We start from the raw sequence: 58134 nt of genomic DNA, 5'->3' as shown, positions 1-58134 counted from the left end.
CATTTATCATTTCATTGGCTTCCATTTAAGTGTTTATTATGGAGGATCGTTGAACATCTCCGTTCCTCATGACTCGTGACTGCTCGTGACGTCATAAAAAAGAGAGAATATCTTCATATACGCCCACACATTGGTGGAGTCTATATACTATATGTATCTTTAGTTCTGTCCTTGTATATTTGGGGTGGGGTGGGGTGGGGGAGGGGATCAGCACCTATAAGTCGCTCGTGCTCGTCGACAGTTATTTCGGTAATGACATATTGGTGATCAAAAGCACAATCATAAGGACGGATATTCATGGGATTGAATATGTAATGAACACTTACATTAATGATTCAATAGTAGCTTGATAGCTATCCTGGCGCGTCCATCTTTTCGGCTCTTAGAACAGAAGGGTCACGGAAATAGTATATGACTGTTTGTGAATCACGACGATAATGGTTACACCTCAAGAAAACAGAGGTGTCAATCTTAGGGGGTGATAGCTACAGAGAGTCCGTGGCAAGGAGCGAACCTCATATGTGGGGATTACGACTGGGGTATGGAATTTTGTTCAAAATTCTTTTGAGTTTGAGCATCTGAAAATGAATGTAGAATTACTTTAACGCAGTCGAAAGTTTCAACGTTTATCAACGATTTGGACTGAGAAATTAGGTAATTGTATTTTGTAATTAAAGCAAACAAATTTCCCGAAAATAAACGCCGAATATAAGGCAAAGTTTGTTATAACAGTATAGTAAACAGAACTTGATTCTGAGATGAGAGGATGTTATGATAGGGGTGTCGCCACTGTATTAAATCTGACTGACCAATATGTTATGATACATTTTGTTTGTCGAATTTTGGTTTCGTTTTATATCTGTATTTCTTTTTCGTCGGGTATAGAGTGACGCAGTAACCACTGTATGTACAAAGTAAGCGAGGGAAATAAATCAATAGAGGAATCGTCAATTTTGTCACATCACTGTAAATAATACATTAATATTATCATTGCACACTATAACCACAGTCAAACAAGGAAAAAAACAATACAGAAGACCGTCCACATACGAAGAGTTTGACTTGGATTGGCCCAGTATCATTAATTCACATTATCATAATATGTTCACTACTACTATGCTTTTGTATATATTATTTGGCCCTATTTTAGAGTGCAAGACGACAGAGTGTGTGATGATAATTTATATTTCTACGTATATGTGCACAGGTGTCTGTAGGTGTTCGTGTGTGTTGCTTAAAGAAAGTCACTGTATCACTGATTTGATGTCGGAAGCATGCCTGTATAAATACAAGGGTGAGAGTAAGAGATATAGTGTAAATTTTGAACGCGCACGTCTTTGATAAAGAGTTCGAGCCCGTGATACGATATGCCTGTATACGTAATAATATGTCCTTGTATCGTCAGTATTAATTAGGATAGCAGAGTTTGACATTCAGAACCGAGATAGAGAAGGAGAAACAGAGTTCTAGAAGATACTTACTTTTATCGTGGCTTCTTTTTATAAAGACACCTTACAACACAGTCTATTCCCTGTTTGAGATTTTAAAGAGCTATATATGCTAAACAAGTTATGAAATCATTCAGTGTCATTATTAAAATTTTTCGTTTTCAGACGCAGATTGCTTGCGTCATATGCGTTTTCTGCTCCATTTACCCGCTTTCATCAAACCTGAAGTGCCTGAACACTGTTTCTTCCTGTCTAAAACAGAATATCTCGAAAACATGGAATCGATGTTTCTGAATAGTACGGCTGTAATGTGCATTAGGAACAAATGCAATTTCCCATAAATTTAATCAATCGTCATTCACTATGTATCATGTCAACTTATAGGAATTGCAATTTCTTCCCTCATTCAATTTTCTCATTTCTTCAGGTAGGGAAAGCTTTTCTGTAAGGCTTTGTTTCAGCTATAGAACAATTCGTTTCTTGAACACGTCTAGAGCGAGGAATTTCTCTTAATAGATTCTTCATAATGCTTTGAGGCACGTAGAAAATATCAACTCTTCATCTCCTTCTATACTCTGTTCATTTAATAATGATATTAGTATTATTGGTATTATTACATTTATTATTATCATTATCCTTAAGAAATAGCAGTGATAACCATGCAACAACAACAACAACAACAACAACAACAACAACAACAAAATCAGTCAAAGGTTAAAAATGGCTTCATTGAAAACAAAGCAAAACTATTATCCAAAGCATGTTTCTCTGTATATACCATGTATGTAAAATCTTCAGTCGAAGTTAAAGACATACTGTATTTACCATTTGTAGATGAAACAAAAACCCAGCTTTAGTGCTTCAAAATAGTTCTAAAATGTAAGTCAGGGATAGAAACAATCAATGTAAAAATGTTAATCAGTATAATCAATGCTGAGTATTGTTTAGTATACAAAATGTGGACAATAGTTATTAAAAAAATGTTTCTAGAATAAACCGTCTACAATTAGTTTATTGAGAAAAATAGTGACATCTTCTCATAAGTTCGACTTTATTGCAAAATTCATAATCTAGACTTTCTTGCAAAATTTGTGTATGGTAGGATTTTGTGTGTGTGTGTGTGTGATACAACTGACCTACACTATTATGCATCAGATGTGATAAGTCGAACATTTTTTAATCACTGCGCAGCTCCCAATGGTAAACAGTACCTTGAAGATGTAAAAGAACAAAAATCATCCATTTTAAACTTCCCTTAAATTCTTATCATAGTCACTCTGCCACATCTCTGTTTTTCTCTCCCCTCCCCCCCCCCCCCTTCGCCATTCTGTAACTCACTGTTGCTTTATTACTCCCTTTCAACAAAAAAAAAGAGAACAAGAAAATAACACGGTCAGCTCTACTCAAGGATGCATTGCACCTTCTCCAGGTGGTTCGTATTGACACTAACCACATCGCTGTAACCGCACCGTTACTTCTCCTTTCAGACCGCTCCAGCCCCGGCCGCATCGCGTCCGACACGTCCGAGGTGAGAAGACCTCCTCTGCCTTCACCGAGCTGCTCATTTCGGCGGTCAAAACTCAGTGTCAGCTCAGACTCTCTTTTTCTTCTTTGTCTTTCTATCTATCTATCTGCCTACCTTCAGGTATCTACCTTTTAATCTATCTATCTATCTGCCTACCTTCAGGTATATCTACCTTTTAATATATCTATCTATCTATCTGTCGATCTATCTATCTATTTATCTATCTATCTATCTACCTATCTATCTATCCATCTATCTATCTATCTACATGTATCTATCTATCTATCTATCTATCTATCTATCTATCTATCTATCTATCTATGTACATCTATCTATCTATCTATCTATCTATCTATCTATTCATCTATCTATCTATCTATCTATCTATCTATCTATCTCCATCTATCCAGCTATCTATCTATCTATCTATCTATCTATCTATCTATCTATCTATCTATCTATCTATTTATCTATCTATCTAACCATCTCTACCCATCTAATTATCTTGCTGTATTTTTCTCAATCTCTCTCACTATCTTCCTATATGTACCTTTTCTATCACTGTGTAAAAACGATGTTCTGCTTTCTAGACGCTTAGGCCTCTCGGCTTAGGAGGACTTTTATCTATCTGCTTTGCCTTAAAACACATACCAATTACTCATCAATAGCACGACGGCTGATTCGTGTACAGAGAAAAATAATGAGCAACTGTATTTACAGCGTTAATGGTATCTATGTCTGCTGAGTTTCTAAATTCCGTGCTCAACTTTCCCCTGTATATGCGTGTGATTGATACGCATACGTTCAATGCTTATAATTTTTGAATTGTGGGGTCTACGGAATCGATATATCGATATATATATATATATATATATATATATATATATATATATATATATATATATATATATATTAGTCTAAAAGATAGAAGCGTTTCAGGAAGAAGGGTCTGGAGGTCGTGCTCTTATAACATCGCCTCATCTCTTATCGATTTCGTAAGACGGTATAGGCAGAACGCGGTGAGAACCACCCCCTCAAAAAAAGTTTAGACCTATTCCCATGGTTTTCCCCGTCTCAGACTTTCATTTGCGCAAGTAGGCCATTTTGGAAGACCCCGTTGATTGTTGGTTCTATTGACGACTGAACAATTCTGTAAGTTCTGTCGAACAGACGCCAAATAAAACGTGTCGGACTGCTATCACTGCAGCAAGAAGGATACAGTTCCTTATTCCGCTTGTTCGTTACTCCAAAGGTTCGTCTATCTGAAAATGAAATAAGGTTCATTATTCAAAAATTTCGTTAATCCGGAAACGAAATAAGGCTTGTAATTCCGAATGTTTGATAGTATTCACCTTCTTTTCATTTTCGGCCTAACGAACCCTCGGAATAACGAACGTCACCCGGTAGAGATATGGCTTAAAAGCATCGGCAACATGCAAGAATGTTGAATGGGCAAGACTACTGTTTTAATCAAGCATGCCCCAGTACTGTGCATGGTTTTGACTGTGTACATGCAGGGGCAAGACATGATTGAATGTATTGTTACAGAGCGTCCAAAAATGGCACAAAATAATTTATTATTGCCCTTTTGTGGAGTCTACCTTCTCCTTGTCCCATCCTGAGATCAAAGAGGGATGAATGATATATCAAACCACGTGACTGGACATGGTGTGTGTGAGTAGTCAGTTTTGTTCTAAGTGTGAGACTGGAGTCGGAGGTGTGCATTTTAGGAGTGGAGGTGGGCAGAGGCCATTTTGCCATGATGGGTCGCCCAGGGCAAGGGAATCCTACAAGAAGGGGAGAACAGGGAAACTTCGGCTTTCTGTATGAGAGAGAGAAAGAGAGCTTTGCCCTGACATTTGTGCTGCCGAGGGTCTACAGGTGTCAGGGGGACAAACAGACGTCGTTTCTTTGGGTGCACGAGTTCAACACTCACGAATCATACAACCCACGAGTCATATAGACCACGAGTTATACAGCCCATGAGTTCGACAGTAAGCAAACAAGGTCCACGAGACCGACACACTAAACCCCGTGTTGTAATGTCGGACTCGTGGACTGTTTTTTACATAGCGTCGAACTTATGATCTTATTTGCCAGTGTCGAAGTCATAGGCTGTATGACTCGTGGGCTATTTGACTCATGGAGCTTTTTTTCAATGTCAAACTCGCGGACTGTATGACTCCGGTGTCGGTCTCGTGGGATGATCCCCTTTCCTTGTGGACAAAATCCCTCCGGAAGGCAAGCAACGAGGCCTATACTACCGTCCTAATAGCTGTAAGTCAAAACAGAAAAACCGTCACTCCGTTTTCCCAGGAGCATATTGTATCTCAGTGGAGAGAGTTAAGTCAGGCCAAACTTTATCGAGCTATTGGTGGAATAAATGTTGATATGCAAATAGTATTTGGGCAATTATTTATTACGTCATGCAATTTCTCGTGGGAAGCTATAAACGTACTTCTAGTACCATCATTTTTTTAGTATTGGGAAGATCATTATCTTATTCAAATGCCGCCTTTAGAATAAAGATACCATAATGTAATGATTTTGTTTTGGTCGATTTTTCTTGTGACATGAGAAGCCAATGGGAGTTTACACTCTTACGTGTTTCTCAACGTCATTATAACATGAAGAGTTTGTGAAATGGATAAAGCCACAAAAAGTGCAACATGGAGAGGAATACGTGCATAAAAGTGAGAGTTGAGTTCATTTATTACTGGTTTGGGATGGGTTTCCAGCAACTCAGTACACAGCCACGCATAACGAGAAACAGACCTACGTTCCACGCGTCTTTGATTTGATTTGATTTGATTTGATTTGATTTAGTTCTTCTCTGTCTTTGACTACGCTGAAGCTCAACGGGGGTCGTCGTTCTTGCCAAGAGACTTGATCTCTGATGCACCGACGTCGTCAGCGATGGCGAACCGTTCGTCAACAACCCATTCCAACACACCCATCGGGAACGCCTTGTCAGGACAACAACGACGACCAGATCGCTGAACTGCACTTCAATCCGATCATCAGCCGGCTGAAGTTCCCCTGTATATGTCATATTTTGCCAAATCAATATAACTTTTAAAATTCACTTATACCCAGATATATATTCTTGGTATGTGATGAAGAGATTTCATTTTTGCTTTCGGGGGTAGAGGAGATTTCTCGTCTCCGTAAAGAGAGAGGGTTATGCTTGTCTTGCAACAACGTTATTCGTGGCTCACTTTTCGGAAAGATTGTAAGGTTGGAATAGCAATTACGACTACAGTGCACTCCCGATACAACGAACACAGTAATAATGAAATGCGAATTAAGAATGTACGTCCAAAATTATCATCTCTGCGTCATTATATATCTTATTGTTAGGCTGTAACAATATTTCGATAAAGCGAAAGAATACCGCCGGTCCCGAGGACTTGTTATAACGGAAATGCACTCTGTGCAACATGTAGGTGCTATGTTGCAATGTTTCTTTCTAGTACACCCCTGTATGTCACACTCGCATGATTCATGCAATGATTAAAATGCACTCCGGGAACACTCTGTCTCTCTTTCCCTTTCCCTTTCCCTTCCCCTACACCTCTATGTAAAATATATTTTCTTTCAAACGTGTTTTTCCTCTCTCTCTCTCCCTAGAAACCGACATCTCAAGTTCAGCAGGTGTTCAGAAATCTCTTTTCCATCCAAAGAAATCTACATGCGGCTCTGATAAACAAGACCTTGTTTGTTACTCCTCGTCTGCTCTGTTGTTACCATGCCCACTTGAGCATGTCACAGATGACTATACGTTTCCCTACCATATGCGCGCATAATGCGCCCTTTTTTATCTATTTTTAAAAGCCAAAAAGGAGGGGTTTTCTATTTCTTATGAACTCATTCACTACAGACCAGCCTTAAAGATATAAATCCAAATCGTCCAGCCTTATTATAAGATGGAGCATCAGTGAAAATAGACGCGTCTGAAAATGAATCACCATTAATAATGACAGAACATGTTTGCGTTACGGTATCGCGTAATACTTTACTGTAAAAGGTTTTATATGATGTTTTCACACATTTCATACAGTGTCTTTTCGAAAACGCACTTATCAGTATTTATTCTGGTTGTTATTTGGGTATCACGAGCAGCTGCATTACAAGTTTATTCTATTCTTCTTCTTCTTATCATGGAAGAGGCAGTCTCGTATAACTTCACTACTCATCGCTTTGTAGCTTCGTTAATTCATTATTCGTTTTCTTATGTATTTTCTGAGGGTCCCATATCGTACAAGCTTTGCTTTTAAGTAGGACCCTCCATTTCCATTTCCATTCCCATCCTTATTTCAGTTTACTAGCATATATTAAAAACAATTATGTTTTTTTCATTTTGTTAGTCATTATCACATGTATTTTGTTAATTTACGTTTTTGCAATTATTACAAATATGTTCTGCTTATACATTGTATATAATTTTCTCTGTTTATTTGATGGAAAGGAAAAATAAGTTTGAACTTTGAACTTAGAACTTTGAACTCACTTATACTTCTGTTATAGAGAATATAAATCTAAGCTACACGATATTTCCCCTCCGAATCTCTCTCTCTCTTTTTCTCACCCATGTTTTCAAGGCACAAATTAGACTTTTTGACACCTCATCATTAGTACAAACACCCACAGCCACTCACCCACACACACATACACATTTGAAGAGCTTGCTTCCAAAAGGCGCTAAATCCATTGAAAAAATGAATGATTTTTGGAAGCAAGCTCTACATATATATATATATATATGTAAATATCCCCATAGGTCACAGAAGAGTGATAGCTGTGATTGCAACATTACCATCAAACTTTCATGTAGACATGAGTAGGGGGCGAGGCCCCAAAGTTGAATAAGCCGTATGATTTAGTTACAACAACGTCCAGTGGTTGTCACTTTATACTATAAATGCGCGCACACACACACACACACACACACACACACACATATATATATATATATATATATATATATATATATATATATATATATATATATATAATTACATATATATATTCGACGTCCCGTAATCAGATTGCTGTCACTCCGTCAATGTTCTTGTTCCCCGCTCCCCTTCATCCTTTTCTTTTCTATCCCATCACACTGAACCCTTAATCTCGTTTTAGCATGGCATCCAGGCTTATCCATAACTTCTTCCTCCTTCTCCTCCTCCTCCTCCTCCTCCTCCTCTTTTTCTTCCTTCTTCTCCTTCTCCTTCTCCTCCTCCTCCTCCTCCTCCTCCTCCTCTTCTTCTTCTTCTTCCCTTCCTTCCTCTTCTGCTTTTTCTTCTGTTGCTTTTATTCCTTCGTTTCTGACCTTACAGGTAAGTGGCCGGCGGGAAAGAATGCAGAGAAAAAAAAAAGGAAGCTAGGGAAAATGGGAAATCGAGAGCTGCTCTGTACATCATCTTATTGAATTAAAGTATTTCGGGCAAGGGGTCATCCTATTTCACTTAAGGACTACACAATTTCTCTAGGGTTTCCCTTCACACATACCCTTAGAGGGAGGTGGGAGCAGAAAATGGGTTTTGATGAAGACTGACAGGTATGATATGACGATGAACCATTCGAGGCTCAGTCATATCGCGGGCGTTCCTCGTGCTTGCTACCCATTCGAGTTGGAATCGCTATCAGTATGGCCGTATAATAATGGCTTTCAGAAGACATGATTTTAAAAACGGTGTTTGTAAGACTCTTCCCCAAATTTCTTTTTTGTATCCATGTCAACTAATACAATCTTTCAGAATCTCTTCTTGACAATGTCGAGCGCAACAAAAATTTGATATCATCTTCATGAACGCTTTAATGAAATGGTTTTTCTTCGATGGATTTGTCCATTATCTGTTTTATCATAGGCTGATATAAAAATGAATAAAAGAAGTGATTGACACTCGATCTTTAACAGGAATCAGTTGTGCTCCCTTTCGCTTTATGAAATATAACTGAGTAATGAAAATGACTTTTGGTTACACAACACTTACGTACTTTTTTTGTCATTTAATGTCTCTGCTAATTTTCCTATACTTTTACTTCTTTTTTTTTTGGGGGGGGGGGGGGAGGGAGGGCATCTCAATGGCATTTTTATTTTTATTTTTTGGCACAACTACGTGTAATCGTTCACCTCCCCACAACTACATACGATGTGAAAAACCTTTCACGGGCTTTTGATACTCTAAAAATGTTAAAGCTGTATTTTCAAATGTTTACATAATTACTACAATATTCCTTGAGTTTGTGCTCTGTTACTTTGACTACCAAATTGTTTGTTTGTTTTGGTTTTGTTTCATTGTTTCATCTGAGAAGATGGCTGGACAATCTACGTATATTCAGCTGCACTGGCTGGTCGTTCATGGGGTCCGTTGGATGAGAGGCGGGACCCCGTCACCGAGTTATGCATCCAGTTCTTTGCTATGGATGAATGAATGAAGTGTAGTCTTTTACTTGCATGAGTTGTGACTCTCTTACACTCGGAACCTCCATTAATGTCCTATCGCACGGAGAAAGTGTTTTTCCTCTTACTAGAAGAGACAGAATACTTACACACAACTCAGTTAGACTCGGGAATCGAACCTAGGTACTTTGGATCTGGAGGCAGACGCGCTACCGACTGATCCAAATCACCGTTGCTTCGTCGTCTCAAGATGAAATTGTCAACGTACCAGCAATTTCCTCACTGTGCCTTTCAAATGTATGTGAACGAAACTTTACATTTTGCGTGTTTTTTTTTTAATTCGAGATGAAGATTATTGCACTCTCAGAATAAGGACTACCTGTAAACTCCCATATATCAAAGTTGTTTCAAAGCTGGATATGATCTATACTGCAAATACCCATCTGTTTCGAACGTGTGTTAAGTGCTGCTTTCTACGGTAGATATGAATGTATGATCGTGACTGTGCAAATGAATGAGAGATAGTCTTATGTGCTTATGAAGTTATACGTCAGAGTGTGCTATGCAGCTTCATTGCTGTTCGAATTGGCATTTTTTTTCCCTGAAGAGGTAGCTATTTCATTTTTACCAATATCGTGTTACACATGCAAGATCTATCAAGTACTGGAAGAATTAAGACTTCTTCATACTACCGTCACATGTGGCTTCGCGTGATGAAAGTCACGGTCATGTTTACGGGTTTTTCTCTATTTTTTTGTCTTCAAAATTTTGCATCTTTTTATAGCATGAATAATTTTCATAAGATTTTTGCCTCGATTTTCATCAAACTTTCCCGAAGTATACCTCGATGAACAAGGAGAAAGGTGCCGTTTTCGTTTCGCAATTTTCCTTTTATTGCCAGATACATTAAAACGTTCCGCTGTAGATATCAGTATACATATGACAAACGAGCTTCTTCTACTTACTGCAGAAAAGCTGTGGTGTTAAAAAAAGATAGAAGAAGAATTCCCGCCGAATCCCATCGATGAGTGGCTTTGAAGGTTTTTCCTTTTAACCCCCTGTGGAATAATATATTCCCTTAAGAGAGAAAATCCATGATACAACCATACAAAAATAAAGCAACATCTTACGACGCGTGTCAATGGCTTTTACATTTGGTGCTTTAATATCTACGTCGGCTTGAACAGACAGAGTATGAAAAAGAAGCGGTGACGAAAATGAAGAAGCTTATACAGTCCCTCCAAACATCATATAAACCTTAAATTTATTACAAACCATTGTGCACGGGTATACAGTGGAGTGATACATTAATTCTTGGTGCAAGTCTTAGAAAGAAATTGAAACTAATCATGTTCGAAGAAGTCGAAGACCTTAACAAAAGCCGTCCTGACCATGATGACCCATTACATTTTTTTTTAATCAAATGCTAACCTTTGTTGTGTATCAAGTCACATATTCTCACTCTACTTACACGTGCTCCAGTGCCTAGTTATTCTGCGGACGTTTGATGATGTCGTTCGTGATACTAAAACAGAGTGGTGGTCCTTCATTGGTCATAAACTTTTAGATTGTATTTACAAGTCTGCTGATGAAACAAGCTTGCTTGAAGTACCAAGCAGCTGTGCAGGTAAGTGAAAATGTGGTGCCTTGTCAAAATATTTGTCAAAAATCGTCAGAAGATTGGATATTTCCTCACCACGCGGCTGTATCACACGTGACAAAGCTTTTCTCATAAATACTTTCAATGGAAAGATTTGTCCCTATTAACTCCGATCTTTAAACTAAACTTTACAAGAACAGACAAGATTAATGTGCAATTTTTATATACCATATATCTTATTTCCTCAATATTTACAACATTTTACAACGAGCGAGTCAACAGCTATATCAATAGTAATTCTCTGAATCAGTAAAGAAACTTAAATTTCCATTCATTAAAAATGAATGTTTGCTCTCGTATGAGTTTTGAGCGAGCTGGTGGTGTGCATGATTAGCAAATTGTCTTAAAGAGTCGTGCAATAAAGAATTCAGACTTTGAAGGAACGAAATCTCTGGCATAGAGAGTGTTTAAAATGTAATCCCACGTTCAGGATTACCAAAAAATAGAGAGAGCTACAAAGTGAATAAACTATACAGTGCTGCTGCTGGATACCCGGATCTTGTCCTAAAGTTATAACAAGACAATAGTGTAACCGAGAGTAACAGCTCAGTCATGGGTCACAACCAGCAACAACAGAAAAGCAGTCGCTGACAGATCATTAGCAGATCTAAACTGTACTCGGGCTGGTAAACTTTCTACTCCCCGCCAGGATGAAAGTAATCACATCCCCTCCCCCAAACAAAAAGCGAACATTATGAATTTACAACAAGTCCTCAATTCCGACAATTTTGCAGTTGAAGTGTATTACAGTGAGCACGGGGTGGAAAAAGAATGCTGAATTAACTAAATGTACCAGCCCTGTAATCAGAAAGTTCACGTGCTTTGTGTTGCGATATGATAGAAAGTTACAAAGAGCTGAGCGCCTTCACTCCAAATAGGGTAATGATTTAATTGCGCGAGGATCGATTTAATGCAATGACTATTCCGCCGCTGAGATGTCTTTTTTTTTTTAACCGCCGAATCTTCCGCGAGCCCTGTAGTTTGCCCTTTTCTCCTCGTCAACCTCGCCCATCAGGTCGGCTAAGTCCAAATCCTCATCGCGCTTACCGGGCCTCCGCAGGCGGCTCCTCATCATGTTGGCCCGCTTGTCCTCGTCGAATTCCATGTCCTCTTCGTCGCCGTCGCGCTTCCCTGGTCTCCTCGGTCGGCTGCGGAACATGTTGGCGCGTTTGTAGTCGTCCTCTTCCATGGCATCGAGATCCTCATCCCCGTCACGCTTGCCTGGCCGTTGTCGTTGTCGAGCTCGGAACATGTTGGCCCTCTTGTCGTCTAAGATCATTTCCTCCTCTTCGCCGTCGCGTTTCCCCGGACGTCGGAGCCGACTTCGCATGTAGTTGGCTCGCTTGTCTTCGTCGATGTCGGCCATCTCCTCGTCTCCGTCGCGCTTCCCTGGTCGTCGTGGTCGGCTCCTGAACATATTTGCTCGCTTGTCGGCGTCCAAGGGCACCACGTCCTCGTCGAGCTCGTCACTCCGCTTCCCTGGTCGTCGAGGCCTACTCCGGTACATGTTGGCCCTCTTTTCTTCATCTAAGTCCACGGCATCGATCTCGTCGGCTTCGCCGTCGCGTTTTCCGGGCCTCCGTGGACGAGACCGGTACATGTTGGCCCTCTTTTCCTCATCTAAGTCAGCATCGTCGATCTCGTCACCTTCGCCGTCACGCTTTCCGGGCCTTCGTGGACGAGACCGGTACATGTTTGCCCGTTTGTCCACGTCCTCAGCGTTGGCGTCGGCACCGTCAACCGCAGCGAGGTCCCCGTCGGCTCTGATCTTGGTTGTGGCGAGCAGCACGCACAGAGTGCCGAACAAGAGGCATACTAACAAGTAGGCGTACCGAGACATGGTCCGTTGTTTCACCTGGAAGAAGAAGTAAGAAATAGGTTGCATTCAAGCTGAGGTCACACATAACACAATATCCGCTGATAATCTACGGGTACTTGATAGGGATGCCAGGAGAAGGCGTTTGCTAGATTACGTGAAGAAGAACAAAGTACAAAGAGAAAGCTAGAGAATAAGAGAGAGGAAAAAAGAAAGTGGTATAGACGGATTAAGATTCATTGAAATAACAAAACAAAACAAAACAAAAGCGACTCCTTTTTTCCTTGGTAAAATCCTTTCCATTGCTGAATTTTTAAGGTGGAAAGCTGACACAATTTCTTAAATCTGTATAATATAGAGTGCGCGAAATGGCTGACAAGGAAGAAGAGATATTCAAAGCTAATTTGTTCATGTGCCTGCTTGTGAGCAATGGAGCATGAGCGTCCACTTAATATTTATGTACTGTGAAGTTTATGCTCGGCAGAGCTTGTTGTGTCAGTCTTATTGTCTCTTCCAGCTTTTGGTTGAATAAATAGGATTATATTTTGTATGTATGCATGCACGCATACGTACACAGACACCTTATACACACACATACATACATACATACATACACACACATACATACATACATACATACATACATACATACACACACATACATACATACATACATACATACATACATACATACATACACACACGCTACACAATGTCACACGCAATCACGTTTCTACAGAAACGCTGCCCGGAGAAGGCGGCGCGTTGGCAGGGCAAGGTTAAAGTACAGATGAATAAGGCACAAAAAAGCTCCCAGATCTTCATGATCAACATCTGTATTACGGTGAGGAAGGGATGGGAGGGTGGGGCTGGTGAGGAGAAGAGGGGAAAGGGGGGGGGGAGGGGAGGTGGGGGAGGCTTTTTACGTCTGAATGACACTTAATACCATTTGACCGTTCCTCTTATGCTACTATCGTTCAACCCAGTTGAGTATTATTATTGAGAAGGTCTGTATTGATCAATAACTGCAGGTGCACCGTATTATTTACTGTTTTAAAGGATCAAATTAACAGAGGGGGAGGAGATAGGGGACTAAACTAGGCAAAGATGGTCTATCATGTCTTTAGCAAGAAGCAGCCAGCACGATCATATGTCACGTGACGCAGCATGAAAGCATTCAAACATCTCTATTTTAATATCATTGGATAAAGACCTTGGGAGATTATCATTTACTTTATCATCCTTGCACTTAGTGTGTTGCCACTTTCCTTCTTATATCTGATTCAAGTGCCCGAATGCTCCCAGACACATGATCTCTTTTGTTGTCATGACAACGAAATAATGTTCTACTGCGTCATAGAGGAGAACGTGGGAGTGAAAGTACATTGCCTCTTCGAGTTTAGCTAAACTTTTAATAGTAAGTAGACCGGGTCACACAAACGGAATTGTGGAAGCGTTGTTAAAACTGGACATGAAATAAGAACATTATTGGATGTTCAGGTTCCACATTGTCTTCTCAGTGCAGAGCTGTCGATCGCAACCATAATCTGCAAATTAGATGGTGAGAAATTTTCGATTTCATCGTTTGCCTAACAGGTCTTCCGTTGATCTAAAATCTTCGCTACATTTTAATGAAACCAAAAGCTTACATCACATTGTTGAAGTGATGTAATAACCCAGCAATTATATTCCTACTCTTGTGTGTGTGTGTGGATTGGTGTGTGTTTGGTCTGTGTGTGTGTGTGCATGCGTGCGTATTTGTTTGTGTTTGTTTGTTTGTGTGTGTGTGTGTGTGTGTGTGTGTGTGTGTGTGTGTGAGTGTGTATTGCCTTCCAATTATGGAATGTAAACTTATCGGTATAACAACAATTTCGAGTGCTAAGTCTCAGCACCCTTAAATTCTCTGTTCTCAGCTGCTCTGTCGAACTGTTTTCTGAACTCAATCTCCACATAAAGGAAGATAAAACACACACACACACACACACACACACACACACACACACACACTGCAGTGCCACCACAGTGACAAACAAATCAAGTGTTAAGGAGACCTGGGACAAAATCTGTCTGTTATGTTCTACAGGAAAAACGAAAATCATGCGATGCATGCTTGATTAAGTTTAGCTGTTTCTGTACGACATTATTTGACTACATACGTAACAGTTTTTATGTGCGTCATTCTGCCGCAGTGGGTATATGTCTATTCGATCTTCTGGTTTGCCGCCTTTAGTAGCTATACTCTATCGCCAGGGTCAAATTTAAACAGACTCATTGTGGATTTGCCATTGTGCGTAAACGTTCGATGTACAGGTATAACACGTTGGCCCGCAAAATCAATAATGTGTCAACTTCTCCGGATAATTCGAGCGCGGCGACTGGAAGTGAAGGTCAGAAACCGAGGTTGACCGCCGCAATGCTTTGATCGGATCCAATTGTATTATGACAGTTGACCAACCCGCGGCCTCTGATTGCACAGAACGAGAGAGAAAAAAACAAAACAAAACAAAAGTCGAAGGAGCAAAAAAAAAAAAAAAAAAAAAAAACGCATTCGCTTTAAAGCTGGCAGGCGACGAATACCACGTGAAAACATTGCTTCTATAAATGATTTCTTTAAATTCTGTCTTATTCACGGTTGCAGAAATAGATGTGCATGATTTGGAGAGACGGAGGGGGAAAAAAGAAAGGGAGAATAAATAAAGAAAGGTGGGGAGAGAAAGAGGAGAAGGAGGAGGAAAAAGATGAGGGGAACGATAAAGCAGAAGAAACAACGATGAAAAATAGTAGAAGAAAGAGAAGAAAACAAATATAATGTGGCTGAAGAAAAGAAGAGGAGCGTTAGAGAAGACCAGACAAAAGGAAACTATATGTTAAAAGTTTTGTTTTATTCTGTCTGTCTGTCTGTCCCTCTCTCCCAGTCTGGCCGTCTGCCCCGTTTCCTCCTGCATATCAATTCTTGATCAATTTCCACCCACTTTAGTGACAAAAAAGATAATCAATTGGATGTCTCATCTATTTATACCAATATGCGTTACCTTGCCGTCGGTCAAGCGGAGGCAGGTGTTGTCGAACTACAGACGCAAGACTCGCTAAATGACCCAAATCATTTTTTTTTCAATGCCTCCGGTTTCACCGAAAATTCAATACAAGTAACCTTTCAAGAATGTCGACCTTGGCAATAAGAAATGGAAAAGAAGATATAATGCCAGAAAAAGAGCTAGTTATACCATATCTCTGTGACCTTCTACTATTACGTAAACATCAGCGACAAAAATTGGTGAAAATTATCATAAGACCTACTCGTCTGATAGGGATTTACACATCAAAAAAAAAAAAGTGTGTGCTGGCGAATTGTATTTGTATACAGAGCTTGCTCACGATTTTTGGTGTGTAAATCAGAACTTAGCCACAGTATTCTGAGCCCATTTTCCGCAGAGAAAATACGAAAATAAACGTGATGCGACGTGCAAGGAGATAGACCCTACCTGATGTACTAAAAATAAAGGAATCCCTCTTTTTCCTTCCAAGACTGATGTAGCCTGCAGGAGGCCGTAAAATTTCAGCTTTAAAAAAAATGAAGTTTCAACAAAGCCATTACCTTAATTGCTTGGCCCGTTTCTTGGTTTCGTGCTTCGTGTTCTTGGCATTAGAAAAAAGTAAGAAATGTTTTGACTACAGTCTCGTTCTGAAGGCTGGTGTACAAACTGTTACACAATATTTAGCCCCACCGTACATAGCCAAACTTGTGACCAAACGCCCTACTACTTATACCACTAGATATGCCCTTTCTAACCAATTACATATACCCAAACCTAGAACTGAATATAAGAAACGCTCCTTCACATGCTGCAAGAAAATCATTTAATGAGTTACCCATTTTTATTCACACAGCCTCCTCATTGCAAACATTTAAGAATCGTGTACGCCAACATCAATCTCTCATTTGATATGAACCCTTTACACTAGCTATGAATTATTCAGATTATCATCTATTTTCTCTGCTCGTTTTATGTTCTTTCTTAAGTGTTTTATGATCTTACGCACCGATTGTTCTTTAGCTGTATCATATGTTCGTTTTGTTCTTGTTTTTTATTGTGTGCACATGTTCGGCCCGGGTTCGAACCCGAGTCTGGACTGAGCAATGTTGTGTGTAAGCATACCGTCCCCTCTAGCAAGAGGCAAAACACTCTGTCCCTCGGATAGGACATAAAATGGAAGTCCCGTGTATGAGAGAGTAACAACTCATGCACGTAAGAGATCCCACTTCATTCACTCATCGTAAAGAGCAGGGTGTTTAACCCGGTGAAGTGGTCCCCACCTCACATCCAACTGGACCCCATGGAAGACCAGCTTAACGTAGCTGAATATGGGCTATCCAGCCATCTTCTCATATGGAAATGAACAAACAAACATGCAATGTAATGTATATCAACGCAGGACTCCCTTGTAAAGCAGGCCTTTGTGGCACTGAACGGGACTACCCTGCTTTTAAAGAAGACTTAATAAATAAATAAATAAAATAGATAAATAAATAAGGCAAATAGATCAAACCACGCACGGTCGATTGGCTTACGGCCTCATTTTTTTTTGAGGAATGGTTTAACGAAATAAAACGATCACCCTCCAACAAGCATCAATCGAGGTTAAAAACTATTGCCCGTTTGGTATTTTTGCGCTGATATGAATTAGCACATGGGTACTATGATTAAAAGAAAAGACGGGAAGGGGGAGGGGAATGCGTCTGCGACTCTTGTAGTTACTGATATCCTATAATCATGATAACACCGACATGACCGATATCACCATTTCCAGCAAGGGTGGTGTTAACTTTAAATTTATACATTACAAGGATGACTGCTATATTCTTCGCCTTGATTTTACGGCTTTAAAGATTAGTGTTGACAGTGTGGAGCAGTATTCCTGTTCTTGCTCTAGGGCAATAGCATTATATCACGAAAAATCATTCTTAAATGATATAATGGACACAACAATTTGGCACCATTCACATACCCAAACAGGGAAATAGAGATAGAAACACATGAGAATGAGTTTAAAAATAACCGAAAAAATCCACAAAATGCGTTTGTGCGTGAACTTTTACTATGTAATATGTGTGCATGCGTGTATAGTGATAGTGTAACAATGTGTGCATGTAATATGTGTGCATGCGTGTACAGTGTAACAATGTGTGCGTGTGCAAGTATGTGTGTGTTTGTGTGAGCGTATGTACCTGTGTGAGTGTGTCAAGATGTTTATCTGTTCTGGTGCGGTATGTGGTATTTGTAAATGAATGTCTCCTTCAGTATCGCTATCGCTCTCACTTTCATCGTTCCTTTCCTCTAACTACTTGTATATATCACAAAAGGGAGTACGTAGACTTGTACCGTATAAGCCAGTTCGAAGTTATAGCTCATGGCACATTGGTACGAATGACCTTTCTTTTTCTCAGTCGGTTAGGGGCACTTCATTCGTTTCAGAGCGACAGAATGCATAAACTTTACGTAACAATTTATGGGATTCATCAATCCTGTTCAAACAAAGAATGAACTTGCGTAGCGACCAGATGACCAGAATGATCCCTCAATAAACGCCTGTGAAAGTATCCATTTGATTATTTGGCATTGAATGAATTAACATTCTCTTTCTATTGATATTGCCAAATACCACTTTTGCTGTCAGGTGGATGTGCTGGCAAGCAACAATTTATGAGGATTACGTGAATAATCATTACATTACAGATGCTTATCCCAGTGAATTAAAAAATCAACATGCCTGATGGTCCGAATGGCCTTTTTTCTGCTCATGCGCAAAGTGGAACTGCGAACTGGCTTATTCCACAGTGCAGAGTGAACTGTATTTACACACACGACGGAAATATTCTTTCAGTGTGAGACACGTAGCGCAAGTGAAGTATAAGATTGGCGGGAAAGTGAAAGCGAGAATATAAGGAATGCGAAAGGAAGACACGTTAATGGTAAGACAAAGGGCGGGTGTATGCGATGGGGGAGAAAGGACAAGACCAAAGGAAGGGGGGGGGGAGAAGATGCTTCTTAGAAGGGTAAAGAGTAAAACATTGCAGAGACTTAGTATAAAGGAAGGGTTGGAATGGACTACAGTTAGATAAGTAGAGACGCTAAAAACACTTTATTATGTACAACATGTACAGCTTTAGAACCTTAACATACATTTTGGTGTTTATTGTCTAAACATCACCAACAATGACCGTTTGTATTCCTACTTTTGATTTCCAGATACCACAAGGTAACCTCACTAGAATGATACAAGCTGTCAGTGATCACGTACTTCTTCCATTACACATTCTAAATTTCATATCTCTTCAACGACCCAACCAAGAAGGGGGCCATCTGATTCCAGAAAAGAGGCATAAAGTATCGATTACTAGTATACAGGTATAACGGTTTGCGAGCCACGTCGAATCAGACACAATGCAATAAATTTCAAGAGATTCGGTCCCCGTTTATATTTTTCGCTATGACAACGTTGTTAAAGAAAAGGTTTTTACAAAGTCAAAAGGTCCAATATGAAATAAAAATATCAAGTACTCGGAATGACACTTCAATGGCTGAAATATATCAATCATCATCTTTTATGCTTACAGTCATATTTCCCTATTTTCAAAATTTTGTATGAAAAAAAAAAACACCAACAGAACCCGAGAAATGAACTGTTTCCAAGCTGGAAATTCCATGCTTCTTTGCCACACCCCAAATCGTGCGATCCCTATAATGAATTGTGCTCCGAATATACCCCCACCCCCCTCCATGAAAAAGAAGTAATTTCAAGACGCTCAACAGTTTGCTTGATGTCAACCTTTCCAAGTCGCGGGATGATGAAGAGTTGATCACGACGATGCTGCTCCTAACGTGTTAATTCTTCATCATTCATGAATCGCTGTATTTGCCTTCTTGCGCGCCATTCATTACGGGGAAGGGGGGGGGGGGGGGGAGGGGGAGAGCGCAAAGATGCTGGTGCTGACAAAGAGGTTAAAAGAGAGGGAGACAGACAGACAGACAAACAGACAGAGAAAGAAAGAAAAGAGGGAGAGATAGTAGAGATCTACGCCAAGGCTCTCTGAAAATCCATTCAAAACTCGGCCGCTATCGACTTTCGGGACTGACCTTTCACTTAAAGTGCGTGAAATCCTCCCGATGACATTGTTAAACGACGAGGTTTACTCAGCAGCGTAAGGGGGCAGCCCACACGTCCACTCAAGTTGGGCGACAAGAACGAAATACGATCTAAATACGTCCTTAAGGTGATCGTTTGGACCAAGCTTTGATGGAATCGCTCGACAAACTTCATGTTTTAGCCGTTTCTTTCAGAGTTTTTTTTTTTGTAAGAGAGAGAGAGAGAGAGGGGGGGGGGGGGCGGTGGGGGGTGGGGAGAGGTTGATCGTGAAAAATCACGCGTCATGTAAGAAGAGCCGCAAAACGCCGTGCAAGTTTTTGCTGACAAGAGAAGTGATTCTTTGCGCACTCTAGACACAATGGCGTACAAAGGGCAGCCATAAATCTGGGCGGCCAAATCCGTGTCTCTCGCATCTCGCCCACCTCGTCACCTAAAGCCGTGACATCGATGGTCGTTAGCTAACACACACTAGTTACTGAAAAAAAGTGCATTACACTCTACAGCACAACGCCTCGTCGAGATCAATAGAATGCTCTGCTTCGCACACGCTCCTTACGATCATTTTGTCTGTTGTTGTTTTTTTTATCTTCAAAAACTAAACGCCGAGGATGCATGAATACGAATGCTTCTCTCAATAATAGTTGTGATGCAATTCGCTAGAACACAACCATTTGACGATATTAGAATAGACCAACGAATTAGAATCATCGTTAGAAAATGCACGCATCTTTCAACCTGGTGTGTACTATTTTTTTTTTGCATATATATAAACTTTTTGTAAGTCAATACACTATAATATTTATGTGTGTGTGTGAGAGAGTTTGTGTGTGTATGTCATGTATGTGTGTGCTTGTGTATGTGTGTATGTGTTTTTTGTGTTGTGTTGTGCTATGTTTATATGTATACGTATTTACATATCAAACATGTTAAGTGTCTGGCGACTTACACAGCTATCACATTTTGATGGAAGAGTACGGAACAACCTGGGAATTTAGTAAAACGCAAAAATTGAAAGAAATGATCCGATCGCCGAATGGATATTACAACGTCATATTCTGAATAGCCCTGGGTAAATCTGTCTCTCATTTTTTCCTTCGATATGACCGGATTGGCCATAAAAAAGGTTTGTTTATGGTGAGGATTTCTTCGGGCATATTGAATGAAGCATCATTCTATCCCGACCCTGCCCTTGTCACATCCGCTTGGTATCTCAAGAGAAATATATTATCTTCTTCAAGGAAATAAAATGCCTCCTCAGAAACTGACTCTACTTCGGGGCAATACATGTAACGATTTGGGGTATTCATTTCAACAACTTGGCTCTTTCACTTCTTTTGTTGTTGTTTTTTTGGACGCGTGATTGCTTGTTTAGGGTTTGATTTTCTTTTCCATGACAGAGCAGTTTTGTTTAAAGTGGGTCAGTATGTGTCTCGATGCTCTGTGTTGTGTGAAGGTATAACAAGCAAGATGGGTGATTATCACTACATGCAGCCCCTCCCACCCCCCCCCCCCCCCCCCTCTGTGTTCAGAAAAAAATCTAATTAGCAGAGTCTGGGAAATGTGGCTATTAGTGTCTCATTTTTATTCATTTCACGTTTGTCTTTTCCGCATTCCTTGCCTTATCCCCTCCCTCTGACTCTGTCTGTCTGTCTGTCTGTCTGTCTGTATGTCTGTCTGTCTGTTTGTGTCTCCCTCTTTTTCACACACACGCGCACATGCGCACATGCACACATACACCTACTTTCAAGCTGATGCGAGTATATACGCTGTTAAAGCAGAGGATGTGTTTCAAATAGGACAATCTCCCAATCTATTAACGGTCATTAGCGATACGTTAAACTTTCACCCTTTCTCGTGTCAAAGCGCGGGTGGCATAGATTACATATTGGGTAACACTCATTGATCCTAACCAGTTGATACAATTCAACGCCGAGGTCTGGGATTTCGGCGTGAAGACGGTAACAGATCGCGCGTCTATAATTGGCCAGCGTTCTATCTCGTACGAGTGGATTTGGGTGAGTTATACTGCCCTTCTCGGATGGGCGAACCCTCTCGCAGTTCTCTATGTCTATAATAAGTCATCATTCATGATTTAAGTGAGCACGGTACAGGGAGAAGGTCTTGACGAAAGGGTATACACCCTTCCTCCTATCAACCTGGTTTCACTGACAGCCGAGTGCAAGAATTGTACCCCAGAAGAGCTACATTATGCGTTTAACCTCTCGCAAGACTCCGGGTAGGATAGAAACACATGTTAATAATGTACCGCGGGAAAGAGGCGGAAGAAAAGGGTGAGAGAAACAGACCGGGTGAGAGGGGTAGAGATGGAGAGGGAGGGGGGGGGGGGAGAGGGATAAATAGAGAGCAAAGCAAGAAACGAACACTCCAAGAAGGAAGAAATTAGCTCTTTATGTCCCTTCCGATTTCCATTACTCCACAATAATTGCCGGCACTCCGATGCTTTCTGCGGCCGAAAAGATAATGTACAGATTGCTGCATGTAAAATTATGATGAGACAAATGGGAGAGGTGGGGGGGGGGGGGGGGGGGCAGCATCTATCTTTCCAGGCGGAAAGTTGACACGTACTATGGTTTGGACCCGCGATGCGCGATGTGTCAGCGCGATGTGCACTTTGGTGAAGCTGATGATAACAGTTTCTGTGGGAATCGGCAGAGCTTGCAGCTAGTGACGTAGGGTTAGGGTCGCACCTTGGACCTGCTTCCGAAATGTTTCTCCACCTTTCGTTTGTGCGAAGGGTATTTTATGATTAAAGAATGGAACACATTACACCATATACATACAGGTGGCTGAAATACTTGCGTGTTCGACCAGTGTCGACCTTTAAAGCCCCCGTAGATCAAAGTTATAACTATGTACTGCTGTTCTTCATCAAGGCTGTTGTATTTCTCTTCTCACAGTCCGAGGTGTAGGTGATAATCTTCCTGCCTATTCATAATCCGCCACTCCCAAGGCGCCTATATAATGCCATATATCAAAATCACAATCAAAATGTTTCGAAACTTTAAAGGGGAACTTAAGGTGTCGGTTTTACGTATCGCCGAACTTGGCACCCATACTTGGAGCAGCGGTCTCTCTAATCTTTTCTTGACTTTTAGTTTTGTTTCTTTGTTTCCTTCTTCTTCTCCCTTTAGGGGACAGAGGGGCTTATACCTGGCCCTTGTCGTCTCGCTCTTCCTGACTGGTTGCAGATAGTTTTGTTTGCATCATTATTCGCTGACCCCTTATCATCCATTGCATCCGCTTGCAATGCACACAGAAGATCTGGATCGAACCAACAAGGATGGAAACGTTTTCTCTGCTCCTCATGAGATTTGTCTTGTTCCTTTTTCAGTCGACCAATGTCGACCAATGACACCTGGTGTTGTAATACCACTTATCAATATCACCTCTGTTCCACTGGAAATTGAGTTGTGTAACCCTTATTGCGTCATCTCTCCCCTCTTTTTTCCCCTATTCAGACATTTCATGGTCATGTTTTTCAGAAGAGCAATTGCTCATGATCCGGTTTGTTTGCTGATGTTCCGTTTGACTGATGGGAACGGTATGTCATGTCCCCTTTTTCTTCTCCTCCTCCTTTGTAAATTCTACTGACAAGAGCAAATTGGCAAATGGGAGAAAGGAGAAGCGTATCTGCAAATAGAAGTCTTCAATTCTTTGCGAGTGATTGGAAGATATATGTGCTCTTGCTTGTCTGCCATTTTATTTATAAAAAAAGAAAGAAAAATGGCGCAGAGTAATCGAGAAAAGATTTCCTCTTTGCATTTTGTGTTGTAGAATTTTCATCTAACACGCTTTACTCTGCCGATTGTGTTGATAAAAATCAGGTCCAACATTATCATGATGTTGTTGAAACAGTATCATTATACTTGTATCTAACGCGTGCTTACAATTTGTCATAAAGACAAAACGGATGGGGTAAGGGGGGGAGGGACGGTACGTGACTGACTTCCGGCGGTCCTTGATATCTTTGCCCAGTCAAAACGGCCATCTCTAGACTTTTAAGTGTCCTCTCACTTAGCGCTGGTACTTCATAGCTTGTCACTTCATAAACATTGTACCCCGGAGTAGGTTCGCCACACTTGAGAACACTCCTCAAAATGCCCACTCCAGAATGCCTCGTACAAGCGCCCAGCACCTCGGGGCTGTGGGCTGGTGGCACGAGGCGCCGTGCCCGCCCTCGCTCCTCGAGACATAATGACCGACTGCCGTTGCTATGGGATCGTTAACCCATACCACGGGAGCGAAGAGGTCATGTCTTTGGGCCATGAATACTTTGTCTTGCCCTTGCCTTTAACCCCCCCCCCCACACACACACACACCAATAAAACAAACAAGCAAACAAACAAACAAACAAACAACAAAAACGGAAAGCGTTGTATGAACGCCGTATACATTTCCTAAAAGATAATATAATTACACGTAGGTTTTACTTTCGGAGGCACTTGAGCAGTTTACAGACAAAAATGATAGTCTGTATGCCGAAATTCGAATTAGATACATCGAATCATAATAATCATCATTTTTCAGTTGAGTGTTGATTATTTGGTCTTCCTTTTCATTTTCGAATGGAGTAAATAACACCTGCACTTTCTTGAACTTCCTCGAATAGTTGGTTCGAGCGAAATATTGGAAACACTAAGAGTGAAAAAGGTGATAATGAAATTAGAAATATGACTTCACAAGGAAGCTAGGACCGTAGATGCTAAAATGTCCATAAAAAGCTTCCACATTAATTGCCTCTTTTGTCACTTGACTCTGAAGAATATAATCTGTAAATCTTTCACTTACTTTGCATGAATCCATTTGTAGGGTTTTTTTTTCTATCCTTGAGAAAGTGAGATATGGAATGTTTTATCAACAAAACAAACTTAAAGCGAGTGAAATCTCTTTCAGATGATCAATGGTCGGTTCTATCAAATTTCGTCTATAGGTCTTGACTTCCTGACACTGAAAATCTCAAAACATCCAGAGATTGTTGTTCATAGATTTTACTTACGTCCTGAGATCCTGAGTTTGCCTTTCATTAAAGATAACCTTGATTTTGCTGTTTATTTCAACACTGTCCTAGTGTTTGTTGATGGAAGACGGCCTAACAAACAGGACATCTCTGATTTCAACTTCTAATCAATGTTGGGGTTCAAAGTGATCGTCTGACATCGCCAGGCGGTTATGATGAGAAAGATTTTCGCGGGAGTTTTTCTGCCGCCAATTTAGAGCTCCCCCCCCCCTTTTTGCTGGATCTCATCAGCAGACCCGTCTGCACTTTCCCGCTAATTAAGAGACACGTGATAGGACGGTCGTCCCTAGGACAACGTCGTGTTCGCACGTTTGGGCGATCACGAGTGATTTCCGTTTTTCATGGTCGCATAGTTGCTGCTCCAGGCATTTGATCTTATTATTCTTTCATTAACCATCCAATCGCCTGGAGCGCGCGTTTGGGGGCATTTTCCGGCGCAAGCGTTGAGTCACTATGTCAGAGTCATAGGTATGTTAGATGCATTCTCTCCTTACATGCAATGCAATAATGATCTCCTTAAATGAGACTTTGATAAGTGATAGCAGATGACAGAGAAATGGTCATCTGGAAGCGAGATTACATAATTGGCTGACTGGTATGGAAATCGGCAACATGTTTATTGTATTCAAGTCTTCAACCAGACGACACGCCTCTTCTTTCTAAAGAATATTGTTCATGTTCTTACTGCCTATTACCTCCTCCTTTTTTTCCCCTTCATGTTTTCTTGTTTTGTTTTGTTTCTACTACTTCAATCAATTATGGTTTGCTGATTTCGCCGATCGAAACCAGAAAAACTCTAATCACAACATGCCGATCGTTGTCTCGGTATGTGTACCATTATATGCGATGGTAATGGATACTCCGTTCGCCCTTTCAGCAGATAATTTCATTTCAGGTGCTTCTGATGATTAATTATGTTTTTTACCCTCTTCTTGCCTATTCTAGAGAGATATCATATTGCCATTGATTGTGATATTTTCCCTCGAGCACATTTGGAGAAAAAACCAGTGATTCAAAGAAAAAAAAAAAGCCCCGCTAAACGTAACTCCACACATCAATATTCATCTGCACTTTAATTGAGTTTCGTAATTAAGTTGGAAACCATTTTAGGCCAGTATGATATATCGGTAAAGCCATGTCTGCCATGGGCGTTTTGTGTGTATGTGTGAGTGCATTGTATGTGTCCTTTACATACCCGTCCAAGCACATCACACACACACACACACACGCACACGCACACGCACACACACACACACACACACACACACACACACGCGCGCACACACACACGAATACATACATACAAAGATCAAAATACACTCCCACGTAATATACAAAGCATACAGTAATTTAATCTATATTGCTGACGGGCCAGATTACGCCACGCATCAAATCTAGGCAAAATGCTCACGTGCCGAAAGAAACAGGTTTACGTGGCATAATCATAATAGGGAAGACTGACCAATCAACGTCCGGTATATTGAGAAACAAATCACCACAGCAATATGTTGTTAAAAAGGGGGAGGGGGGTAAAACACGGAGTGACTTACCGTTTCCTCGCTCCTCCGAGTTACGCCAAACAGAAGATCTCGGCCGATGAAAAGAAATGCGAACTGTAAAAGTACGAGAAAGTAACGATCAAACAATAATTATTCTAAATAAGATTACTTCTGATGAATAAAAAAACAAACAAACAACGATGTTATTAGTTGACTACAAGTGGACTACAAATCCAAGAAATGTTTGCAAGTCTTTCTCATGTCTTCAATAAGTGAATTTTTGTGCTACTTCTTCAAAAGAAGATGAAGAGAAGAAACAACCTGGGCGTATTGAAAACATCTGAGGGGACAAAAATTAAATAACAATTGCCGCCCACTGGACAATTAGAATGTGTATCTTCAAAGATTAAACAATCTTTCAGTTTGATAGTCTGGACGTGGTAATGATGTATGCCATCTGAGGCAAGAGAGAAAGAGAAAACAAAAAAGAAAATGATGTAGATATGAGTATGGATATGGGTAATGTGAATATTGCTGGATTGTACGCCTTTTTCTGCACAACAAATGTTACAATGATCATGTTCTTACGAAAACATGCTACTTCTTCGACCACACACATACGACGTCCTCGATACAAAACTTCAATCCAGCAACCTATTGTGACATTGCACTCGCTATAGTCACATGAACAAATTATTGGTCGGCTTATCAATATTCGAGATACGTAGACACGCCACCCCCCCCCCCCACACACACACACAAACATTACATACACACACAAAAACAGCTTTTATCCTAGACAGCAGAGACAAATAGAACGTAAGCGACATCATAATTATGACGAAAATTTGTCTGAAGAAGTAAAAGAGATTGACACATGTTTGATTTGGTGTATAACCCGAAGCACGCACACACACACACACACAATATATATATATATATATATATATATATATATATATATATGTATGTATATATATATATATATATATATATATATATATATATATATATATATATATAAATACATATGATGGTGTCTGAGACAGATTGGAACATGAACACAATATTTTGCGGGAGTGGGGGTTGTAAAATTTTCTTATTCAAACTAAAGTGGCAAAAAATGTCATGGTGTCAAACTTGTGACGCACGGAGTAAAACAACTGACGTTGTTAAGTTGTCTCCCTCCCAGCAGTTAAATGATTTTTTACTTTCGTTTCATTTAGGTTTGATTGAAGAAAGTGGCATACATCATGAGACTCACAGATTTTCCATGATAGACACACCCACACATTGTCTGTGTCGCAAAAACTGCGGCGGAGTGGAGTCAAACGACAAAAGTGCATCCCAAGTTTGAAACGTCTTTTATGCCCATCCATTTTTTCTTCTGTTCTTTAATTCTTTTACTTATTAAAATCTCTTGTCTCGCTGGGGGGGGGGGGGGGGGGAGGGGATAGTCAAAGCTGAAAGCGCCAAATATCCACTCTCAACACTCTATAATGGAACATCCATTAAGCTTGTAAAGAGGGTGATAAAAAGGCAAATAAAAAGGCATATAAAGGCGTCCTCAACCTTTCGATACGAGATGCTTTAAGTCGGAAATGGACTTATCCTGGACAATGAGAGACTTGCATTTTTTCCCTTTGGTCTAAATGTCCAAACAAAAAAAAAGAGAAAAAAAAGGCATTAGCCAATTTGGGAATATTTAGCGTGAAACGATCTTTGCTTCAGGCATCAATGTCCTAGTTTTTCTCCCTATGGTGGGGGGCAGCAAGTCTAAGAACAGAGCTAATAAGCAAGGAGAATGCAGTCAGCCCTTTTCATGTTAACCTTAATAACATAGCACAGTCTTACTTACTGAAATCTAACACCTAAATAATCTATTATGTTCGTGTGAATCGCAGGTTGAACTAGTTGAGGACACCTGTCTTGCTTGACAACAAATCATCCCTGATAAATTCATCTTTCAGAAAACTACCGATATTCCTGTTAGAAACCAATACATGAATAAATGAATAAATAAGTAAAAAAAAAAAATATATATATATATATATATGTATATATATATATATATATATATATATATATATAATTTTATATGACACACGCTTACACAAACGCAGACACACACACACACACGCGCGCGCGCATAAAACCTCGATCCCCAAAATTTCGTCATCATACAAAATATGCATAATTATATTCCATTTAGAATAGGGTGTGATATACACACACGGTTGCTCGATCGATACCGAGGGAATATTGGAACGAGTACGTGGATGATTTTTGCAGGAGATCGTTAGTGTAATCCTTACGTTAAATCTATTCATGCGCGGGAAAACTGGTTAGATTTGGGAATGGCAGATCGAAAAGTTCTAAAAAAAAAGTTTCATTTTTAATAGTGCGTATACTTTGAAGCCAGTGAAATGTAAGAAGTTCAACTTGTTACATCACGTATATATTATAATCTGTCTCGCCACGTTTTTTTTTTTTTCAGGGCGATCCGGTAAAGTCTTTATATTCATTTAGTCGTTTTTATTACATGGCGGTGGTTGGAATGAAATGTCCGTGAAAGGATACGTTATTAAGGAAAATGAAATCAACCCAGAAAATTCCAAAATGATACTGCGCAAACCTCACAAAAAGCGAATACAGGATGCACCAATAAAACGCATGTGATACGCTTGTCACGACGAATTAGCATCTGATTCCTAGAATAAGGATAATAAGTCGGCGAAGATAGAAGCTGGCTACGGCTCCGTGGGTTTTCCAGATGGGGGTCTTATGTAAACGTAATTAAGAGCGCTTTATTTGATTTCGTCGACGCATCAAAGCACATGGTTGTCGACATTTCACGTGCAACGAATTCATACGCAAGATGAAAGATACTGAAAGCTTATTATATCGGTCTGGCAGATCCGTAATGCAGAGAGCAGAAAGATGAAAAATATAAATCGCTACATTTTTTTTTCCTATCTAACATATCAATTTACACCACTACACGTAAAATAACTAACAAAAAAAGCAAAAATGTCTCGTCAACTCGATGTTCTAGTAAATCTTGGAGAACGTTCGAATAGGATGGGTTGAGAGCAGTTATCAGGGCATGCGACAGTAACCATGGTAACACAGTTTAGGTGTGAGTTGGTGTTACTTATTGAAGAAGAGCGTATCATTGGTTTTGAATTAATGTGATCAAGAAGTGGTACACAGATAATAATGATAGCAATTCATGGTCTGAGAAGCACCTGTCAATAGCATCATCCATAGTCTTGGTAATCTGCCGGTTTCTACCTTTTGCGTGAATATCGTCCTTTGCCACATTCATGCACGAACGCAATTCCAGTTCCCCCCTCAGCGTATTATGATGCATTCTTTGATGTCGTTCTATGTTAACCAGATCCCTTCATTGCATCTTTATTTGCTGTATCCATTGTCTTTATTGTATTCGATCATGCTGATACAGGCATTCCCATCATATGAATGAGTTTTGTATAGTACTTTTCACGTAGGAACAATCTGTGTCTGCAATAACTGTCGTAATTGGAGTACAAAGATGTAATGGATCTTCGAAGTATAATGTTTGTTCGTTTTTTGAAATGATGTGCATTCGGAATGATAAGGGAAATACAGAACAATAAAAAAGAAACTGAAACTGAAATAGATGAATAGAAAAGATGAAATCCTTAAGAGAAAATAAAGTGAAATAAAACGTGATATGAAGAAATTATGTAAAAACTAAAGAAAAAGCATAACTTTGCGCTATATGCTCTACAAAGTGGGTATGGAAAAATTATTATCTAGACGGGGGTCACTGCATTCAAGTTTTTCTTCTTGATAACTTTAAGAGAAAATAAAATGAAATGAAGTGAGATACAATGCAGTTACTTAAAATATATACATATATAACTTTGCGCTGTCTGCTTTGCAAAGTGGAGATGAGAAATTATTATACAGATGGGGGTCACTGTATTCCAGTTTTTCCTCTTGATAATATCTTATTTTCGATTTTATCCAATTTTTTCTTTCTTTCTTGGCGATGGTGTAACAGTAACAGTAACTGTTTGACGGTAATCCTGTGGAAGTAATCCACACAGGTGTCTCTGCCCCGAACGTTCCTCATCGTCTACAGGTCTAGAGCCCTATCACCTGCAGCCAAAGCCCCGTCAATTTGGCCGAAATCGCTTGTTCTGCAGCTAGTCTTTCGACGGCAGCGGTGGAGGGTTCTGAAGTGGATCGCGCTGATGGTGAACAAAGCAGACTTAATTGCCTCAGATATTCCTTCAGATTTCCTGCATCACTCAGTATAGCTCCTCAACCGTCTGCTTGGCTGCTTACTTTGCTTTGAATATTAGAGCTGTCGCTTATTGTTAGATAAAAATATTTTAGAGTATTAAATAGTGGTGCCGGTGTGATGGGAGAAAATCCACGTAGTATATGATTATAGCACCAGGTGAAGCAGTATAGAATGAAACAAATGAATACACAAACAGAATAATTTCATTAAAGACAACACGAAATCAAATATAGTCTGTGATGGAGATAATCGAGCCATAAATATCTAAATAAGTTTTATAAATCAATTATTTATCAGATTCCATTTGTGTGTTGGTGTGTGATCTACCCACTCACGCAAAGTTCGTTTAAATCTTTACCTTCTCGTTTATCGAATCATAAGGGACCTGTTGCGTGAAACGTTGACCCCAAGAAAAAAAAAGAACTCTGGTAAGAACTAAAAACTCATTTTAGTATGATTCTGCCATTGACATTAACACATTTAACACGTTTACAAATCAACCTGAGTTTTTTTTGTGTGGTTTTTTTTTAAGGTAAAAAAAGTTTTATACAACGGGCCCCAGTGCGACTGAAAATGTTCAAAGTTCAAAGTTTATTTCATTTTTCAACAAAAACATATGTTTCACTTCATTTAGTAACAGAAAATAAGGTAAGTAGAACATAGTGAAATAAAAAGACTACAACAATTGAGGACCTAAAGTAATCATACATTGTATTGCAAGAAAGAAACATAAGTGATCAAAGCGAAATACATATATACCGTTGTTTTAAATGCGAAAAATGGAGGGACCCACTAAAAAGACAGGGCTTGTAGTATGTGGGTCCCTCTGGAGAAGAACATCAACGAAAAGATAAATTGAACCGTCGTATATACAAAAAGATAACAAAGTGGAAGAAGTCTGGAAGCCCACTAGAAATTAGATTAACAAATAGATACGTTTACATAGACGCGAACTAACATAAAACAGGACTAGACAGCAAGACAACTACTAAAGAAAAGGTTGTAAAGGACAAAACGGGATGGACAAGACTGACGAACTGAAGACAAAATAGCAGAAGAGAACGCAAACAAGAGACAGAAACAGTAACAGAACAACAGAAACAACATTAACATAAACAGCGATCTTCGGCAGAAGCATGCCAAGAGAAACAGAAGATAGTTGCTGGGGAAAGCGAAATTTTGACGCCTTAAAGAAAGACAAGAAAATAGAAAATAGAGGGATATATGAACCGAAGTAGCACACGGAGAGTCAACTACTAGACTCTATAGGTAAAAAATGGCATAGATGACAACATTGCAAACATCCAGGGGAAAAAAATACCGTTAATTCTTCGAATAGGGGACAAAGTAAACAGGTTAGTATAAAAAAAGGCCAAAAGGTTAATTCAGTATTGTAGAGTCATACGATTGCAATAAAAAAGACTTCAGTCTCCTCTTGAAAGAGTATATGGATGGAGCATCTTTTAAGTCATGATTCAAAGAATTCCAATAATTTGGGCCTACATAAATAAGTGTGTTTTTAGCAAAAATCGTTCTTAAAAGAGGTAAATGAAATTCACTAGATCGCCAAGTGGGATAATTATGAAATGATTGATTTTTGAGGAACATAGAATCAAAAATAGATGGAAGCAAGTTATTACAATAAAAATAGATGGAAGCAAGTTATTACAATACTTGTACATGTAAATGTAATCCTCGCTTGTTTGCGATCATTTTGAATTTTGTTCTCCAACGTGCCTACCAAAATCATGTCTCTTTCTATTTTCATTTCTTTGGTCTGTTTGGTAATGTCTATTTGGTTCTTGAAACTCCAGATCCACCTTGTGAGCCCTTGGGTGATGGTGTGTGCCTGTGTGTAATTCAGCAGTCAGGCACATGCTCAGAATTGTACGCCTGTTCAAAGGCGCAAGATTCGGCAATAATGAATATTCTACTTTATCCATCATGCAACGCATTGTTCGTAGTGTAAAAGGCATGAGGAAAATTTTGGTGATGAAGACACTAAACTTTTGTCTATTCTTCTTTTCTATTCTTTTCTTCTTTTTTTTTTTTTGGGGGGGGGGGGGGGGGCATCACCAGGATGAGTTAACCGCTGGCCCCAGGAAGCCACGCCGGCCACTTCGGCGGATCTGTCAACCACATCACTCCGGCGATCAATCGCATCAGCGGGAAGGGATTGTCACTAAAAGAACATCGTTGCACCTACTTCGGAGAGGCCCACATGCCAAGAGCTGCCAACACAACTAGTGAAAAGCAAGAAAGAAAAAAAAAAACGCTCTGGTGTCTCTGACTGACAGCATCGGTATGAAAGAAATCTGATAAATGGAATTGAAAAACACTCCTATCACGAGATAGGCGTAAGAAACAGAGAGCTGCAATTTTTGTGAGTGGAAGAAAAGCGGGGAAGAAAAGATGAAAATCTTAAGATCATTACCCGCATTATTCAGCTCAGATCGGGTTACCTCGTCTGCGATAATGCGATCCCGCCAAAATGAGCCGAGAGGCGAATCAAATCAAGTTCTCAATGCACAAATTCAATTTACCTCTTTTTTTCCTTTCCACTCAGCCAATCACATCAGCGACTGTGGGACCGGGAGTTGATGGGGTAGGGGAAGACGTGGGGGGGGGGGGGGGGGGGGGGTGTGGAGCTTGATGGTATCTCTCTGTGACCAGAGATTCGCTCGTTTGGTGTCTTCCAGGGGAACAATTTTGTTTCCGAGAAATTGGACCAACGTCATCTGGAACAGGAGGCATTCCATTCACATCGTTTCCATTAAGAGAGATCGTGAATTTAACACTTATTTCGAATACTGATTTCGAAAAGAAAAAAAAATAGCATATGAGATTCAAATATGTCTTAGCTCTTTGCATATAGTTTACCCGTTATCGGAAGCAGTCCAAACAAAAAATTAAAAGGATATTGTCTAGTGTTATCTTTCGTAACGTGCTTCAGTCGTTCACGACGAATATAGCAGGCCCCTCGATAGTTATCATGGCAATCAAATTTACTTTTCAAACAAAAGATGCGAGCCACGCTATCAATACTCATTAATTTTTGCTCAATTACTGCGTTAGCGCAAACAGAAATGAATCTGATATAGGAGTCAATTAGGCTGATAATGTGTGTAGTGAAAAAAATTGTTATGCAATCACCACTCTGTTGACAAGATCATAATTGACTAGATGTACTGTAATCTTGTAGTCCTCAATTACGAAATTGGTTAGATTAAGAAGATATCGTGAATCTAATTTCTTTTCCCCGTCAGCCATTTTCCTTAATTTGTTTCGACCTTTTTTTTTTCTATCAAGGTACAAAGCGGCGTATTCATGCTCGGAAGCTTTCGTTTCCGATCGCAGCGAAAATGGACTGTCCGCTTGTAGCGCATCCGATTGATTAATTCGTGTTGACACGGGGCTCTATCGCCGCTCGATCACTGCTTCAGATATTATCGGCTGCGAATCATCGTCGGATCATGTAATTGCTTTTGATTCCCCCCCCCCCCCCCTCCCTCGTACTATCCATCACCCTTTCTCCATACGCGGAGACACGCTGACATATATACACACACACACAAATGGATACACAAGCACACTAAACGTATGTTGAAGTTGAACCCAGTTTATGGCGCACAAACGCTCGCTTGTTCGAGAATGGACTGTATACCTTATTTATACCACGTGACATTTTTAATCGAATTAGACGGTGAGTGGCGTAATCCGTCATCGGCTGGTATTACTTAAGGCCCGTCAGAACTGGTTTCCGATCGACTTTTCACCACTACACGTTAGTTGGACCCCTATTTTCATCATTACCGGAGAACCAATGACCACATTATGAGCGATTATACTTCGCTTGGTATGATACATGACATTATCGATTAGTAGGGCCTCTTGTTGTCATCTATCCCCTTAGCCCAAATCATCGTAAATTAGTTAGTTAGTTTGCTTGTGTGTTTGTTTGTTTGTTGTTTGTTTTCTTGGCGGTCATATCAATTTCTATAAGGATTATTTCTTGAACCAGTCATACTGTCTCTTACAGATATTTCACTTCATTTGAAAGATTTTAAACATTAGCGGCCATCATCGTATACCAGAGTATATTTTCAGTGATAATTGTTGGCAAAACATTCAAGCCATGTAGCATTCTACTAAATTTAGCATGATGGAATTGCCTTTAAGACAGGCAGACGTTCTCCTGCCGTTTACCGGGAGATGTCACCACAGGTTCAGAAGCGATGACTGTGATAGGTTTTCCTTTGCCCACGTTGTGTTCATGACCTCTCTTTTGTCCACCGTTCGATACAAACCTTTTTATCCTCTCCGACATACAAGAATAGTAAATCCACGTGCCACATTCGTGGACAGCAAAATTTTTGTGTGACGCATGAGTGTTTTTTTTTCTTCTTCTTCACCCGGTCATCATCTACCCAGAAGGCACAAGACTGGCCCTTGGTCAAATGATGTACACACAATGCACGTTGCTCCATCTATGCTTGTAAACGCTTCATACACAAGAGCGGCAATACGTGAGATATTGTACGATCCGTTCCCTCTCACACAAGTGCATCTTCCCTCATTCTTTCTTTCTTTCTCTCTTTCTTTCTTTTTTTATTCCTTCCTTTCTTCCTCCTTCTTTCATTCTTTTCCTCAAGCCAGGTGCAGTGGATTGTCTGACGTCATTACCATTAGCTTAACTAATCTAATTGAAACCATAATTATTACTGCCCACTGGCGTAGCCAGGGGGGGGCGATGGGGGCGATCGCCCCCCCTAAGATTTGGACCGGGGATTTGGGAGGCGGAAAAAAAAATGCGCGTATACTGTATATGCATGCACATGAAGCGGGTCTCCTTTGCAACCTTTCATCAAATAAGATATTTTTTGAATATTTCACTCAAAGTGTGCACCAGATCGTTGAATTTCAATTCAAAATATGCAAAATCTCTCGTGCTTGGGGGGGGGGATACCCCCTCCCAAACCCTCCCCCTCTGTGCCTCTTTCCCTAGCTTAGTACACTTTTTAGATTTACAAAAAATTATGAATAATTCTGAGTGCACAAGACTTATCACTTATATTCCGAAAACTCAAGGTTCCCTCATGTATAAGGGGAATTTCCCCTTTTAATCGACCCTTTCCTCCCTCAGCCCCCCCCCCAATCAGTTTTGTGTGTGTGTGTGTGTGTGTGTGTGTGTGTGTGTGATATTTCCCAAATGTTGATTCCATCAAAAATGCGTAGATGAGATATCTCAATTTCAACCTTAAAAAGGCAAAAGCTCGATCGGAAGGGAAGGGTGGGGATAACACTCGCCCACGCCTTCTCCCTGCTCCCCCGCCCCTTCCCCCCCCCCCCCTTCCACCATGCATAGAAGTATAGACTGTGGCTATACCCAGATCGCTTTATTTCAATTCTAAAAACGCAAAAGCTCCGCGAGCAGGAGGAGGAATCCCCCTTCCTCATACCTCACTAGACTTTATACATACACACAGATGGTGCACATTCGGAATAAGAGCTACATTCCGTGATTTTATCACTTCGATGAAAAAGTATTACACCAAAAATTTGCAACAGATCGCTGAATTTCAGGTCTGAAAACGCAAAATCACCTTCGTGTGGGAGGGGATATGCCCCTATCTACACCCTCGTGTGCATGCTTTTTCTGTTTGACTGCTGAACAGACAGTGTTCATGATATTCAGTGTAAGAATTAATACAAGAAGATTATTTAAATGATACCATTTTATAGGCAAATTGTTCAATAATAATCTACACTAAATTATACTGCAACTTTAAACAAGTGGGACTGTTTCATCTCGTTAAAACACGCAAAAACATGCATCAAATTGCACCATTTGCAACATCAAAATGCTAAAAGTTCTCACCGTGGGAGGGGGTACACCCCCTCCCACACCCTCCCCCCTCGCTCTCTCGGGTTCAGTCGCGTTCATGATATTCAGTGAAAAGAAGTAATACAAGAAGCGTATTTAAATGATAGCATTTTATAGGCAAATTGTTCAATGATAATCTACATCAAAATATACTGCAACCTTAAACAAGTGGGACTGTTTCACGTCAATAAAACGCGCAAAAACATGCATCAAATTGCACCATTTGCAACATCAAAATGCAAAAAGTTCTCACCGTGGGAGGGGGGACACCCCCTCCCCTCCCCCTCGCTCGCTCTGCTCGCTCGGGTTCAGTCGCGTTCATGATATTCAGTGAAAAGAATTAATACAAGAAGTGTATTTAACGTATACCATTTTATAGGCAAATTGTTCAATAATAATCTACACTAAAATATACTGCTACGTTAAACAAGTGGGACTATTTCACGTCGATAAAACGCGCAAAAACATGCATCTAATTGCACCATTTACAACACCAAAATGCAAAAAGTTCTTACCGTGGGAGGAGGACACCCCCTCCCACACCCTCCCCTCCCCCTCGCTCGCTCCGCTCGCTCGGGTTCAGTCGCGTTCATGATATTCAGTGAAAAGAAGTAATTCAAGAAGTGTATTTAAATTGTATAGGCAAATTATTCAATGATAATCTACATCAAAATATACTGCAACCTTAAACAAGTGGGACTGTTTCAACTCGTTAAAACACGCAAAAACATGCATCAAATTGCACCATTTGCTACATCAAAATGCAAAAAGTTCTCACCGTGGGAGGGGGACACCCCCCTCCCACACCCTACCCTCCCCCTTCACTCGCTCCGCTCGCTCGGGTTCAGTCGCGTCCATGATGTTCAGTGAAAAGAATTAATACAAGAAGTGTATTTAACTTATAGCATTTTATAGGCAAATTGTTCAATAATAATCTACATCAAAATAAACTGCTACCTTAAACAAGTGGGACTGTTTCACGTCGATATAACGCGCAAAAACATGCATCAAATTGCACCATTTACAACATCAAAATGCAAACAGTTCTCACCGTGGGAGGGGGACACCCCCCTTCCCACACCCTCCCCTCCCCCTTCACTCGCTCAGCTTGCTCGGGTTCAGTCGCGTCCATGATATTCAGTGAAAAAAATTAATACAAGAAGTGTATTTAACTTATAGCATTTTATAGGCAAATTGTTCAATAATAATCTACATCAAAATAAACTGCTACCTTAAACAAGTGGGACTGTTTCACGTCGATATAACGCGCAAAAACATGCATCAAATTGCACCATTTACAACATCAAAATGCAAAAGGTTCTTACCGTGGGAGGGGGGACACCCCCCTCCCACACCCTCCCCCCCCCCTCGCTCGCTCCGCTCGCTCGGGCTCGGTCGCTTCGCTCCCTCGCATACTAACCGCCCCCCCTAAGATGAAATCCTGGCTACGCCGTTGTTACTGCCCCCGGTTGATTATATAGGAATCGATTTTTTTTTGAGGGGGGTGGAGGGGGTTGTTCTTGTGAGATGGATTTCTGTCTTGGACACAGCAGAAGACGGTTGGGATGAAGGGGAGGGGGAGAGGGAGGTTATCTGTCTTCCTCTGGGCAGCAGATACTCATTAAGTTAGACGAAACTGTCACTATTACAGGGGCACCCTCCATCCTGTCGTACGTGATAGCCAATATCGACAGACGATTACCCGAAATCTTAAAAAACCCCAATATCTATGGAACGTAATCTAGTTTTCTTCTTTTTATCAGTTTTTTTGTGTGTGTGTGTTATGTCGCATTGGTGTTTCATGATTTTTAGGCTTCAAATTGATTTTGTTCACGTCGACACATCATGCACTTAAATATCACCATCGAAATAATTTGCTACCAATTGTCATTTTATTGAATTTTGATTTATTCTGATTCTGAGCATTGAGCGATATTTTCGGTAAAGCGTCCCTTTTAGAGTGCTACTTGAAGCAGTACCTAAAAGATCTCATTGAATATCCTCAACGCAAGCACAAATAAACAAGAAAAAACAAAGAATGTAGAGCAATAGATGCGTGCACACAAGATTTGGATGAAGAATTGATTAGATAGATGTCATCGATATTAATAATATAGGGGGAAAATAAATGAATTGATTGTTCAAAACTTCAAACTTCATAATAATAGTTGGTGAAACAATAAATTACAAAAAGCTAGGGATAACCACATGAAAAGATTATCTTTTAACCACGGACAGCGCAACAATTTCCTCGTTCACTTTTAAAATGTCTGTATTTATGGTGCACCTTCCTATGTGGTGATGCGTGGAATAATAGGTTCATATCTTCAAAAGATAGCAAATAACCCAGGCGTAATAACAAGGTTTATTGCAGACTTGCACAATGACAACGATCGCGTTGAGCGAACCAACACGTTTTCTTTCCATATCAAATCCATGGTTTTCATGCGATTAATTCACATACAAGGTATTGATTTCTTTGCAAGCACTGCTAAAAAAAGTGTGTCTACGTTTTACGTTTCTTATTGTTCACTCGAATTGTGCAGCTACGTGTGTGTGTGTGCGACTTCAATTTTGTTTACTTTGGTTCGTTATGACGTTTTACTATTTGCTTGTGGTTTACATTGCTCCTGCGTGCGCTGGAAGCACAGTGGTATACGGTGCAAAACACTAGATTATATGCAAAAAAAAAAAAAAAAGGGTCTAAGTTCCCTCCGGTGCGTTCCTCTATTGACTGTATTTTTTCCACAATGTCACTTTATTCCTGGTGTACGAAGAGGCATGCATGATGATGCTGGGGTAATGGATGTGGTTGGATGCAGGGAGCGCTTAGTTAGAGCAGTGGAAATGCTGAATTTGAAAAGCTATACAGTATAGGGGAAACCATATCATTATTACCATTATTAGATTCAAGAGCATGTAGTATAAGGTTTAAGTGGGTATGATGAGGGACGGGGTGGGGTGGAGTTCATAACCCCTTCTCCTCCCCGCTTCGCACTACCCCATTCATTACGGGCACATCACTCCGAGTTCACAGTTTAATATTGATCTTCCTGAATTGGTTGTGTATTCAGTGAATGCGCATAATTTGCCCGACCGTGGAGTCCGTTTGCAAGTTCACTCGAACAATATCCGGCTCTGTGTCGGGCTAATTGGTTTCACATTCGCATCGTGTTTGCAAAAGCGTCTTATGATATAGAGAGTGAGAAATGACTTGGTGATAGGGAGATAAATTTGAGAGCGAATGAGAGAGAAAAAAAGAACTCAAAGATGAGAAAACGAGAGAGAGAGAGAGAGAGCAAGGGAGAGCAAGGGAGAGAAAGTGAACGAAAGATGAATGTGCAATTTGTCATACTCTATAGTGACAAGGTGTTAAGATGCTAAATAATTTACTCGGTAAGGGCGGCAAAATTCCCGCAGGTTTCGATATTAGCCGTACCTGCACTTATACAGCTAAAACAAATTACCTAACGAAGTCTTGAGTCTCTTGCATTAACTAGATATTCATTTATACCCGACTGGACTAAAATGGGATACGTATAGGTCCGTTCGTCAGTTTATTTATTGCTTGCCCTTTTTTGTTGTGGATGCTAAGGTCGCCTCTACGGTTGACATTGAAAACATCTGCGCATTACTACGAATAAAACATTGTACATGAACATCCGCTGACAGAAAACGTTAGCTCCATTTATTCGTTTACCCTTCTTTATATATTCCTTTCCTATTTTCAAGAAAAAAAAGGGAGAGTTTTTGCTATTCCTGTCTCCCTGTATCTCATGATCATCTGGTTCTAAAATAAGTTTTACGCTACGCTCACCATATGTCTACATTATTTTTTCTTTTGCGATCAAGACAAGTTCTAGATTCTGGGGCTAAAAGCCATCGATCCCGCCTTCCTTCGGGACACCTGCCGCCTCTCCACCCCCTTCTACCCCCGTTTCCCCCCTCCGAGGATCGAAACTGCTGCTTGGTTGTATATTAAGGGTAAAACACTGCACGCGCGTATGATTCAGTGCTCGGAGAAAAAAAAAAGATGGATTGACGACGTGAGGGAACAGTTATGCACAGTTTTTCTCACACGGAATATATATTCAATTTCGGCTTTCCGAGTAAATTGGGTCTTTGGGAGTACACGTGTCAAAAACCTGTTACGCCCCATGAATCGGATTATAAGGATATTTTTCATTCATTAGACCTATCATTCTCCAGTACATGTATTGCTATTTCATTTCCTTTATATATGTCCTTATATATTTCACTTATATGATTATATATTCAACTTATATATTCCATTTGTATATTTCATTTATATACTTCATTAATATATTTCATTTCATTTATATATCATCTACTATGTTCTGTAGAAGTAACAAATACAAAATGCATTGAACCAGACACTGACATAGACACAGACACAGACACACAATCAAAACAAACATGACCAGCAAGCAAACAAAATACATAGCCATCTGCATCTGTCCATCAAATTCACAAATTTGCAATCATCCATGACGGAAGAAATCTGCCGTGACAATTATGTTATGGTATAGAACATTGTAGTTTGGATTTCGCCCGTCTTTATATTAACATCTTTATGCCACCATTGCTACGTCGAGGACCTTGGTTTTGTTTTTGTTTTTTGTTTTTGTTGTTTCTTTGGGGTTTGTTCGTTTTCTTTTGGCAGCCATTCAACGTTCGTAAATTTTCCTTTTCAGCCTGATACTTCCCTACTTCGTTTCTCTGGCAAGGGAAAGATGCACGTTTATAGACACAGATAAAGACACAGGCAAACACACACACACACACACACACACACACACACACACACACACACACAAACAGACACACACGAATGTCTCCATCGTAGCGATTAACGAGTCGGAATCAGTCAATCAATCACCCTTGAATGAAGCCGATGTCTCAACGTCACCAGTCCGGTGGCCGACGAACAGTATCTAATAAAATGGTTATACGGTCCACTGGCACTCACACAAAACAAAGAATTGTGATTATTCATAACTGGAGGAAAGCGACCGTTGTTCAGCGGTCATCGTCTTTTAAACAAGTGGTGCGTTGCGATGAAGTTGGTTATCTCTAGCATTTTGCTAGTACGCATGTGTGTGCAGTTTTAAACTGTGAGAAATATTCTTAATTTTACTCTCACATGTCTAGCAAGTCAAGAACAGCGTTTGCCTAAAGGATGACGATTAGGCCTATTCATCATGCAGGCTAGAATATCTGGACATTTTTGGTTTGTTTAAAGCTCTGTTTGAGGTCTTCAGGTCCTCTTAATACTGCTGCTTATTACCAGCTTTAAAAAGGTCAGTAGGAGTTTCTGAAAAGCGTGGTATCCTTATGTTAAATAATCATATTGATATGAATTAGATTATGTATTGAAATGTCAAAGGGATGGTATAGCTTTGGTTGAGATGGGGATACAGCTTTAAAAAAACTTTTGCGAGATAATTAGAAACCACTTGTGAAATATTAAAGAGCATACAATTCGAAGAGGAAATCAGTTTATTTGATGAAATTGTTTTGTACAAGAAAGTAAAACAATGCGGGCAAATAAGGTGGGTCCCACCTTATGTTATAGGATCGCTTTGTTTCAAAATCAATTTTCATCAAATTAACTTTGTTTCCTGTTAGAATTGTAGATCTATTATTTTTCATACTTCATAAAAAAGTTTCTCATCTCAAAAAAGTTGGAAACCAAAACTATATCATCCCTTTAAAGGGACTTAAAAGAGATTTGATGTTTGATTATTGATCTAATTGAACACTACATTAACCACAAGAAATTAAATGAAATGCTAGAGGAAAATACCTTATAATTGATTGAAACAAGCAAAATGTTCGCATTATTCCCACTCGGAGGTACCTTTCTATTATACATTTCAGTATTTCCGTATTGATCGTTTAAAATGAATCCAAACTTACATACACACAAACACACACACAAACACACACTCATAAATACACACACACTCATCTATAAAGTTGGACTGCATTGTTCTGTTTTTAGCTCAATCGATTATCGTTATCCATCCGTCGAGCTCCAATCACCGATATCCAAATATCAGATCTGTCAGTTTTAGACATAAACAAAAACAAAAACAAAAACGCAAGCAAGTAGAGACATTGTAGCCGCCAATGAATTACGCCCGTCTGTATTGATTCGTTCGCAAAACAGTCTCTCAAACGCAATTAATGACAATTAGGAGAATGGAGCGCGTACACGGGGGTCAAACGGACGCTGGCGTTGCCCGGTTGTGAGTAATCGAATTCTGAAGGTCTATTCTGGACATGCACCTTCAATCTGCGTTTCCATTATAGGCATTTTGTTGTTGTTGATTTTTTTTAAATCACTTCATTTAGCATGAGGTGAAATAGCGGGACTTTAAAGGGAACTGCCCCCTTTGATAAAACACCGTCACACACACACATAGCAGGAAATAGATAAATTTTTATTACACGAGTCAGCTACAGAAGATGGTAGATCTTAAATCTCATTGGCGGTTTCTTTAATTTTACTTCTACTTTACAATATTCACAATCATACGACTTATCAATCATTTCTCTCTCCTTTTTTTCCGTTAACGAGCCCCTGTTCTGATAAAGTGCGTGGCAATCAGAAAGAGCACAAACATGAAAATCTGAATTTCGAAAGACCTGGAATTTATTCGTCTCTTTAAAAGCAATAACAACACTTTATATATAATTCTGTTGCGTCTGTTATTGAAAGCGGCAGAAATGCAAACACACACAAACTACGCTTACACACACACACACACACACACACACACACACACACACACACAACGCGTTTATTCCATTATAAAACACATGGATAAAGTGAGAGAGAGAGACACAGGTTTGATCAGATACGAAATTGAACAGTACGAAACGGAAGATGTCAGAGCAGCAAAAATCATGCAATTCCGTCAGATATATTTTCTGACAGGCAGAATGTCATTTTTCTAATTCGCTCCCATTAAGAAACGCAAGGAACGGCATGAAGGAGGTTTAACCATTAACCCGCGTGGACGCCAATTCCGTGAATCCCTTGCGTGTCACGCTATCAGAACCTCGACGAATATTGCGGTGACGTTCGGTGGCAAACGGGCGGCAAACGAGCTCGTACAAACCTAATTTCACGCAGGGAACACTGTCAAGGATAGAAGGCGAATCTTTGGGTACAAGCAGAGAGAGAGATCTGGATCAAATAGAGTGGCAATAACAAGCCCCTAATAGCACTCCTAACGAAACGGTGCTTCAACGCCGCAGAAAATCGGGCTCTATCGAAGTCATTGGCGCTTTATGTTGTCTCTAGCTAGAAATACGTCACAAATTGCTTGCAAAGGAGACAAAATATCATTACTGTTTTGCGAAGGTATGGTCATCACTGAATGATGTTCTTCCATATATGAGCGCCTACATTGATCTTTCTGTCAAGCGAAAAGCAAAACTGATGATTACTCTCCTTAATTGCCGCTTTATTTTCCAGCAAGGAGGCCATTGATGGTTTGTGTGAGTAGAAATTGCAACTTATCAGAAACGGGAGGCAATTCTGTGGTACCCGGTATCCTTTGGGAGTACCGTGACTAAGACATTTGAAGAGAGCGGTCTCAGACAGTTCAGAAGTGCCGTTTTATTGCGTTTTACTTTGTTACTTAAACTCCTTGGTCGTCCTCTATGATAAGAGAAAAAAAAATCAAATATCCCTCCTCCGCTTAGCTCTTCATTTTTCTCCCATCCCCTCTCTCTCCTCTGCTCATTTGCGTTTTATCTTTTTGTGTTTCTCGAAAAGAAGACTTTGATCGATCTACATGATCTATGTAGTTCAGACCAGGATTTTAAACAAAATTGCCACACAGATGCTCATGCCTTTATTTTAAATCAAACAAAAATGCAAAACGCGAATCACACGACATGTCAGTCGTTATAAGCATGTAGGTATATTTACTGATTGGTTGTGTAGATGTCTCGCTCAGATTTCTGCTCATAGAGGAGCACGGCATACTTGACAAGTGCGACTAGGACCAAATAAAGAAGCGCGTCAGTGTGAAGCCTCAACAGTGGTGGAAAGCGAAAACTGGAGTAAGGATCACGTGGTGATGGTGATCAGTTTGAGCCGGATCGTACTCGGCGGCACGGTCTGTATCTCGATACCACCCAGGGGCTTGTTCTTATAGTCTTATTGTTGTAGTTGAAGTCCGAGAGGGTACCAAAACTGGATGATTATCCATAAATTAGTAAAGACATCAATTTGATAGAATCTGTGATCAATATTGTAAGTAAGTGATTTATAGATAATGGGCAAAACGTAAAGAACAAACACACGAAAAACTATGACGATTTTGCATACACTAACACCTCCAGTTCAAATTCAAACACCGTTTCAGTAGTACACGCTCAATATTCATTTTAAGTATTTCCACTAAAACTCATTAATCGCGTTATTGATGGGATGATGAAGACGTGATAATTAAGGAGCTAAAGTTATTTTCTAGAAATAACAGAGCATCTAACGTGCAAGTAATAAGTATTTCGTCTTACTGAATATCACTGAAGCTTTCTTCTTGCTTCAACCTTTCTTTCCCCAAAAAAGTTGCGTCTGCCTGTCCATCTCTCGTCTGCATTTTCCCCACCTTGTAGATTTAATTTCTCTCTCTCCTTTCTATTCATATATATCGTTCTTTCTTATCTCTCTCGTATACACGCTCTTTCTCTCGTACATGCTCTTTCTCCCGTATCATAATCCAGGAATATTACCCCATCTCTCACACCTTTAAAAATATGTTTCTCTTCGCATCAAGACACGACGCAAAATATGTTCCTGCTCAGCGCCTCGAGATAGTGGTAATGTGATAATATTCATCGGCGTGTAACGTGAATGATAGTGACAGTGCACATGAAGCAGCGATGTTGAATGTCACACTAATGTGTAATGAAGTGGCGGAAAAACTAGGCCTGCTTAGCTTAATCTAACGTGTCGAATAATGACAGCTAATTTCCGGACGTGAACAAGAAGGATCGGGTTTTCCCCATGAAGGACAATACCATGATAATGGTCTCCCTCCTTTTCATTTTCGATCAGTAGATGAAGTATATAGATGATATAAGATATATCTGTATATCTCACTGCGTCTCACCTTTCTGTCTGTATATCTCGTTCTCTCCCTATCTCTCCCTATATCTTATACCTCTATATCTCCTGTATCCATTCCCTTCTTTATTGCTCCTGATGTGACGTCACAATCACGTGTGAGGGTAATGGTGCATCCGATCAGGCTGGAGAAGTGGCCTGTGTGTCACGGTGTCTGAGCTCGCCTGTTTCTTTCCAGTACACCCGCGGGTAGAATGTATGGTTTAGCTGTCTGCCGTGTTTAATCACTATGTTTATGCCACGTGTTTTGTTACTGCATGCAACGCTTTTCAGGTCCTATCATGGGTTTGTGTTGTTTGTTTGTCTGTTATAAGATTTTATACATGTGCAACATGTCGGATTAATAGCGGGTTAGGTTGTTCTCTGCTATTGACACTTCTTCATTGATGGTGTAAAATTGTAATTAACAAGGAAAAGTAGAAATTACGCGGTGCGTAACATATGTCCCCGCCGGAAGTAGCATTTTGTAACAAAATGTGCAATATAGGTAAAAAATCAAGGTCAAAGGTCAAAGAAGTCAAAGGTCAAAATTCTGTGTAGAAGTTTTGAAGCCCTTACCTAGTGCCATCACATAAAGCAAATGGAATCGAAATTGGGTTAGAAATGGCGAAGGAGTAGCATTTTGTAGCCAATGTACAATATAGGTCAAAAATCAAGGTCAAAGGTCAAAGAAGACAAAGGTCAAAAATCTGTGCAGAAGTTTTGAAGCCCTCACCTAGTGCTATCACATAAAGCAAACGGAATCGAAATCGGGTTAGAAATGGCGAAGGAGTAGCATTCTGTAGCAAAATGCACAATATAGGTCGAAAATCAAGGTCAAAGGTCAAAGAGGTCAAAGGTCAAAATTCTGTGTAGAAGTTTTGAAGCCCTCAACTAGTGCCATCATATAAAGCAAACGGAATCGAAATCGGGTTAAAAATGGCGAAGGAGTAGCATTTCGTAGCAAAATGTACAATATGGGTCAAAAATCAAGGTCAAAGGTCAAAGAAGTCAAAGGTCAAAATTCTGTGTAGAAGTTTTGAAGCCCTCACATAGTGCCATCACATAAAGCAAACGGAATCGAAATCGGGTTAGAAATGGCGAAGGAGTAGCATTTTGTAGCAAAATGTACAATATAGGTCAAAAAATCAAGGTCAAAGGTCAAAGAAGTCAAAGGTCAAAATTCTGTGTAGAAGTTTTGAAGCCCTCACCTAGTGCCATCACATAAAGCAAACGGAATCGAAATCGGGTTAGAAATGGCGAAGGAGTAGCATTTTGTAGCAAAATGTACAATATAGGTCAAAGGTCAAGGTCAAAGGTCACGACTGAAATTCTGTGTAGAAGTTTCAAAGCTCCCATGTAGTGCTATCATATAAAGCAAACAGAATCAAAATTGGCTCATAAATGACAGAGAAGTAGCAAATTGAAGATTTTGATCACACACGGACGCACACACGGACACACGGACGGACGGACGGACGGACGGACGGACGGACACACGGACGGACACACGGACACACACACGTACGGAGCCCGTTTCATAGTCCCCTGCTCGAACTCGTTCGGCGGGGACAATTACTTTTGTGAAATATTTACACATCTTACAGTTATTGCTATACTGTCGATAAACCTAGTTCGAATGATGTTTTACAATTAACAATAGTTGGGTTTTTTTTCTTTTGATGATGATGATGATGATGATGATGATGATGAAACATATTCTCATAGATAATAATTAGCTAATCCCTATTTATTGCAACCTGCTAAGAAACATTACTGCACACATTTAGCAGTTTATGAAAACTTGTATTTTATATTTAGCGACCTTCGGTGCCTGGAAAATGTAAATTATGACAATGGAGTGAGGTGCTCATAATGTTTTATGTACGCGACTTGATTATGACAAGAGACTCGCATCCTTCCCATCCAATTTAGAAAGTTACTTGAAAACAAAGTAACGAAGTCAAGCACCATTAGTCATATTACATTAGTAAGGCTAGAGTGGCACACTTCTACGCGTTATGCACAGAATATAGACTGATGTACCGCGACTGGCGTGTGTATATTTGATCGCTGTATGCATTATGTAAAGCCATTTTCGCACAATAGAATAGGGCTTAATTTTCCCCCATTGCTGAATTGGTTGATCTCACTGCGTAATGTCAGTGTCAATAGATTTCGAGTCTTTCATTTAGCAATATTTCATGGCCCTACCCTCAACCCTTACTAGCGTTGACTCTGAATGTTCTTGATGTACCCGGTAATCATATTGTTCAAATTACATTCTTTTTTATTAATTTCTCACTACCCGTCGCACGCCTTTTTTTCAACGGTGCCACGAAATAGTGTGATCTTCATGTCGATGGAACACATACTGCACGGAGAGGAAGGGATGAATGGATAGATGGATAAAAGGATAGAGAGAAGGGTAGATCGAGAGGAAGAGGTAAATATCATACAGAGAATGAGAGGTTGGGGATGAGATGGGTCAGATTGCAAGGTGTACAATATACCGCGAGATCCCTGAAATGAAACGGCGCTGAAACTTTCGGACGCGCCTCCCTCTAATGTATATTGATCCACAATGACGAGAGAGATAAATAAATAAACAGAAAGAAGACGAGGCGCTCTGTACCCTCCCTATAGGCCGTCACGCTCGTGCAGGTAACATCCGGCCCAGTTGAAAGGCGGCACAGAACAGACGGCATCAGTGAAGAGCCATTCATTTCATCCACGTCCTGATGGAATGACAGTACGACCCACCGGAGAAAGGAGCCGTGGTCTACGTGCTTTATCCGGCTGCCCCTGCACTCCAGCCATATAATAATGGTCGTAAGAAGCCGATATATTGAAATTCTGGCCTTGCAGATAACAGGGGGAAATGTTCTTCCTTTATGAAGCCATTTCTTTTTTCATTTGATGTTAATGCTGTCATCATTATTGGTTGCCTTCAGAATGAACATAATATTATTGTTCGTATAAATGCTGCATGACCATCATGACTATTACTATGTCCTATGGTATGGCACTCCGAGACCCTTTAGGTAGTCACAACTATATTTAGTTTTACCGTCGTTGAGTCACAACTATATTTAAATTTGCCATCGTTCGAGTTCCCTCATCCCAAACGCCTTAACATAACAAGAAAAAAAAAAGATAGACTAAGCTAAGAAGTAACAGAAACCCCCCCCCCCAAATAAACTGTAACCGCACGTACACATTATTTGTCATTACACGTACACACACCCACGCACACATACACATCATGTGTCGTGCAAGCAGAAGATACATCTGTTTGTTTTTGTTTGTTTGTTTGTTTGATTGTTTGAGTGTGCGTATATATAATACTCCCAAGGTCATTGCTACGGCTCGATAGCGATAAATCATACAGAACGATCAAATTTGCGAGGTAAATTCTCCAGATGTCATTATGTCTATTCGAATTATCTCATGCTTGGCTGGAAACTTTTATATCAGCCGATAAAGGTAATTGGGGATATTACATCTCGTCTTGGCTGATTGACGTTAAATCTCCTTCTGATCCCCATAAACGTCACACAGCGAACGGTAAGAGTTTTCTGCATTGCTATTATGTCTTTGAAGTATAGGTATTATTGGGAGCGAAGTCACTCTAAACGGGGGATTTCGAAGATTAATTTAGCAACAATGTAGTTCTAAAGTTTGAGTTGGTTTGTTAACATGTTGTATGTAGATAGATAAAACCCCCAACAAAAAGAAAAGAATGAGAAGAATAACGCACAGCAACAACGTTGAAAGAGGTAGTTTGCTTTGCGTTATATTCAGATTTAAAACGGTATACATCATTCAGATAAAAAAAAAAGATCATACAGCAACGCAACTTAACTGCAATATGCGCAGTTATTTTCGACAGAAATATTTGGGTAGGTGTATTCAGCTATACAGAAGCTAGAGTATGAATATTAGAAATGGTCATGTCACTTTTTATTCCAAAAAGTGGCGATATAGATTATTATGCATATCTATAAATAAAATGAATTTTGAGTTCTAAAACATGTAATGGATGTCAAACTTTGATTGTAGAGTATACTTTTTTTTTAATCGCTGGTCGCCTTTTCCTTCTTTTATGTCTTGCCAACAAAATTATTCTACTTAAAAAAGAATAGATAAAATCAATTATACTCTGCAATGAATTACTTTCAATATGGAAAAGTGATTTAGGATTATCTCATGTATGTCGCTGTCATAACAGCTCTTTTACGCCATTGATAAAAACTTACCCAATATAACACCTGTGCATAAAGACTTAACATGAATAAAAAAATAAATCGACTGCAAGTGTACTATATACAGCGATCAATGTGTACCTCGAAATGAAAGATGCATATAATTATACTTCACTGCTTTATCACTGATTTTTCGAGCTAACATAATGAGCAACACGTGCACTAATCGTACCAGCTATATGACGTTATTGCGTCATGTGGAATACTCAAAACTAACAAAATCATCAATTGAAAATTGGAAAAAATAGAGAATGTACGAAGGGATAAAGTCAATATTTTTCATAATTTTCATTCTAAATTGAGTGTTATTAGTGTTATTTGCTTTATAACTAACAAGCGAATCTGGCTTGGTTTTTTGGATCCATGATGGAGCGTGCAGCTTTAATAAATGTCAGATGTACTTTCTCGCACCAATTACTTGCACTGAAAACACAGTGACTGAACTCGGGCTGCGGCACCGGGAAGGGGGCTGCATGTAGCCCCTCACACTTACGGCTTTTGAAGCAAAAATAGTAAAAATAAGACAAACGAACAAATAATCAAATAAACAGACAAACAAAAAACATATGACGTTTAAGGGTTCCGTCACGGGAATATTCCCAAGGGGGGAGGGGAATTGACACTTGACACAATCAACCCCGAACCCTATTCCCTAAGAACTCTTTTCCAGTACGGAGCAATAATTATCTTCAATACTTCCTTTTTCTTGTCTTTTTTTTGCACGAAAACAAATATGATATGCACCCTATGAGAGAGAAGTATTTTGTAAATATCATTTACATCATCATCATCATCATCATCACCATCATCATCATCATCATCATCATCATCACCTTGAATACTGTTATCATCAGCGTCAGTGTCATTCCAATGGTTTCCATTTCTTTGGAATCAGATGGAAGGAGAGTCGGCTTCACTCTGCAAGCTACTTACTAATATAGTATCGACAGTAATACTGTTTGAAGTTACATGATCAACGGTTCATGTTCAATTCTAGTGAACAAGGTAAATCTCACAGTATTATTTTGTTTTATTTGTCTTTGCATGGATTTTAGGCCTGTCAGTAAACGCAGAACTGACAGCGGAGACGAAGTAACAAGGAAGGAGATAGTAATACGGCACCCAAACGTTCTCTGTAACGATTTTCCTTTGGAACGAAGAGGTACGATCCATGGTTTAAAAGGCATTCGCGGTGGTCTTGGTCCCCTTTTGAATGGAAATCCTGAATGGCGTCAGCAAGGAAGTTGTAGACAAATATGGGTTTGGTTTGTTAATGTCTTTATATATTTAAGCTAACGTTTTGGGATGAAGGCAAACACTCAGATCACGATATTCTGCTGAGTAGTGAGCATATTGACAAAGCTGATTGGACTAGCCCTTGAGGATGCTTTAATCTATGAAATAGCTGTCTTCCCACGTTTGTGCCCGGCTTAATCACTTTCACCGATGCCATCTCAAGCGTAGTCCAGATTCTGATGGCACGGGTGTACGCTTCGCTTTCTCTGAGTGGCTGTTGAATCATCAGCCAAATGGTCTTTATGTTTTCAGTTTGATGTCTGAAGTTTTGCGTGAACCAGAAATAAAAAAAGAATGGGTAGAAATGGGGAGAAACACAACGCCAATCATACGTGTGAACGTAGACACACACACCCTCTCACACACAAACACACACACACAATTTTGTGTAATCTTTACATTATTTTACTCAATCTTTTGTTCCCCCATTATAATGTTAAAGTAAATTCCATTCTTTAAAAAGAGGATTATCAATTTTTTTTTGTTCTGAATTGCAAATGTATGTCAGGAATGTAATTTGTGGAAAAATTATGAAATGAAATGACACAAAATTACACCAGAATCACCACGAAAAATTTTGATGCGCGTTTTTAGTAGGCATGTCTAGCTGAGGTAGAAAGTTCACGAAATATATGTATTTATTAAAGTACACATTTAGTTTGCCATGCCCTATTTTCATTCAACCCTATTTCGACAAAAAGATGATACAGCATATCGCATTGATTTTGTTCTAAATGTATTTGGCTGCCGGAAAGATAATAGCTCTGTTATTCATCTTGAAGGGATATCTTTGCTAAGAATAAGTATATTCCCACTTGATCAGAGGATTTGGTTATGGTGCAAGTATCAACACGATCAATCGTTACGAAGTTTGTGGTAAATCATGCACGTGTCAATATTCATCATCCGTACGACTTCCCAGTGTTGTTTTGTTTGTTTGTTTGTTTGTTTGTTTGGGTGTGTGTTTTTGGTTTTTTTTTTTGGGGGGGGGGGTGGGGGTGGGGGGTTTTATTGCCCCTGTGGGGTCCCCTTGATCTCTCTAATTTTCTGTTTCTATCTTGAGAGAGAGAGAGAGAGAGAGAGAGAGAGAGAGAGAGAGAGTTATTCATCAACCGTATATATACGACTTCCAAGTATTGTTCTGCTTGTTTGTTTGTTCGTTTAAGTTGTTTGTTTGTTTGTGTGTTGTTGTTTTTTTTTGGGGGGGGGGGCTGGGGGCTTTTATTGGGAGTGTGGGGTCCCCCTCTCTCTAGGTTTCTGTCTCTATCTTAAGAAAGAGAGAGAGAGAGAGAAAGAGAGAGAGTGAGAGAATTAGGAGTCACTTGTGGCACATTCTTAAATTGATGCAAATACTTCAAGGCACCAAGCCCGATTTGATAAAGGTTCAAACGAGACGTTAGTTTTTATACTCTCTATGGGCATAGCGTGAATTCAGTTCTCACTTGTCACGACTGAACAATGTCTTTTATTTTGCTATAACGATTTTGCTGCGTGTCTAATGTTTGGAAATTACCACTTCTATATATTTGTAAGCTGAGAGGCAAGAAATAAGATGTCATCTTTTTGTTTCCTAGATTTGTGATAGATTCGTTCTTGATAGTTGACATTTCACTGTATTATGGAACGCAAACTATTACTCAGTTGATCGCTCGATAAATCAATCAATTATGACGCTTGACCAGGTAGAAATAATCATGAATGTTGCGCACGGCCGCCCGAGATTTGTGGGCCGATAGCGGGTATGCTGTCGCGAGGTTTACGCCTGAAGTGATAATTAATCTGTTCTGCATGCTGCTCAATCAAGGCACCTACTCAGCACGGGGGAAATTACCGCGAAAATTGTGTGATTCGTCTTTGTTGTTGTGTTTGTTTGTTTTGGATTTGTCTTATTAATTTATTTATGTAGTTCTTTCCTTACACGTAGTCTGGTTGATACTGAGTGTCCCTATTCTTTTATGGTTTTCATTTGTGAAAGGGGGAGGGGGTAGGGGTGGTGTGAAGGTCTACGTCAAAGCGAGTTCAATTCATCGTATCATTAGAAGCCGGGATATTTTGGTTACTGTTTGTATAATTGTTCCAAGCTTGCGAGAGATTATTTTCCTTTACTTGCTTAGCGGTAGAAATTGTTGATGTCAGTACGTTGCATTGTACCAGAAGTCCGGAATTCAAAAACAAAATGTAAACAGGATTCACATTGTTATTTCTAGTATAAAGAAAGAAAGAAAAGGTGTTAGGATTTAGAAAGTTAAATTCAAAGTTAAAAATTATTTTATCAGTTAAGTATATGAAGTTCATAAATGCAGTGAATAAATTGTAAGTAAAAAAAAAATAGGCTATATGATTTAACAATATCGGGATAACGACAAAGAGATTTTATATGGTGTCATCTCTTTGGTTGTAATGAAGTGCCCAAGCGTGTGTGTGTGCGGGCGCAGGCGATTGTAGTTGTATTGTGTCGGTAATGAAAGATATCAAACAAATTGGAAGTTGTTGTTTTTAGCATTAAGAAAACGGTTGCCTCACTGATCGCTGTTTGATATATTTTTTTTTTTTTGGTGTGCCTCTGAGAAGAGACACGTCATTTTAAATTATTGAAATAGGAAGTGTCACTTGGCGTCACATCTTATTCAATGACATTTCTTCAATATTCCCCCCTCCCCCTGCTCATTCCTCATCTCCCCAAACAGCCAAAACTCTTCTCAGTAATCTCTTACAGTTATATGCATCTCTTTTCCACTTCTCTCCCACCCCTGTCTCTCTTTTGCTCTCGTATACCCAGGAACATCTGACTGCCTCGTTATGAAAAAGGGGTGAGTTCTTTGCCTCCATCGCGATCTTTTGCTACGTCCCTGTCTAAACCACTTTCACTTTTTTTTCATTTTATTCTTGTGCAAGCTGTTCGTATCGACAAACTCTCCCAGGGTTCGCTCATCTTCATCATGCAGAAGGTAATCCGTAACGTCATTCGTCTCTTTCTCATCGATGGCTGAGTGTATTTATTTTTTTCTATGCACTTTTAATTCTTCTTTTACCGGAAATACTATTTACAACAGAAGCGGAAATGCACCATCCCCACTGTTACCTTCACTGAAACATGTTTCTCATCTTTCCGCCGAAGGAGCAATTATATCCCAGTCTCGAAAGCAGCGTGAGTTAACAGCCAGAAACATTTATAAGTTATTTTCTCCGGACCTAAGTAGATATGGCCACGAGGTCGATACCTCATGACGTGACGTAATGACAGGGACGATTATCTCCGAATTGATGCTTCCTTTTTATCTTCTCTCTCCTTTGATATGAAATTTCAAACGCCCTACCTAAACGCTGGCTTTGGCACAAATTGAAACCAGGCGGCAACATCATTTTTTTCTTTTCTCAGACAAAAATCAGCATCAGATTCACGTCGTGCTTCGAAGCTTTTAGACCACTCTCCCTATTTCCGGAACGTATCCGACAGCGTCTGTCTTATACACACAATATTACGCAAATTTATCTGTGCATATATCGTATAGAACCGCAGGCGTTTCTGGGCTAAAAATATATCAGGAGGTTTATGAATAAATGGAGTATAAGGGCTGCAATCATGAAGAGAGCATACGTTACATGAGTCTAAAAAAACCCCAAGTAATCCACTATCTGTGTCATCATAACCAAACTCGGCTGTTAGGTAATGTGGCTCCAATTTGAATTTGAAATCAAAGGTAGATTTTTAGAGAACGATTGTACTCAGACAACTTTCCTGTGGTATAGGAATGGTACTTTTTCTCTTTTTAACACTGATGTACATAAGATTTAGGTGAATTAAGGAACAGATAGTTTCACTTTGATGAATAAAGCTAATAACAATTCTTAGGTGCATTGTTGGCTCTCAAACAACAACAACAACAACATACTATTAATCTACATTCTGTTCTAACCCGTTGAGGACGGGCTGATTTCGCTACAACACGCATTTCCCACGGACACCTGCCCGAGTATACTCGGGACTCATCTTCAACGGGTACGGGTTAACAAACAAATAATATGTAGTAGAAATTAATTGCTGAGTTCCAAGTTACCTCAGAATTTAAATTGGAGCATTTCTCCAGGTTTGCGAGTATAAGTGTGGACCAATAAAAAAATCAAAGCAAAACAGAGGAATACACATGCCATCCACTCAAAATCTATTGACACTAACATTCCTGAATTTACTGGAGTGTGATTCAATTGTTTTATTTTGTTGAGATATTTCAATTGACAAATATCAAAAAGAGACTAATGTTAGAACACACACAACTACACCAGCGTCCACACTTCACAAAAAGTAGAAATGGAACCCTGTGTTTAAAGTTTCGTTAAGTCACTTTAAATCGTCGTCTTTAAACAGAGCATTAACTCAGAGCAGCTTTGTTTGATTAGCAAGCATGTGTAAGTCTTCCTATGACTATTGTAAGTCTTCCTATGACGATTTCGCGTATTTTTTCTCCCAGACCTGCTCAAATCTTTGTTTTTCGAGTATGTTTTCCTTGCTACAAATTTGTAGACACTGAATGAATTAGCTTCACTGCGATCAAAGGATTGACAACCCCCCCCCCCATAAAAAAAAAAAACTCTTTACATACTTTACCCTCCATGCATGGTCGTGAAACACTCTGAGCGAGCTACTTAACGGAGGCCATTTTATGCGTATCTAAGAAAATCTTTTAAACATGAGATACTTTGACGCACTGACGAAACCACATTCGAACTCGACACTGGATTTTTGCTTGGATCTATTCGACGTGGCCACTACGGAATCAATAAAATTCTTAAATATGAACAATCTATCATTTTAGATCCACACAGTTGACTGTTAACTGATGATGATGCTACGCGTCAAGATTAAAGCAGACAAACTCGTGGATCTCACATTCATGATTCTTGAGTTGGAACAAATCATAAATACCCCCTAAAACCAACGATATAAAATGAAATCATTTGCAACGGTAAACAGACTTTGACTTTCAGCAGTTAAAAGTTGAATTTTAATCGCTTCAAAACAATCCCACAATGCACTGCGCAAAGGATTTATTATTGTGCTTGTGCCTAAAGTAATAATGCCACATGAGGTTTAAAAACAAAGCTCTCGACTCTTAAAAGTGACCAAAGCATGACATCCAATAGTATATACTTCAGAATAGGAAGGCCTGCAACGCAAATTAGAAAGAAAATACAGAAGAACTAAGATTATTCTCATTTTCTTCTCTATTCACGCCCGAACACCACCACGTAAAGTTGTATGCAGGTTTCAATTTTGCCAGCGGGAAAGTGAGTATAGAAATGATACCACCAAATGGATCTCAACTGTTGTAACAGAGTCCATGGACCGTGCACTATTACGCACGCTTTCAGGGTTAGATGAGAACTTGTTAAGAATGTGGAGTAGTGATGTTAATTCCAAACACACACACACAAACACACGCACACACGCACACACACACACATGCACATCGCGAGAAGATGTGACGCCACATTCACTTCTCTTGTTTTTTGTTATTGTTGATTTGTTTGTAGATTGGGTGCTGCAATAGACATGCATTGAAACTGTTGAATCTGGCAGACGTATCAACATACGAAGCGTGCGAAAATTGAATAAAAATAATGTTATGCAATGTATGGCACTGGGTAGAGATACTGAATGTTAGTGGACAGGAGTTATCATGCTCATGGGTTAACAGGTACCTGGCTAAAGTTTTTGTTGAATGTGTTTACCACATGTCCTTACAGTAATCAATTTGCAATGTTTCTATCAATCTGTTGTTGTTGTTTTTTAGGAGAGAGAAAATTTCTATCAATATGCTTTGACTGGGGAAAGGGTGAAAGGAGAAGTATGCCACTCAATCTACTGACTGCTCTTCACCTTTTCTTCGAATTATCTGATACAAAAAGAGTTTGCACTTAACACTGATGTACCATCTGAAGCGAATTTCTTCCCAGCACTTTATGCACGACACCAACTTCTCAAGAAGCAAAAAAGAAGGTATGATAAGAAGCTCCTTCCACTCACCTCAACTCGAAAACGTCTTATCACTGGGGTTGGGCTGGTGACTGCGAAAAGACCTTCAAATAGAGATTAAGCACAATATCCTTTTTAAGTTGTCTTCGCAGGTCTCACCCGTGCGCACAAAACCACTCGATGATCGATGCCTTGCGTACGACCACCTCAATGCAGTCGACACACCGCGTGTTCCCGTCTTTTATATCTGCGCCCACAACCCCCAACAGGACCGACTGCCTGAGAGACGTACAACTGGTATCGCACGTTTAATGGCTTGTGCGCGAAGCAGCAACTAGCTCCGCCTTACGCTCGATAGCAAGTCGATCGTTAAAGTGTATCGTTCATGTTTTTTCCCCTCTGTCTGTAGTATCGTTCGTTCGTCGATATCTATGACGTATGATTTGCGTAGGTGTCTGCCTCATACACGTACAAAGAGGAGGGAGGGGCTTCGAGAAAAACTTGCGACGAATAAGCGAAGACGTGGATAGACTAATTTGCATAACATTATGCTTTAGAGTAATAAGCTTCATGATAAAGACATTCCTCTTGACAACATTTTTTTTTTCATTCTCGTGTACACTTATTCACGTAGATAGGCTGATGATTTGCTGCCTGATATGACGAAGAGGAAACGTTATACAGTTTAGGAATGTTAGGATTGCACCAATTTTTTTCCTCTCATGAAAAGTACTA

The 58134-nt window shown here is 39.8% G+C and overlaps 1 protein-coding gene across 2 annotated transcripts; it reads right to left on the bottom strand.

Annotated features, from left to right (window-relative positions):
• Positions 1–10502: 10502 nt before the first annotated feature.
• LOC139709615 (uncharacterized) lies at positions 10503–57687 on the bottom strand. 2 transcript variants are annotated; one of them, XM_071621573.1, is made up of 3 exons: positions 57451–57687; positions 26587–26649; positions 10503–12891 (listed from the first exon to the last, which is right to left on the bottom strand). In XM_071621573.1, exon 3 carries the CDS (start codon positions 12874–12876, stop codon positions 11986–11988), a length of 891 nt encoding a protein of 296 aa, XP_071477674.1. In that variant the 5' UTR covers positions 12877–12891; positions 26587–26649; positions 57451–57687; the 3' UTR covers positions 10503–11985. The 2 variants fall into 2 exon arrangements, with proteins under 2 accessions (XP_071477674.1, XP_071477675.1); XM_071621574.1 differs by lacking the exon at positions 26587–26649 and having other exon boundaries at positions 57451–57686.
• Between the last annotated feature and the right edge of the window lie 447 nt (positions 57688–58134).

Source organism: Diadema antillarum, unplaced genomic scaffold (genome assembly GCF_040938485.1).
Source record: "Diadema antillarum isolate AM-2024a unplaced genomic scaffold, OU_Dant_1.0 seq00001454_RagTag, whole genome shotgun sequence".
Lineage (NCBI taxonomy): Eukaryota > Metazoa > Echinodermata > Echinoidea > Diadematoida > Diadematidae > Diadema > Diadema antillarum.
This window is presented reverse-complemented; position numbering and strand designations above follow the sequence as displayed.

Bases quoted from the DNA above. Each gene is read 5' to 3' on its own strand.
- LOC139709615 (XM_071621573.1), bottom strand. From the start codon at position 12,876: ATGTCTCGGTACGCCTACTTGTTAGTATGCCTCTTGTTCGGCACTCTG.